Source organism: Manis pentadactyla, chromosome 5, assembly GCF_030020395.1.
Source record: "Manis pentadactyla isolate mManPen7 chromosome 5, mManPen7.hap1, whole genome shotgun sequence".
In the NCBI taxonomy this organism is placed as follows: domain Eukaryota; kingdom Metazoa; phylum Chordata; class Mammalia; order Pholidota; family Manidae; genus Manis; species Manis pentadactyla.
In genome coordinates, this window is record NC_080023.1 from 149200345 (window position 1) to 149272130 (window position 71786).

The 71786-nt window shown below is 43.8% G+C and overlaps 3 protein-coding genes across 3 annotated transcripts; 1 reads left to right on the forward strand and 2 right to left on the reverse strand.

Annotated features, from left to right (window-relative positions):
- Positions 1-4123: 4123 nt before the first annotated feature.
- LOC130683988 (nuclear envelope pore membrane protein POM 121C-like) lies at positions 4124-22159 on the reverse strand. The gene is made up of 8 exons (XM_057503278.1): positions 21774-22159; positions 20078-20228; positions 7813-7904; positions 7120-7193; positions 6540-6652; positions 6208-6412; positions 4417-4505; positions 4124-4189 (listed from the first exon to the last, which is right to left on the reverse strand). The coding sequence occupies exons 2-8, from the start codon at positions 20138-20140 to the stop codon at positions 4124-4126; spliced, it is 702 nt and encodes a 233-aa protein (XP_057359261.1). The 5' UTR covers positions 20141-20228; positions 21774-22159.
- Positions 22160-29830: 7671 nt separating this feature from the next.
- LOC130683989 (uncharacterized) lies at positions 29831-35481 on the forward strand. The gene is made up of 7 exons (XM_057503280.1): positions 29831-29932; positions 30093-30230; positions 30442-30529; positions 31616-31728; positions 33394-33491; positions 34248-34452; positions 35311-35481. Exons 1-7 carry the CDS (start codon positions 29831-29833, stop codon positions 35479-35481), a joined length of 915 nt encoding a protein of 304 aa, XP_057359263.1.
- A 4536-nt stretch (positions 35482-40017) lies between these two features.
- On the reverse strand, positions 40018-41195 carry LOC130683865 (rho-related GTP-binding protein RhoQ-like). Its single transcript, XM_057502788.1, has one exon. It carries the CDS (start codon positions 40873-40875, stop codon positions 40267-40269), a length of 609 nt encoding a protein of 202 aa, XP_057358771.1. The 5' UTR covers positions 40876-41195; the 3' UTR covers positions 40018-40266.
- Positions 41196-71786: the final 30591 nt, after the last annotated feature.

Genomic DNA, 71786 nt, shown 5'->3' on the forward strand with positions numbered 1-71786 from the left:
GTTTTTGAATGTTGTACCATCCTTGCATCCTCGGAATAAATCCTACTTGATCATGATGGATGATCTATTTGATGTATTTTTGAATTTGGTTTACTAATATTTTGTTGAGTATTTTTGCATCTATATTCATCAGGGATATTGGTCTGTAATTTTCTTTTTTTGTGGTGTCTTTGCCTGGTTTTGGTATTGGAGTGATGCTGGCCTCATAGAATGAGTTTGGAAGTATTCCCTCTTCTTCTACTCTTTGGAAAACTGTAAGGAGGATGGGCATTAGGTCTTCACTAAATGTTTGATAAAATTCAGTGGTGAAGCCATCTGGTCCAGGAATTTGTTCTTAGGGAGTTTTTTTGATTACCAGTTCAATTTCATTGCTAGCAATTGGTCTGTTCAGATTTTCTGTTTCTTCCTGGGTCAGCCTTGGAAGGTTGTATTTTTATAGAAAGGTGTCTATTTCCTCTAGGATACCCAGGTTGTTAGTATATAATTTTTCATAGTATTCTCTAATAATTCTTTGTATTTCTGTGGTGTCTGTAGTGATTTTTCCTTTCTCATTTCTGATTCTGTTTATGTGAGTAGACTCTTTTTTTCTTGGTAAGCCTGGCTAAGGGTTTATCTATTTTGTTTATTTCATTGAAGAATCAGCTCCTGCTTTCATTGACTCTTTCTATTGTTTTGTTCTTCTTAATTTTATTTATTTCTCCTCTAATCTTTATTATGTCCCTCCTTCTACTGACTTTGGGCCTCATTTGTTCTTCTTTATCTAGTTTCATAAATTGTGAGTTTAGATTGCTTATATGGGATTGTTCTTCTTTTCTGAGGTAGGCCTGTATTGCAATATACTTTCCTCTCAGCATGGACTTCACTGCATCTGACAGATTTTTGCGGTGTTGAATTACTGTTGTAATTTGTCTCCATATGTTGCTTGATGTCTGTTTTTATTTTCTTTCTTATATTTATTTTCTTATATTTATGTTCTTATATTTATTTTCTTTGCATAATTTATTTCTAGTTTCATACCTTTGTGGTCTGAGAAGCTGGTTGGTACAATTTCAATCTTTTTGAATTTACTGAGGCTCCTTTTGTGGCCTAGTATATGATCTGTTCTTGAAAATGTTCCATGTGCACTTGAGAAGAATGTGTATCCTGCTGCTTTTCGGTGCAGAGTTCTGTAGATGTCTGTTAGGTCCATCTGTTCTAAAGTGTTGTTCAGTGCCTCTGTCCCCTTACTTATTTTCTGTCTGGTTGATCTGTCCTTCAGAGTGAGTGGAGTGTTGAAGTCTCCTAGAATGAATACATTGCATTCTATTTCCCCTTTTAATTCTGTTAGTATTTGTTTCACGTATGTAGGTGCTCCTGTATTGGATGCATAGATATTTATAGTGGTTGTATCTTCTGGTTGAATTGACCCCTTTATCACTATGTAATGTCCTTCTTTGTCTCTTGTGACTTTCTTTGTTTTGAAGTCTATTTTGTTTGATACAAGTACTGCAACTCCTGCTTTTTCCTCTCTATTTGTTGCATGAAATATCTTTACCCATCCCTTCACTTTTAGTCTATGTATGTCTTTGGGTTTAAAGTGAATCTTCTGTAGGCAGCATAAAGATGGGTCTTGTTTTTTTATCTATTCAGTGGCTCCATGTCTTTTGATTGGTGCATTCAATCCATTTACATTTAGGGTGATTATTGATAAGTATGTACTTATTGCCATTGCAGGCTTTAGATTCCTGGTTACCAATGGTTCAAGGTTAACTTCCTTACTATCTAAAAGTCTAACTTAACTCACTTAATATGCTATTACAAACACAGTCTAAAGGTTCTTTCTTTTCCCTTCCTTTTTCTTTCTCCTCCATTCTTTGTATATTAGGTATCATATTCTGTACTCTTTGTCTATCCCCTGATTGACTTTGGGGATAGTTGATTTGACCTTGCAGTTATTTAGTAGTTAACTGTTCTACTTTCTTTACTGTGATTTTATTAACTCTGGTGACAGCTATTAAACCTTAGGAAAACTTCCATCTATAGCAGTCCCTCCAAAATACACTGTAGAGATGGTTTGTGGGAGGTAAATTCTCTCAGCTTTTGCTTATCTGGAAATTGTTTAATCCCACCTTCAAATTTAAATGATAACCTTGCCAGATAAAGTATTCTTGGTTCAAGGCCCTTCTGCTTCATTACATTAAATACATCATGCCACACCTTTCTGGCCTGTAAGGTTTCTGTTGAGAAGTCTGATGATAGCCTGATGGGCTTTCCTTTGTACATGACCTTATTTCTCTCTCTGGCTGATTTTAATAGTCTGTCCTTATCCTTGATCTTTGCCGTTTGAATTAGTATTTGTGTTGGTGTTGTCTTCCTTGGTTCCCTTGTGTTGGGAGATGTGTGAAGCTCCATGGTCTGAGAGACTATCTCCTTCCCCAGATTGGGGAAGTTTCCAGCAATTACCTCCTCAAAGACACTTCTATCCTTTTTCTAACATCTTCTTCTTCTTCTGGAAGCCCTATAATGCAATATTGTTCTGCTTGGATTGGTCACACAGGTCTCTCAATATTCTTTCATTCTTAGAGATCCTTTTTCTCTCTGCACCTCAGTTTCTTTGTATTCTTCTTCTCTAAATTCTAGTTCATTTATCATCTCCTCCACCATATCTAATCTGCTTTTAAAACTTTCCATTGTATGTTTCATGTCTGATACTGTGTTCCATAATGATTGGATCTCCAACCAGAATTCCTCCCTGAGTTCTTGAATATTTTTCTGTACCTCCATGAACATGTTAATAATTTTTATTTTGAAATCCCTTTCAGGCAGATTCATGAGGTCGATTTCATTTTAATCTTCCTCAGGGGTTGTATTAATATTCATAATTTTACTCTAAACCAGTTTCCTTTGGTGTTTCATATTTGTATATGGCACCCTCTAGTGCCCAAAAGCTCTACTCTCTGGAGCTGCTCAGTTCCAGAAGCAATGTTGGGGGTCTCAGGGGAGCAGTGTTGGTGCCTGGGGGGAGGAAAGAGCTGTTTCCTGCTTCCCAGCTGCTATGCCTGTCTCCACTGCCTGAAACAGTGGGCCAAGCACAGGTATAAGCCTCTATGCTTTGTATTTGTAGTTGCTGTAGACAGGGCTTCCCTCTGATCGGCCTAATGCAGGGTATGGTTTGCCAGTTTGGGAACCAGGTGGGACTGGATGGGAGAAATGCCCAGTAGCCTGCATATCATGGAGGGGGTCCTTGGAGCTGTGCTGCCAGCCAGGGAGCTGGAGTTTCTGAAGACTGTGAAAGTTCCCAACCTGCTGGGCAGAGTGACCCTGGACAATTTTGTCTACCTGTCCTTTCTCCTGAGCAGTAAGCTCTGTGCAATCCTTGGCCCTTTAGCAGCCCTCTTGCTGTTGGGAAGTCTCTCAGACTGCCCACGTTTCTTTTGCCCCAGAGCTGCCAGATATGGATCCCTGCTTTCCACAAGTGGCTGGAATCTCAGTGTCTGCAGGAATTCTGCCTGTCTTAGCTTTCCAACCCCCTAATCATGAGAGTACCATGAAAACAACATGAAATGTAGGTTTGTGCTCCCACAGCAGATCTCTGGAGTTAGATGTTCAGAAGTCCCAGGCCTCTACTCCCTCCCTGCTCAATTTCTCTGCCTCCTGCTGGAAAGCAGGGGTGGGGGAAGGGCATGTGTCCTGCTGGGCCATAGCTTTGGTACGTTACCCTGTTCTGTGAGATTTATTCTTTTCTCCAGGTGTATGCAGTTTGGCACAGTCCCCTTTCCTGTTGCTCTTTCAGGATTAGTTGTATTAGTTATATTTTCATATTATATGTGGCTTTAGGAGGAAGCCTCTGTCTCACCTCTCACGCCACCATCATTTCAGCTGGTGGTCCAGATGTTTCTTGATTCTGTCTAGCCTCACCAAGGGAACCATTCAAGTAAAGAAAGGTATCAATCAGGTTCTGTTCTGCCACATCCTGCCTCCCCTTCTGCAAAAAGCCCGAGGCTCTGCTTCCTCCAGAAGAGGACAGTCGACTCCAGGGCTCCCCTTCCTCCCTGCAGGCTGAAGCCAGAAATCTGCTGCAGTCACCTTCCTGCCGAAGTCTACATCCGGGTAAGGGGCCCGGGGACGGGGCAAGGGACGTAGGCTATTTCCTGCCGATGTGGTTATCTATACGCCTGCGTTTTCTATCAGGCTCCTGGAGTCCTTGATCCTGCACCAATGGAAAAAGACCTCATCAGGGCGGCTACTACCAGAGACTGCTTCTCTGTGTGCCCTAAGCTGTGGAGGGCCAGGTCAACAGAACACTGGGTGATTCAACAGGACTTCCCGGGCTGAGTTCTTTGGGAGGCAGGACCAGTAAGGTATTTTTACCTGGCTTTCCCATGGTTTGGGAAAACTTCTGCCAGAAATGCCTTGTCTCTGAACTCTGCTGCCTACCTGCAAACTGCTGAGCTGGACTGCCAGCAAGGTCACATCTTTCTTGTGCTTCTGATCCTGTTCTTTCTCAGAAGGGAAGGGACCACACCCTGTTAGGCAGGAAAATAGATATGAGTGGGATGCAAAAAGAATAAGGTCAGGAAAAAGCCCACTAAAAAAGACCCAGAATTAATCAGTTAAAGCTCAAAAAGCCAGGAGCAACTTGGCCTGAAATGTTTGAATATTCCCCAGAGAAAGGAGGGTACCTCAGCAGAGCCCATGGCTCTATTGGCCCAGCTTATTTTTTTAACTTTACCTATATACTGTTTTTTTTTACTCCTTTGGCCCTAATCAAGTAGTTTGCAATCTGAGCAATTAATAATGGCAAGCAAGCCCAGCATAAACAGCATAGTAACAGGCAGTAAGGATTCCATCTTAAAAATAAGATTGGGTTTTAATACCTACGATGTTAAGAAGATTCTTAACTTACTCTTTAGCAAACAGGCAATAACTCAGCCCACCCTGTGGACCGACCGGGCAGGAAGTCTTGATACACTCCCAGACCAAGAAATGCCAGGCTCCCAGGGAGAAATCAGAGCAGGAAGTTCCTTGTGCTAAGTTAGTTCTAAGTATTCAAAGACCACCTGACAGGTCTGCACCCCCAGCCCTTGAACACATTCCTGAAGAATCCTTAAAAGGAGGAACCCCCAACCTTTCAGGGCACTCCTCTCCCTGAGGTCGCCCGCACTTTTTAAGTGCACAGCCTTTTCACTGTAAACTCTCTCTTTTGAACCTTGCAGGGTGCTGTGCACTCTCTGAGGTCACCTGCTCTTTTTCTCTAAGTAACGTTAAATAAATCTTTTCCTCTGCTTCACTACTGTGTCTCCGCCTTTCAATTCCTTGTCACAGGGGGGACAAGGACCGAGGAAAATACACAATGCCTCCCCCCCAACACTGCCACTGCAGCAGATTCTAGGAAGAACAGAAAACGTGAATTCTGGTATCTCAAATGTGATGGTATTGGTGCTCTAGAAGCCTTGCTGTGCCAGGGATTCAGGTGTCAGCAAATATGACTCATCTCTACCACAGGTTCTTAAAGTATTCATTGCTGAAAATCAGGGAAGGGCTCTTTATTTCTACCCTTCACAGATCATAAGACAGACAGCAGGGGATAAAACTTGGCCTACCAGGGGATAAATGTGTGGACACTAAGGAAAATCCAATCATCTGAACCCAAGCACAGCTGAGAGCAGCTAAGGAATGGGGCTGCAAGCCAGCAGCCCTCTGACTACCAGAATGAGGCGGCCTTCTCCAGCTTTAAGGATGGCAGCTCCTTCCCTACAATCCGCTCCTGATGAGAGGGTTCTGAAGCCGTCAGGCCTGCACCAGCTCAGGTGTGCTAAGCCAGAGCAGGTTCAACCTTTTCAGTGACTGACTGGCATGCTGCTTTCACCTAAGCAGAGGCTGATGACACTTTGTGCTCCCCAGAAAGCTGTCCCGATCACCTGGGAAAGATGGTAGGCCCAGGGAGTTTGCCAACTCCTCCAAGCTGCCTAGCAGCAGGTTAGTGCTTGGGGCTGGGAGGGAGGCCGAGGAAGCAGCAGTCCCTGCAGCAGGCAGGATGAGATTAGAAGGTGGAGGGCCAGGAGGGTTTGCACTCTCAGAGTTTGGGGCAGTTTCCAAGGAAGAAAGAAAGAAAGGCTTGTCCTCCCTGGTGGGAGAATTCTTTCCAGGGGCCTCGCAGGGCACGGGGAGGCTCAGGGACTCAGGGGAACTCGTGTAGAAATGCTTCATCTCAACGTCAGTGCTCACTGTGCTCGGAGTCCACTGAGAACCCAAGAGCTGGATTTCTCAGAGGAGAAAGACCAAAATAAAACCAAAGGGAACCATCTCTGGGGTGTGAAATTAACCCGTATTCCTCACCAGTCTTATCCTCGAAGATGGTCTTCACCCAGTCGGTCTGAACTTGCTCATAATCCTCGACTGTGATGGGATAGCCGAGGATGGGTGTTTCAGGCTACCAAGAGGAAAAGGAGAAGCCGAGCCAGTCAGAAGGCAGTGAAAGAAACCTGCACTGGCCCTTCCATTCCTGGGACTCAGGGGAGCCAGGCTGGGGTGGGCAGGGGCGGGTGGACAGACCATACCAAGATAAGCGGGATCCCTCGCCTGGAGGGCACCAGTTGGAATTTGCGTTTGCGTGGCCGGGTGCTGCTGGGTGGAGAATCCCTGGAGTTGGCCTTCCCAGATGTGGTTGTAGCTGCAAATAAAATATCAGACTTACTTTCTTCCTCTTCTCTTTGTCTTTCCAACCTAGTTTTTAATACTGAACTTTCACTAGGTGTCTCTGAGATTCTATCTTCCATGGTGTGGGTTCTTGGATGGTGTTGGCAAGATTATTTCTAACAGTCAAGAAGCCATGAGGTGGTAATTGCTCCAAATGCGTGCACATGGTTGCTTACTGGACAGAAATTGCCTGGACTGAGCAGATTACCCCACCTAGGCTTACCTTACCCTGAACCCCCCATGTGGCCTGGGTTATGCTATATGAGTCTGGGCCACCTTTCTCCCTTACCGGACCATAAAGCCCGAAGGTGAGGAACATCTATCTCTGTAACTACCAGGCCCCACACAAATCAAGGCTTAGTACATGTTTCTGGTGGGTTGTAGTCCATGCGCTCTCCATACACACTACCGCCAACACATGCCATGCGTTCGTCATCTTACCCTGTTCTCCCTGGGACTGCGTGTCACTTCCCAAGGGAGCTGAGGAGCCAGAGTTAGGAGGAAGCTCCTCTTCTCTGTAGGAGGAAGAGGCACAATTAAGTTTAGAAAAGTGCTGGATAACGTCTCATAGCCTCCTATCTACCAACTGGCAGAAGTCTAGAACAACCATGAGTAAGATCTCAGTGTGTCAAGACAACAAATAAAATAAATCAAAGAGAATTCCTAAAGAAATGAAGGGAGGCAGTTGAGAGAAGCCACAGAGACACCTTTGTCTTAAAACATGCACAAAACAATCTCCAGAACCTTACATACATCCTGCCAAATTTCTGAGAGTTCTAGTCACAGCTCTCTCTCTAAGAAAGCAGCATTCTAGTCGGGCTCCTAGAAAGTCAGCTGGGGTCTAGAATGTGAAGCCTGCTGCCCACTCCCATCAGTCACTCTGTTCACTCTGTCCCGTGCGGCCCTTCCCCTTACACCCCAGCCCCTCACACTGAAGATGAGGGGGAGCAGAGGCCGGTGTGGTCAGTATGTGATGACTGCAAGAGACAGAGCGATTCAGGGTGGCACCGTCGCTGTCCTTTGGATGTGAAGTGCTTTGATTCTCCAAATCGCAGTCTCAGAAAGCCTGAGAGCCAAGTGAATTCCCCTCCTTTCCTACCCTCTCATTAATCCACAGAGCAAATCAGCAATTACCTCATTTTCTTTGCTGGCCTCTCTATTGTCTTCATGTAGCACGAGGTGGGGATGGAGAAGGATGAGGCACCGGAACCTCTTCTCTTACGGAGCTAAAAGCCAAACACAAGTCACGTGACTGACCCTATGTAATAACTTAGGAGCTGACCTTCAGCATAATTCTGTGGCTCTAACCCATCACTGTATATAAAGTCTCCTCTCCAAGTGACTAAAAAACATTTCTTTGTGAAGAGGGGCTTCTGAAAAGTGAGTTAATTGCCAGTATTAACTATGGGGAATGAAGTCGGAAAAAGTAATGGAATGCTAATAAATGGCAGAGGAATGAGCGTGCTCTCTGCGTATCCTGGAGAGTGGAACGTCATGCTCAGTAGCGGCTGAGAGCGAGCTCTGATGCATCCTAGGTCACTGTATTAGTCCATGGACATGATAAAGGGAAACTCAGAAACTGTTCCCGTGAAAATAAACCAGGAAGCTAGTTTGGTCTTGCTTTCATTAAATTTTCAGTTTTATTTTATTAAGTATTAAAAATATGCTATTGGAGGGGCGGAGCCAACATGGCGGCGTGAGTAGGACAGTGGGAATCTCCTCCCAAAAACATATATACTTTTGAAAATACAACAAACACAACTAGCCCTAAAAGAGAGACCAGAAGACGCAGGACAGTGGCCAGACTGCAGCTAAACCAGCGAGAACCCAGCGACTGGTGAAAGGGGTAAGATACAAGCCCCGGCCCTGCGGGACCCGAGCGCCCCTCCCCCCAGCTCCCAGCGGGAGAACAATAGGCAGAGCGGGAGGGAGACAGAGCCCAGGACTGCCGAACACCCAGCCCCAGCCATCCGGGCCAGAGCGCAGACACAGTATATGCCCAGGGGGCCCTGGATACTGGGAGAACAGGGGGTAAGACCTCAGAGTGGGTGCTGAAGCTGATGCCCCTGTGACAAAGAAAAGCGGGGGCTTTTTGAAAGTCTTAAAGGGACAGGGACTTAACAGCTTGACGGAAACAACCCAGGTCACAGTACAGCAGCTGGAAATTACAGGGAAAACCGGGTGCACTAACCCCCTGGGGAACAGCTCCGAGACCCCTCACGGAGGCAAACAGTCAAGCAGCCCCCCCATCCATCACCCCACCGGGCGCTGCGAAAGCAGAGAAGCAGCCTGAGACAAATTCCGCCCACAGAAAGGGAAATTTCTCCCTCCCGGCCAGGCAAGACACAAAGACCCACTCTACACGCAATTACCCAACACAAGCCACTAGGGGTCGCAGTTGCCCCAGTAAAGAAAGGCCAGTAGTAAGTGAAAATTTTGGCCCTCCCAGCTGACAGTCAATAGCACCTGTCAACATGAAAAGGCAAAAAAATATGATCCAGACAAGACTAACCCAGACAGCTTCGGCATCTGCTACATCTTCCCCTGAGAAGGAATCTGGGGAGATAGATTTAGCCAGTCTACCTGAAAAAGAATTCAAAACAAAAGTCATAACCATGCTGATGGACTTGCAGAGAAATATGCAAGAACTAAGGAAGGAGAATTCAGAAATAAAACAAGCTCTGGAAGGACTTCAAAACAGAATGGACGAGATGCAAGAGACCATTAATGGACTAGAAAACAGAGAACAGGAACGCAGAGAAGCTGATGCAGAGAGAGATAAAAGGATCTCCAGGAATGAAAGAATTTTAAGAGAGCTGAGTGATCAATATAAAAGAAATAATATAAGAATCATAGGCATTCCAGAAGAAGTAGAGAGAGAAAAGGGGATAGAAAATGTCTTTGAAGAAATAATTGCTGAAAATTTCCCCAAACTAGGGGAAGAAATGGCCTCTCAGACCACAGAGGTACACAGAACTCCCATGACAAGGGATCCAAGGAGGGCAACACCAAGACACGTAATAATTAAAATGGCAAAGATCAAAGACAAGGACAAAGTATTATAAGCAGCCAGAGAGAAAAAAAAGGTTACCTACAAAGGAAAACCCATCAGGCTATCATCAGACTTCTCAACAGAAACCCTACAGGCCAGAAGAGAATGGCATGATATACTTAATGCAATGAAACAGAAGGGCCTCGAACCAAGACTACTGTATCCAGCACGAATATCATTTAAATATGAAGGAGGGATTAAACAATTCCCAGACAAGCAAAAGTTGAGGGAATTTGCCTCCCACAAACCACCTCTACAGGGCATCCTACAGGGACTGCTCTAGATGGGAGCACTCCTAAAAAGAGCACACAACAAAACACCCAACATATGAAGAAGGGAGGAGGAGGAATAAGAAGGGAGAGAAATAAAGAATCATCAGATTGTGTTTATAATAGCTCAACAAGCGAGTTAAGTTAAACAGTAAGACAGTAAAGAAGCTAACCCTAAACCTTTGGTAACCACAAACTTAAAGCCTGCAATGGCAATAAATTCATACCTTTCAATAATCACCCTAAATGTAAATGGACTGAATGCACCAATCAAAAGACACAGAGTAATAGAATGGATAAAAAAGCAAGATCCATCCATATGCTGCTTACAAGAGACTCACCTCAAACCCAAAGACGCGCACAGACTTAAAGTCAAGGGATGGAAAAAGATATTTCAAGCAAACAACAGAGAGAAGAAAGCAGGTGTTGCAATTCTGGTATCAGACAAAACAGACTTCAAAATAAAGAAAGTAACAAAAGACAAAGAAGGACATTACATAATGATAAAGGGCTCAGTCCATCAAGAGGATATAACCATTATAAATATATATGGACCCAATACAGGAGCACCAACATACCTGAAACAAATATTAACAGAACTAAAGGAGGAAATAGAATGCAATGCATTCATTCTAGGAGACTTCAACACACCACTCACTCCAAAGGACAGATCCACCAGACAGAAAATAAGTAAGGACACAGAGGCACTGAACAACACACTAGAACAGATGGACCTAATAGACATCTACAGAACTCTACATCCAAAAGCAACAGGATACACGTTCTTCTCAAGTGCACATGGAACATTCTCCAGAATAGACCACATACTAGGACACAAAAAGAGCCTCAGTAAATTCCAAAAGATTGAAATCCTACCAACCAACTTTTCAGACCACAAAGGCATTAAACTAGAAATAAATTGTTCAAAGAAAGCAAAAAGGCTCACAAACACATGGAGGCTAAACAACACGCTCCTAAATAATCAATGGATCAATGACCAAATCAAAATGGAGATCCAGCAATATATGGAAACAAATGACAACAACAACACTAAGCCCCAACTTCTGTGGGACGCAGCAAAAGCAGTCTTAAGAGGAAAGTATATAGCACTCCAAGCATATTTAAAAAAGGAAGAGCAATCCCAAATGAACGGTCTAATGTCACAACTATCAAAATTGGAAAAAGAAGAACAGATGAGGCCTAAGGTCAGCAGAAGGAGGGACATAATAAAGATCAGAGAAGAAATAAATAAAATTGAGAAGAATAAAACAATAGCAAAAATCAATGAAACCAAGAGCTGGTTCTTCGAGAAAATAAACAAAATAGATAAGCCTCTAGCCAGACTTATTAAGAGGAAAAGAGAGTCAACACAAATCAACAGTATCAGAAATGAGAAAGGAAAAATCACAACAGATCCCGCAGAAATACAAAGAATTATTAGAGACTACTATGAAAACCTATATGCTAACAAGCTGGGAAACCTAGGAGAAATGGACAACTTCCTAGAAAAATACAACCTTCCAAGACTGACCCAAAAAGAAACAGAAAATCTAAACAGACCAATTACCAGCAACGAAATTGAAGCGGTAATCAAAAAACTACCAAAGAACAAAACCCCCGGGCCAGATGGATTTACCTCGGAATTTTATCAGACATACAGGGAAGACATAATACCCATTCTCCTTAAAGTTTTCCAAGAAATAGAAGAGGAGGGGATACTCCCAAACTCATTCTATGAAGCTAACATCACCCTAATACCAAAACCAGGCAAAGACACCACCAAAAAAGAAAACTATAGACCAATATCCCTGATGAACGTAGACGCAAAAATACTCAACAAAATTTTAGCAAACCGAATTCAAAAATACATCAAAACCATCGTACACCATGACCAAGTGGGATTCATCCCAGGGATGCAAGGATGGCACAACATTCGAAAGTCCATCAATATCATCCACCACATCAACAAAAAGAAAGACAAAAACCACATGGTCATCTCCATAGATGCTGAAAAAGCATTTGACAAAGTTCAACATCCATTCATGTTAAAAACTCTCAACAAAATGGGAATAGAGGGCAAGTACCTCAACATAATAAAGGCCATCTATGAAAAACCCACAGCCAACATTATATTGAACAGCGAGAAGCTGAAAGCATTTCCGCTGAGATCGGGAACTAGACAGGGATGCCCACTCTCCCCACTGTTATTTAACATTGTACTAGAGGTCCTAGCCACGGCAATCAGACAAAACAAAAAAATACAAGGAATCCAGATTGGCAAAGAAGAAGTAAAACTGTCACTATTTGCAGATGACATGATACTGTACATAAAAAACCCTAAAGACTCCACCCCAGAACTACTAGAACTGATATCGGAATACAGCAAAGTTGCAGGATACAAAATCAACACACAGAAATCTGTGGCTTTCCTATATACCAACAATGAACCAACAGAAAGAGAAATCAGGAAAACAACTCCATTCACAATTGCATCAAAAAAAATAAAATACCTAGGAATAAACCTAACCAAAGAAGTGAAAGACTTATATTCTGAAAACTACAAGTCACTCTTAAAAGAAATTAAAGGGGACACTAACAGATGGAAACGCATCCCATGCTCATGGCTAGGAAGAATTAATATCGTCAAAATGGCCATCCTGCCCAAAGCAATATACAGATTTGATGCAATCCCTATGAAACTACCAGCAACATTCTTCAATGAACTGGATCAAATAATTCAAAAATTCATATGGAACCACCAAAGACCCCGAATAGCCAAAGCAATCCTGAGAAAGAAGAATAAAGTAGGGGGGATCTCACTCCCCAACTTCAAGCTCTATTATAAAGCCATAGTAATCAAGACAATTTGGTACTGGCACAAGAACAGAGCCACAGACCAATGGAACAGACTAGAGAATCCAGACATTAACTCAGACATATATGGTCAATTAATATTTGATAAAGGAGCCATGGACATACAATGGCGAAATGACAGTCTCTTCAACAGATGGTGCTGGCAAAACTGGACAGCTACATGTAGGAGAATGAAACTGGACCATCGTCTAACCCCATATACAAAAGTAAACTCAAAATGGATCAAAGACCTGAATGTAAGTCATGAAACCATTAAACTCTTGGAAGAAAACATAGGCACAAACCTCTTAGACATAAACATGAGTGACCTCTTCTTGAACATATCTCCCCGGGCAAGGAAAACAACAGCAAAAATGAACAAGTGGGACTATATTAAGCTGAAAAGCTTCTGTACAGCAAAAGACACCATCAATAGAACAAAAAGAAACCCTACAGTATGGGAGAATATCTTTGAAAATGACACATCCGATAAAGGCTTGACGTCCAGAATATATAAAGAGCTCACACGCCTCAACAAACAAAAAACAAATAACCCAATTAAAAAATGGGCAAAGGAACTGAACAGACGGTTCTCCAAAAAAGAAATACAGATGGCCAACAGACACATGAAAAGATGCTCCACATCGCTAATTATCAGAGAAATGCAAATTAAAACTACAATGAGGTATCACCTCACACCAGTAAGGATGGCTGCCATCCAAAAGACAAACAACAACAAATGTTGGCGAGGCTGTGGAGAAAGGGGAACCCTCCTACACTGCTGGTGGGAATGTAAACTTGTTCAACCATTGTGGAAAGCAGTATGGAGGTACATCAAAATGCTCAAAACAGACTTACCATTTGACCCAGGAATTGCACTCCTAGGAATTTACCCTAAGAATGCAGCAATCAAGTATGAGAAAGATCAGTGCACCCCTATGTTTATCGCAGCACTATTTACAATAGCCAAGAATTGGAAGCAACCTAAATGTCCATCGATAGATGAATGGATAAAGAAGATGTGGTACATATACACAATGGAATACTACTCAGCCATAAGAAAAGGGCAAATCCAACCATTTGCAGCAACATGGATGGAGCTGGAGGGTATTTTGCTCAGTGAAACAAGCCAAGCAGAGAAAGAGAAATACCAAATGATTTCACTCATCTGTGGAATATAAGAACAAAGGAAAAACTGAAGGAACAAAACAGCAGCAGAATCACAGAACTCAAGAATGGACTAACAGGTACCAAAGGGAAAGGGACTGGGGAGGATGGGTGGGTAGGGAGGGATAAGGGGGGGAGAAGTAGGGGGGTATTAAGATTAGCATCCATAGCGGGGTGGGAGAAAGGGGAGGGCTGTACAACACAGAGAAAACAAGTAGTGATTCTACAAAAGGTTGCTACGCTGATGGACAGTGACTGTAAAGGAGTATATAGGGGGGACCTGGTATAGGGGAGAGCCTAGTAAACAAAGTATTCGTAAGTATTCGTCATGTAAGTGTAGATTAATGATTAAAAAAAAAAAAACGCAGTTCCTATGTGGTGACCTCTAATGAGTTCTACACAATGATATAAAGGACATATAAAAGTGTAGGCAAAGGGTCTGTTTGTGTTTATACAGAGGATCAAAGCCTAATTTGGCTACCCCGAAAATGAACTAAGAAACGATCAGCACTCTCGGGAAGACTCATGCCAGAAGATGATCATCAAAAAACCCCAACAAAGATCCACGCACTGCTACAGCTGTAGATGCACTCATCCCACCAGCTCCTGGACTTGCCATGGGAATGAAGGAGATATCTAAGCTGGCCTGTGCATACAGTAAAACAACAAATTTGACTGGATCTATACTGTTGGAACTCAACCAAGAATTAGGAGAAGTGCAAATTGTAGCGCTCCAAAATCTTACAACTACAGACTATTTACTGTTAAAAGAACATATGGGATGTGAACAGTGCCCAGGAATGGGTTGTTTTAATTTGTCTGATTTCTCTCAGACTGTTCAAGTTCAGTTGGACAATATCCACCATATCATAGATAAGTTTTCACAAATGCCTAGGGTGCCTAACTGGTTTTCTTGGTTTCACTGGAGATGGCTGGTAATTACAGGTATGCTTTGGTTATGTAACTATACTCCTATTATGTTAATGTGTGTGCGCAATTTAAGTAGTAGCTTAAAATATATACATGCTGAAGTTACTCTACAAGAAGATATGTCAAAGAAATAATCAATCTTCCCATGTTTTCTCCCGGCTGCTACTTCTATAGCTTTTCTTCTTCCTTCCTAATTACAACGAATTCTTAAATAGAATTCGTGCCTCATATCAAATTTACCGAGTATCATAACTCCTCCAAGTGGTAAAGATACCTCAACACAAATGCTGGGCATAGAAGCCACAGGGCATAAATATGCAAAGAAATAAAAAGCTAACCATTTCAAACAATAAGGCTTCTCTCTCACTTACCAACTTAACATTTCCCTGTATGGCCCCGGAAGATGACTGGTTAGCCAGAGACAGGTAAGATTCCTCAAGGGAGGAACAACCTAAGACAGGCACAGTCGCAGGGGGGTCATCAGGTGAGAAATTGGGGATCAACAGAGGTGAGGCTTAGAACCTCACCCCCCCTGTTCTGAGAGAAATCTTCTGCATATGTGGATGTTTTATTGCCCTTGTCTAGCTTGGATTAACACATAGTCTACAGGCACACACCTGATCATCTACATTTGCTCTCTTACAACACTAAACTATGTTTTCTACCTTTATCTTGTATCTACCTACCACTTCAGCATCTTATTAAAAATAATAAAGAGAGGAATGTGGTATCCACATATAAATCAAGTATAAAAATCAAATGTGTATTCATATTTGAACTGACTGTTTATAGTTCATAATGCATGAGCAAAACCAAAAGTTTCTGTGATGACTGCCCTTGTACTGTTCACCATGTAACTTATTCACTATGTAAGAATTTGTTCTCCATGTAAGAACTTGTTCGTTATGCTTCAGAAGATTGGAGACTGACGAAAATTAGGCTTGGGGTGGATTAATGATTGTGCATTGAGCATTGACTCCCCTATACAGAATTTTATTGTTGTTAACAACCATTTGATCAATAAATATGAGAGATGCCCTAACAACAACATCCAAGAAAAAGTACATACTTCCAATTGTAAAATAAATAAGCAACCAGGATGTAATGTATAGCATAAGGAATGTAGTCAAAATATTGTAACAACTTGGTATGGTGATAGCTGGTACTTAGAATTATCATGTATATAAATGTTGAATCACTGTGTTGTACACCTGAAACTAATGTAATGTAATACTGTGTGTCAACTACCCTTCAATAAAAAATAATTATCTAAAAAAAAAAAAAAAAAATATGCTATTGTGACACTTGCGACTTTTGCAACATCTATGGTATTTACTGTCCCATGATAATTATCCATACAGCCATCCATCCGTGACTAGCCAGGGTTCAGGATAACCCAGTTCAACAATTAGGGGAAAAGTGTTTTCTCTTTACCTCATAGACTGTGCATGCACACACAACACAGACGTGATAAAAAGATTTACATTTGGAAGTGTAAGAAACAAAAGGACTATAACAAAACAGACAAGCTGCTAGATCAGGTTGGGTAGGGAGGTCTGTACCAGAGAGAGAAGACAGAAAGCTGACAGACTGTTACATAAAACTAGGAACCTTTCTGTATAAAAATATTGTCACATGGGAAAGAGACTTTACTGTACACCCTTTGTGCCATTTGAATTTTCAACCATACTAATGTTTCCATAAACTATAAAGAAAATAGGAAACCAAAACACCCCAAAACAAAAACAAAACCATAAGCAACATTAAAAGGCAGGTCTTTTTCATTAAACTGATGAATTAATATCCGTACCATGTAAAAATGGAGTCTCGCAGTTCCATATGAATATAATGAACGTGTCAAATCTAAAGTGGGCAAGGAATGCGCAACAAGGCTACTCATAAAAACAGTCTATGTCTCTGGCAGTTAGTTCTGCATTGGAATTCCATTTTTATTTGCCTAGTTCCTGCTTCATAAGGATTCAAACTATACCTTCAAACTCTACAAAGTATCTGAAGATAAGTATGGCGGTTCCATCATCAAGAAATTTACAATCTGGAAGAGACAGGACAGGACACAAAATGATGACAGCAACCAAAGATAAAGAAGGTCTCTGGCCAGGAGCCTAAGAAGAGATTATGCAGAGTTCAGTTAGAAGAATCAGTGGATGAAGGTGGTATTTGAGATGGTCCTTCATGATTTAACTTTAAAAAAAGAACACTTTTAGACAGACAAACTTTATAGGCTTGCAGTGGGATGGGTAGTCATTCTGGACAGAGAACAGAACAAGGAAAGGCAAGAAAGCAGGGAAGTATCAGTATTAGGTGCTCTTAGGAACCATTTTGATTTGCCTTAATTATGGGGTATATATAAAGGGATAAGAAGTTAGAAATGCAAGCTTGAGGTTTGACAATTTAAGGCCATTGTAAATACTTCTGCTCTGGAAAACAGTATGTCCTGTTAAGACAAATGGAGACACCAATGCCACACACAGAGAGGTCAGAGGACTGTTCACCTTCTCTGTTACATAATTAGTACCAGTTTGATGCTGGTACTAATTTACATAATCAGTACCAGTTTAATGCTGGTAATGATTTACAATGGCAAAGCTAGAACTTCTAATTTGCACAGCTTAGATTTGGGTGTTTACGAGTGTTCCTCTGGAAAAATCAAATTAAGTCAAGTAGCTATGCTACCACTCCAAACATGAGGGCTGCCATCTGGGCTGATCGCACTGTATTCACTATTCACCGCCCGTTCTTCCCATGAGGCATCATGTAAAGAAGGTTCATATATAGTCTCTGCTTCCTGAGACCTGCTTCTGAGAACTTACATTTTCAAACATCGCACATCTATAGGGGGCTGCTAACTACTCACAACAGAATATCCAAAAAATGTCAGTGTCAGTGAGTGTACATCTTGCAGTAGGCCGCAGGCTCCACTGGTAATGGGAACTTTACAACAAAATGTGGCAAAGGCCTAGTACAGTGTTCCACACCAACCACCTGCTGAGGGCAAGCAGCAAATGCTGAGGAAGATGAAGAGCACATCTGTTTGGAGGCATGGCAGTGTGAAAGAGCTGCTAAAGCAGTGAGACACTGCGGAGACAAGACAGAGAAGAGAAGCCCAGAGACGAGCCTACATTTAGGTCTGCATTTTCCCCCAGGTGACCGCCATTTCCAATTAATTCAAATTAACATAAACTAACGAACATTTCTAGAATAAGAAAAAACAAAACCTATATTTAAAACCCAAGTTTAAAGGCATCTATACAATAAATACCTCATGATTTTCAATGAATAACCTTTTAAATAAAATGATAGTGTACATTATGCTACTGATTAAAGTGAAGATAATTTACAATTATGAGTCCTTCATTTTCTCTATGACTGAAATTCAATCCCATGAGGACAATGTAATTTTGTTGTGATACAAAAGTACATCATAATAATTTAAACATAACTATTGCTCAAGACTGAAGTTACACTATGTGAAAACATGCATAATTTCAAAGCATTATAATTAGATTAAAAGCCAAAAAGGGTACATCTGAAAAATATAAAACAACCTGTTGAAAAGTTTAAGAATATTGTTACCCTGCCTGCTTGTTAGGCCACCATACATAGCACTGTATAATGTTAAGTCTGAAGCTCTGAGTGTGAATTAAGTTCCCTGAAATTAAATGACTGTACTTATTTAAAATAATAGTAATAGGTGGCACTTCTTGAATGTTTACTATGGACAGTGTAAAGTCTTGAACACTTTATATGTACTACCTCACAACTACCTTATGAAGTAGGTCAGAATCATTATTTCCATAAGTGTACAGTCTTACCTTCAGATTTTTTGTTACATATATTGATTACATACCTTGAATGCTAAAAAAAAAAAAAAAAAGAGTATAAGAGACATGTGAACCAAATACAATGAGTTGATTTTTGGTCCCTGATTCAAAGTAACTATAATAAGACAGGGTAATAAGGGCAAATTGGAGTGATAATAACTAACATTAAGTCATAATTATTCAGAGGAATAAAGGTATTGTGGTGATTAATGTTCAAAAAGTTAAAAAAATACACTGAAGTACCTACAGGTGAAACAACATGTTTGTACTTTAAAACACAAGAGCAAAACCAATGTCGGGTGGGGGTAATGATCGAACAGGACTGATAAAACAGTTAACTGCTGGAGCTACATGGAGGTTCATTATGATATTTTCCCTTCCTTTTGTGTATGTAGGACATTTGACGTGAAATTGTAAGGAGGAGCAATGACTATGTATCTCATAGGTCTGTTGTGATCAGTGATTGAGGAAATGTATGTACAGTGCTCATCAGAGGGCCTAGTGCAGAATAAAGACTTCATACTATTGTCCTCTGCATTGCCATAACTGCCTGGCTGGGGCCTTCATCTCCTATATTTGTCATTTATCATTAACATGTCATTTATATTACTCTAAGAGCCCTCTGTATGGATGAAAACTTATGTCAAGTTCTTTCTCCTCTCAAAAACCTCCTCCACACATGCATTATTTTTTTCAAGCTCCTATATATTGGGTGCCCACTTACTGACAAGCACTGTAATGGGTGCTTTTCAAACATTACCTTCAATCTTTACAACAGTCCTTTAGAGATGAGAAAAAGAGAGTTTGAGTCATTTACCTGTCAAGAATCTATAGCTACTAAGTGCCAAAGCCAAGATTTGAACCCAAGTCATTCTGGTAGCAAAACTTGATCTGTTCTCCGGTCTACACTACATCCTTTCTAAAAAGAATTATAACCACTTATTTTAAAAACTTTCATTAAATTCCCAGTGCCTATAGGATTAATTTATGACCCAATGCAATCCAGACTCAATCTGCCTTTTTAATCAAATTAGTACCATTTTTTGAATTATTCATCCTTTGTCCATTTATCTATAATAATGGCTGTGTCTTGTATTCAGGTTTCCACATAAGCATTCTGGGCTTTCTAGTTTGTTCCACTGGTCTATAGCGATCATTCAAGGGTTGGTAACTGCTGTTACCTTAGAGGTGATCTCACCATCTGACAGAAGGTGGCTAGTAAACTCTGCATAATCAACTAATAAATGCAAAGAACCCACTTCTTCCACACCACCGGGTGAATGTACCTGAGACACCCCTCCAGTCGAGCTGTAGTCGCTGGGAATGGCATTGTGACTGCGACCAGACATAGGGATGCCACGTGTGTAGGGGTGGAAACTCTTATTTAGGTGGCCATCTGAGCTCTGGACATTGAGGCCACTCTTCAGAGGCCCAGGCCTAAAAGGGAAATGAAAGGGAAAAACACAGATGTACTTCTGAAAGGCAACAACATTGTTTTAGGGCTTTATCCCATGGTCACAAAATCATTCTAATGTAATGAAAAAGGATAATGTTGTTAATTTTACTGTTAATTCAGCTAAACCTGTCTCACAAAGTCAGAAAGGGAAAGCTAAGTATTTAAAAAATTAAACGTGTCATTCTACTTATGTGTAGTCTAGGAAACGCACAGAAATCTATAGTGACAGAATGGGGATCAAGGGATGCCTGGCAACAGAGGCAGGGTGAGAGGGAGGTTTTAAGGCTTCATCAAGGGGCACGGGGAAACTTCTGGCAGGAATGATGATGTTCATTATCTTGACTGTGCTGATGGTTTCATGGGTGTGAAATTAGACAAAATAGTTATTGTGGCAAGTTCCTCAAAATGTTCCTCTCTGATTTCAAAGAGGAAAATGTATAGGATAATAATTCTGATAAGGATACATATCAAAATTTATCAGATTGTACACTTTAAAGAGGCACAGTATTTTATGTCCATTGTACCTCAATAAAGCTGTTAAAAAAAAATTAGGAGGAACCAACCACTTTTTCTAAGATTCAAACTGAAACAGAAATTTCCTAAACATCTTTCCTGTGAACTAGTCATTCAACCTTTGTGACAGCGCAGACAGCTCACTATCTCCTGGCTGATGAATGCCAACCAGAGGCCAGTTTATTCCTACACTGGATGGAAACATACTTCCCCCTTCACCTACTTCACCTATGGATCCCATCTGGAGCCAAACCAGGCCAATTGTCCTCCTTTCCTGTGATAGCCCTTCAGACTCTGGCAGACCATTGTCCTTCCCTCCCTCACTTCCTTGCGCCCCTCAGGTTTTTCTCCTCTGGGCCAGTACTTACGTACCTTTGGAAGCCCCTTGCCCGCCACCGCCACCCCGGGACATCTTGCGCTGCTTCCCTCTCTCACAGTGAATTTCGGTCTGTGTCTGCCTCGTCTTGCAGGGCAGCACAGCCCACCAACCGTGCTCCATGGACCACGGGACTAAGGCATTCAGCACTACCACTGACCGGCCTCCTCCCCGTCTTTGTTCTTCTATCAGCACAGAGTAGGAGCACGTTAAGCTTTCTTGGCAGCCGTGACACTGTGCTGACCCAATTTAAAGATGTAAGTTACCCCAAGTCTTTTCACGCACATTTGCAGCCTCTTTCTCTCCCAGCCAATTCTTCCTCAAGTATAATGAAGCTCAACTGCAGAAATCTGACATTTTTCTTAAATTTTGTACTGTTGCATGTTATCCGTTGCACAAACCTTGTGATCTTTTTGTTACATACTTGGTTATTCAATGTATCTACAAACCCTCTTAGCCTTAGCATATTTTATGCATATTAATGAAAAATAGTAAAAGGACTTAGACAAAGTAGTTATTGTGGCTAGTTCATCAAAATGTTCCTCTCTGATTTGAAAGAGGAAAATTTACTGGACAATAACTCTGATAATGACCTTTTTTCAAATAGGAAATCCCACCCAGATGGATTCTCACTTACTTAGGCACAAAAGGAGTACGGACTCCTTTGGTCAGCACGGGCGTAAAAGCTGACCTCACACTGCTGTCTTGGTACCTGTGACAAATCACAAACCCTCAGTTAGATGATATGACTTTCTCTTTAAAGCATACACTCATATTCCTGAGATCTTACACTCTTTCTATGGAACATAGGTTCATGGTAGACGAGAAAAGATTGCTTCAAATCTCAAAGATTCAGGAAGGTAAATTTATTATAGGCCTGTCCTAAACTAATAAGAAAAGTATAAAAATGCTTCAAGACCTTTTGAACTATTGAGGTGTACTGATTATTTGCTAACTTCTCCCCAAAGCACTTCAATCACAAATTTAATATCCCCCCACCCATAAATTAAAGACCAAAAAACACTTTAGTGACCCAACTACACACATCCCCCAGTGCTCTCATTTAGTTCAGTCTGTAAGAGAAGAACTTCACATATTACACATAAGGGCCTGTGCATGGTGCACATAATCACTGTTTATTCCAATTATGGGAAAGATAATACAGAGCCCTCAGTTATAGGCTCACTGGGGTCTAGAAAAATTACCAACCTGGAGAACATGAGAAACCTGTTTGGACCAAAATAATAGTAATTTTCTCTCTGACCTCCACAAGAATCCTTCAATCTTTTATGCTAAGTCATCAGAAATACACACCCAAAGTCAAATGTTTTAAAAACCTGAATGTTCACCTTTTCAAATAGATGTACTTATCAAGGATCTAGTGCTGGCACCCACGTTTTGAATTTTGTTGTTATCACTCAGCTACTGGGACCAAATGAAAACTCAAGTCTTTTAATCTAATCATCTTTATCCCAAGTGATATCCATCAAGGAGGTTTCCTGGGTACACCTCTTTGAGCTCCGCTGATACAATGTATTGGCCCAAAGAAATAAAGTAGCAAAACCTATTATAGTACTATGCTTTAAAGACAGACGATATTTTCACCTGAAGTAGGGATATTTTAAGTGATTTACCAAGTATTCTGCTAAACCCATACTGTATTAAAGCTCAGAGCTTTAAGAACTGAAGGAAGGGAACAGTTCTGGCAGCACATCTCATAGCAAAGGCTAAAGGAAGGCAGGACATGGCTGATACACACCAAGGTGCTTAAAGAGGTCAAACACCTTGTTTTTTGGGTGTTGAGAGGCATGTGAGACACACAAACCCACTTGGGACTTAAGAAGAAAAAAGGATTTCAAAGTCAAGTCCTCCACCCCGAATAGCCAAAGCAATCCTGAGAAGGAAGAAGAAAGCAGGTGGATTATGCTCCCCGGCTTCAAGCTCTACTACAATGCCACAGTAATCAAGACAATTTGGTACTGGCACAAGAACAGACCCATAGATCAGTGGAAAAAACTAGAGAGCCCAGATATAAACCCAAGCATATATGGTCAATTAATATATGATAAAGGAGCCATGGACATACAATGGGGAAATAGCAGCCTCTTCAACAACTGGTGTTGACAAAACTGGACAGCTACATGCAGGTGAATGAAACTGAATTATTGTGTATCCCCATACACAAAAGTAAACTCAAAATGGATCAAAGACCTGAATGTAAGTCATGAAACAATGAAACTGCTAGAAAATAACATAGGCAAAAATATTCTGAATATAATCATGAGCAACTTTTTACTGAATGCATCTCCTTGAGCAAGGGAAACAGAAGCAAAAATGAACACATGGGAGTACATCAAACTTAAAAGCTTCTGTGCAGCAAAGGACACCATCAACAGAACAAAAAGGCATCCTATAGTATAGAATATATTCGTAAATGACATATCCGAGAAGGGGTTATGATCCAAAATATATAAAGAACTCACATGCTTTAATACCCAAGAAGCAAATAACCTGATGAACAAATGGGCAGAGGATATGAACAGACCACATTTCAAAGACGAAATTCAGATGGTGAACGAGCACATGAAAAGATGCTCCACATCACTAATCATCAGGGAAATGCAAGTAAAAACCACAATGAGATATCACCTCACACCAGTAAGGATGGCCAGTATGAGAAGACTAAGAACAACAAATGCTGGTGGAGGATGTGGAGAAAGGGGAACCCTCCTACACTGCTGATGGGAATGTAAGCTATTTCAACCATTGTGGAAAGCAATATGGAGGTTCCTCAAAGAATAGAAATAGCATTTGACCTGGGAATTCCACTCCCAGGAATTTACCCAAAGAATATAATTCTCAGATTGAAAACGACATATGCACCCCTATGTTTATTTCAGCACTATTTGCAATAGCTAGAATACAGAAGCAACCTAAGTGTCCATCAGGAGATGAATGGATAGAGAAGAGTTGGTACATGCGCACAATGGAATGCTACTCAGCCATAAGAAACAAACAGATTCTACAATTTGCAGCAACATGGGAGGAGCTGAAGGATATTATGCTCAGTGAAATAAGCCAGGCGGAGAAAGACAAGTACCAAATGATTTCCCTCCTTTGTGGAGTATAACACGAAGCAAAACTGAAGGAACGAAACAACACAGACTCTCAGACTCCCAAGAAGGGACTGGCAGTCACCAAAGGGGAGGGGTGTGGGAGGGAGGGAGAAGGGGATTCAGGGGTATTCTGATGGGCACACATGGCGTGGGGGGGATCAGGGGGAAGACAGTTTAGTACAAAGACGGCAAATAGTGACTCTGGCATCTTACTACGCTGATGGGCAGTGACTGCAATGGGGTTTGGCGGGGACACGATAACAGGGGTGAATGTAGTAACCACATTGTTTTTTCATGTGAAACCTTCCTAGGAGTGTATATCAGTAATACCTTAATAAAACAGAATTAAAAGAAAAAACAGAAAAACAAAGTCTAGTCCTCGGTCTGGGGAGGGTCAGCGTATCTTACCAGCAGGAAGGCCTCCAAGGGGATCGGAGGAAAGGAGTGGGGACGGAGGGGTGAACGGGATAGCGATGGGCCGCGGGAGCCGGCGGGGCGGGGCGGGCGGGTGGGCGGCTCCCGGCCTCCGGGGCGGGGCCGAGCTGCGGGGGGCGTAGCTTGCTGAGAAAATTTCCCATGCGGGCGATCGGCGAGATCTGCCGGGCGAGCGGAGCCCAAGGCTCTCTGAGAGACTGACTCCCTTCGCTGGCGCGCCTGGGCCAGAGGCGAGGCGAGCTTTGTGCGTTGGCCGCGCGCGTTCCCAAGTTGCCGGGAGACGGCGCGCGAAGGCCGCCTCGGGGCTCGCGGCTCCGTGCCCACCCCTCCTGTGGGAGTCAGCGCATGGGGCAAAATCACACCCACCCTTATGCTGCCTTGAGCACTTTGACCATGTTTTTATGAACGTTAACGTCTCTCCTCATTGTTTCCTCCTTTTGCGCCCCTTCCAGGAGGCAAGTAGAGGATTAGGGACGTGCTTAGGCTTCTCTGCCACATGGTACTTGTTGTGGGGAGGCGTCTTCACTGGCCAGCTCATGGTCCCACTGGCTGGGAAAGTCCTGTGAGACCCTCCCCTTCCTCCCTCCCCATCCATTGCCTTGATGGGCTTCGTCATGGCCAGAAATCGGGGACCTCTTGGGCACATTCTGCCCCAAATGTGGGCAGGCATGGGGACAGCGTGTCCACGCCTGCCTTCTCCCCAGGCTGGGAAGTCAGGGACCGCACACACAGGTCTCTCTAGCCCGGGGGCTCTTAAATATGGTGGTAGGAGGGGCCAGCCTGAAGGACATGGGGCTCTGTGTCAGCCCTAGGGTCAGGCTGTTAAGATACAGTGGGTCAGGGCATGGGTCATAGGCCAGGGAAGCTCTGCTTGGGGGTGAGGTCCTGCTAAGCCAGGGCCTGGTTCTGAGTCCAGGGCCTGGTTCTGGGCCCAGCTGACCTCTTCATGTGCCAGGGCAGTCCCCCTGTGCAGGCACATACATCCAAACAGCTGGCCAGCCCTGCCCAGCACATAGCCCAGCTGTAGTTGTCTTGGCAAAGCAGCCAAACAGCCGGCAGGCAGTGATTGGGAAAAACCACCACAAACAGCATGCTGGGAGGTGGGCAGCAGTCAGTTTCTGTAGGTCGTCCTAAGCCCACGAGTGAATGGTGTATGCACTGGCAACTGGGTCCCTTTGCACGCACTGGCCTCTGCTGGGTGACAGGGTGTGTCATGCAGTAGACACGCATGCGCATGAAGGCAGCTTGCAGAAACTGACCGAGTGGCGGTAAGCAGGTATTAGTCCTCCACACGGGCATGTTGGGCTAGGGTTCAACCTGATTACAAAAACAAAAACAGGTTTACTGAACTCTAAAGATCACTTTCAGAAAGAAAATTTTTTAAACTGGTAAAAGATTGAAAACTTTTAAATACATTGCTTCCAAATTGAGGGCTATTGACAAGGTCAGGATGGAGTTTTAGAGGATGAAGCCTCTCATCTCAGGGTTTTCCATCAGAAGGTGGGTCTGGGAGCACGAATTTTGTTCTGCTTTAGGCATTAAACCCTTCCTTGGCCACGCCTTCCGGACAGCTCCTGTGATTCAACCCCAACTGTCTGGGGACCTCCCAAGAGCAGGACAATGCAAAATTCCCTGTCATCTCTGCTCTTTAAAAAGAGAATGAACGTAGAGAAAGCCATAACTGGTGCCTTGTCCGAGCCACCTTGGGCAGCAGGGACAGTTGACTCCTTGAATAACTGGGGTATAAGCCAGGGAAGTCTTCCTGGAGGCTGTGGCAGGCAGGGCCACAGACAGCCGGCACTCAGGTGGAGGTGGGCGCCCTTCCCTTCCTGTGGGCCACCCCGACTGGGGCTGGGGCCCTTGAGTGGGGAGGCCCCGCCTTGCCCCTGTGGAGTCCTCAGACAGCCCATTGACCCCAGCCTTCCTCTCTCCCTGGTGGCTGAGCACAGTTGCCGAGAAGTCGCGGGTGCCGCAGCTGGAGGAGGAGCTGATCCTGCGGCGCGGCGAGATCCAGGAGCTGCCGCAGTGCTTGCTGCACCCGGGCGCGCCCCCCGCCGCCCACATGGAGGCTGCCGAGACACTGCAGCCGCGGGAGCGGCTGCTGTCGGCCAGCAAAGAGCACCAGAGGGAGAGCAGAGAGCGGTGGTGCGGGACAAGTAGTAGAAGGCCCTGAGGGCCTACCAGGCGGAGGTGGGAAAGCTCCGGGTGGCCAACGAGAAGTACACGCAGGAGTGGGGGAAGGTCCAGCAGGCCACCAGCGAGAAATGGGGCTCATGGACAACTGGAAGTCCTAGCTGGACTCACTGGCCTCGGACCACCAGATGTCCCTGGAGGACCTCAAGGCCACGCTGGACTCAGGCCCTGGGGCCCAGCAGAAGGAGAATGGAGACCTGAAGGTAGGGATGGAGGGCATCAAGATGGAGCACCAGCTGGAGCCGGCAACCTGACGGCCAAGCGCCGCATCGAGACGGCCATGCACATGAAGGAGAAGGAGGGTCTGCGGCAGAAGCTGCAGGAGGCCCAGGATGAGGTGGCTGGGCTACATCAGCACTGGTGGGCCCAGCTGGAGGTGCAGGCTGGAGCTGCAGGAGGCCCAGGACGGGTGCCGCGATGCCGACCTGCGTGTGCACGAGCTGGAGAAGCTGGATGCGGAGTCCCGGGGGCAGGCACAGGCCATCGAGTCTCTCAAGGAGCAGATCTCCCTGGCCAAGAGGAAGATGCTGGATTAGCAGGTGCTGCAGTGGGCAGAAGCCCAGAGCAAGCAGGAGGCTGAGAGGCTGCAGGAGAAGCTTCTGGTTGATGAAAACAGACTCCAGGCTCTCGAGTCTCTGTGCATTCCCAGCACACCAATGTAGACAGCCACCCCTGCTGCTAGGGCGGACCCATGGGCTGCGTGTGAGGGTCCAGCTGTGGAGGGCCTGGGTGTTTACGAGCCACTTTGTCCCAGCCGGGGGAGGCATTCTCCTTGTCCCCAGGTGCATGGCGGGGAAGATCCTTGTCCCTCCATCAGTCAGAAGGGCAGCTGGGCCTGGTGACTGGGGCCCCAAAGTGGTCTGATCGGACGTGGCTGGGACCCCACAGGCCAGGCAGCAGAGAAGAACACCTCGGCACTGAGAACGGGTTTCTCCGACTCCCCGCATCCCTGATTCACCCAGATGTCTTCCTGTGGAGGGCAAGCCCTGTGCATTCCCAGAGGGCCCATCTCCAGCACAAGCACCTGGAGGTGACCCCCTTTCTGCCAGTCCTAATGAGACTGAGCGACAGTCCAGCAGCCACTTCCTGAGAGTGTGGGCATCCCCAGAGTGGGCTCTGCAAGGCTAGAGGTGGATGGCCAGAGGGGCTGCTCCCACTAGTACCAGTTTTGCCCCAAATTCGGAAGGCTGAGGCCCTTGGTAGTGTAGGCTATGTCCACTCCAGCATGACCAGGAAAGGACTTCGCGTGTTTCCTGCCACTAAGGCCGCACACTGCCCCGTCTCCCCTGAACTCCCACGAAGTTGGTATTGGCTCCATAGATGAGCAAACCAAGCCTCTGAGATGAGTAACTTTCCCAGGTTTCTTGCTCATCAATGACAAAGGGCATATCTAGCCTACTGTCAAAGGGCTGACAGGGGCCCAGGATGACAGTGATCAGATCTTGCCTGAAGGGACACCCAGCAGCATAATCGTAGATTTCATACAAGCCCTGGGGCTTGTTGAGCCTGTGGTTCTCCTTGTTCATTTAAACCAGAATTTGGCATCTGAGCAGTAAGTGTTCAGGAGTTCCAAGTGCTGGGTACCTTTTTTGTGAAAGGAGCTCTGCCTGCATCATACCTCGAGGTCCCCCTGCAGGGGTCTTTTCACCCACTCCTCCTTGTTTTTAGCAAGTGCTCTGCCAGGACCCTGGGCAGAGGAAAGAGGAAGAGCCCCAGGTGAGCTTGTGTGCACATAGCCTGACTGGCTGCCCAGGGCAGGGGGTTAGGCCAGGACCCCTAGTCTCCCTGGACCCCCCTAGTCAGGGAGGTTTTGGACGGCTGTGGTTCCACAGAACAGCACCCCCTTCAGTCACACACCTTGGGCTGAAGATTGGGTGGTGACCTCAAGAATCCCATCTCTTGACTTCCATACATATGGGGCCTCCACCCAGATCCACATGCCTCCCAAATTCAGAATTTTAAGTCCAGGGACAGCTAGATTTTGGTCTCATGCAGAAAGTGTGGAAAATTTAAAGAAATGTTTTAGTGTATGTCTCATTTTGGGTGCTTAATCATAGCCAGCTGAGACTAAAATGGGGCTTGGGATGTATGAGCAGAAGCATGAGGGGCAGGCTGATGGAGGTGACTGCCTGTTCAGTACTGTGCTGCCGTGATTGGATTCTACAGTGTTTGATTCTGGGAAACTGCATGCTCAGCGGACAGCCAGTTCAGATGGTGCCCCCTACCTGCCACGTCCTGGAGGGAGGTCTGCGGGTGGTCCACTAGAAGTGGGGGGCTCTAACAGCCCCTGCTACAGGCCTGAGGCCTGGTCTGAGCAGTCCACCGGAGCTGCGTTCCCAGGAAGCCCAGCCTGGCTTCTTCCTCTGTGGTGCTGCCCAAGGCCTTTTCTGCATCTCAGTCTTCTCCGTAGAACAGGGAGTTGAGTAGTTTAGAGGAGACTGCTGGTAAAAGAGCAGTGTCCTGTCTGGCACACAGTAGGTGCACACTGTAACACATGGGCGCCTGTCCCCTGTCCTTCCCCTCCCCCTCAACCCAAGTGGAACTCTGACATCTGCGGTGATCCTTTCCGGCAGCCCTGGCCGTCACGGCCTGACCGGACCTTTCTCAAATGCCTGGCTCCTGGCTCAAGGCCTGGCACCTTGCTTCTCTGCAGCTCTTGGCTCAGGGAACCACCCCATCTGCTGGGCTGCTCAGGCATTCTGGCCAGTGTGGGGATGCGGGCCCATGGTTCCAGGTGCCCCCTTCAGGGGACAGTTTTGTATCTACTGGGACTCAATAGATTGAGAATTGGCAGGACCCTTGGGGTCATCGAGCCATCCCCCCACCACACCTGATACCTGCTGTTGTCGAATTCTCCCAGCAGCTCGCAGCCCTGGGAGCCAGACGTCATCACCTCTGCCGTAGGCCCGGAGGCTGGAGTTGGCACAGGGACGGGCATGCTGAGATCCTCATGGTCATAGCTGCCCAGCCCTGCTTGAACAGGGGAGAGGCCCTGGGGAAGGCTCTTGACTGGGCCTCAATCTCCACAACTGAGCATAGGGACACCCCTCCTGTAGGTGTACGGCACATGGAAGACATGTAGTGTGGTGGGTGTGTAGGAAGTGCTGGTGCCGTGGACCCCTGGCCTGCTGCCATGAGCACCCCACAGCCTCACGTGCCAGGTACATCCCTGAGGACCCACTTGTGACCTCTGCCTGTTTCCTCCCTGGCAGAATATCTGTGTGTGGGACTTGCAGGACCACGTATGCCTCCAGCCCTTCTGTGGAAAGCTGTTTGCCCCGGGAAACTGCCCTGTCACCAGTGCCTACTTCCACCCAAACGACAACACCCTGGTCTGCAGCACCTTTTCAGTGAGTGCTGTGCAGCAGGGGCGTGGCTACACAAAGAGGGTGGCCACTGTGGCCAGGGTCTGTGTCCCCCAGGACTCCCAAGGGATGGTCATGTCCTGTCCCTCCTGAGACTGTGCTTTATTTACGTCATGAGGACAAAGATGAGAGTGTGGCTTTCCCATGAGGATCCCATCTCTTGGGATTTCCTGGAAGACTGTTTGTATTTCCCCAGCCTGCCACCCTCTCAGATGCTGCTCTTTTCCTGATCTGTGCATCCTCCGGACTCTCCTCCTGGAAGCCCGCCCTGATCCCCACGCTGGGTCAGGAGCCTCCCCACTAAGCTCCCTTGGCCCCATGCCTTCCCCTCAGTATTGGCCCTCATAACTGTCCTGTCTGTCTCTTGGTACTTTCCTGCTAAATCATGACTTCCCTCCAGGAAGGCGGGCCCCACACCTGAGCAGTCCCTCTGGAGAGGACTTGGAGAGAAGTGATGTGAAGACCGTCTGTGAGCTGTGACTTAGCTGGTGCCCATGTGCCTGTGTCCTGCCCCTGCCCCCGGAGGACAAGATATATGGGAGAAGCACAAGGGGCTGACTGTCCAGGGTGCTGTGGGGCCCAACAACAATATGGGGATTCAGGAGAGGCCTGGACAATGGGCAGCCAGTGGATGGGAGGTTCTAGAAAGGCTGATGAGGTGTCATTTGTGGTTGGCAGGAAGGGGTAGCTCCACAGAGGCCTGTACTCCCTGTCGGCCAGCCACCCTGGCACATATGCCAGCCTTGTGCCCCTGACTGGCTCTCCCCAGATAGTGAGTTTCATGGGTTCCTCCACCTCTGCTGAGTGCCAGAGCGGCTGCAAGCATTTGTTGAATTAAGTAGACTTTTGAAGCTCATTTCAGGTCATCACACATTATCAAATCCCTGCTCTTTGTCAGGAGCAGAAAATACATTAATTAGACACTGTCCCATCCCTCAAGGAATCTACAGAGTAGAAGGAGAACAGGGAATTTCAGTACAAAATGCCATGTGTTGTCATGAAGATGAGTTAGGTGGCTCGTGGAGCACAGAGACATTGATCCTTAGATGGGCCCAGGATAGAGGGTAGTCAGGGAAGGCTTCCCAGAGGAGGGACATTAGATCGAGGCTTTAAGCTCCTCTGAAGTCATGAGGGACCTTGGGCTTGGACTTTGGGGGTTATGAGAACACTAGGGTTTGGGAGACCTGATCTCAGGGAGTAGAGGTCACCGAGTAGCAGTGAGAGGCATGCTGAGGAGCTGAGGGGCCTGGCTGGCTCAGGCGCGTGCACAGTCTGGATGTCTGAATGTCTGAAAAGTCTCTCTCTGGGCCCAGTCACCGAGGGCAGAGCCCTCTGACTGCCCAGCTGTCTGCCCCTCTCCTCGCTTACAGATTGGAATCCGAACAGGGTTCTTGGAGACCCAGGGGCGTGGGAACGGACGGGAGAAGACCACACTTACAGCTCACCCCTGTGCGCCATCCTCTACAACACGAATGTGAAGCAGGTGAGTGGGCCACGCTCGTCTCTGTGGTAGGCATTCCTGGTGGCACAGGCAGGACCCAGACCTCCCAATGTGTCTGAATCAGCATCCAAGGGGCAGTTGGTGCCCGTGGTGGGGTGGGGCGGACTCTCCCGGCCGGCAGCTCGGTGGAGGCTTGGCCGGAGGTGAGGTGGGAGCTCCGCCACTCGGCCAGTGGATCGCCTGCCTCCTCTGACCTGCGGCCTGGCCACCGCCTCAGTCGGTCCCGACAGGGGGCCTCTCTACATGAGTGGGAGACGGTGTGCTAGGTGAGGGCTGCTCTGCCAGGTTCCCAGGGGGGTTCTGATCCTGGGCACCACTTTCTAGGGGAGCTGTTCTTGGACTTTGTCCACTGTGGGAAGAAAGAGAGGCCCAGGCTGTGGGTAGCACCCTGATCCCAAAAAGAGATCTCTGCACTGGGCAGGGCAACTGGGCACATGGTGTGGGGACATGGTTTCTGAAGTGTGGGGACAGAGAGGGTTCTTGGGACCGCTGCCTCCTTCCCCTGGGACGCCTTTCCTGGCCTGGGGTCTGGGCAGGGCAGGCTGCATCTGCTGCAGCTTCGGCCGCCCGAGGCCAGAGCTCCCGTCTCTGCACTCCCCTCTCGTCTGGGCTCCTGGCACCACCATCCTGCACACTTTAGGTCTCTCGCACGCCTTCAGCCGGTTTTTAGCACCCCCTACGTCTCAGGCTTTTTCAGATGTTTTCAGGAGGAGGGGTGGTCAGAAAGAGAACTCACCTACCACTACTGTAGCAAGGGCTGCAATGGCAGCAAAATGTTGTGTTGTATGAGGTGACCATCCTTTACTCTCAACGTGTCCCTACTTAGGGGAAAGTTAGCCTATTTCCTGTAGGTTTCCCTGCCGTTCACCCACCACCCCATGATTAATGCTTCAGTAAATGTCTTTTCTGAATTAGAGATGATTTTCTCTGCATAGATTCTGATACATGCTATTTCCAAGTTAAAGGGGATTTCTCCTATCTGGTTGCTTCCAAAAGAGCTGTGCCTGTTGGTACTGCCCTGTGCACAGAGCAGAGGAAGGCCAGTTTACAAGAGTGTTGTCTTATCTGGCATCAGGGGAGCCCTGAATGCCTGTCTTCTCAATGTATGGAGGGGTGTTGAGCTAGTCCCAGCCGTGACAGGCGGAAGCCACCTGTGGGAGTGGGGACACTCTCCTGTCCAGGAGCCCCAGTTGTGTGCTTCCCCACAGGTGGTAAGCGGCCACCCTGTTTTCCCCTATTGGGAATTGCCTGACAGAGTTATAGGGACAGTCTGTGGGTGTGACATAAACCAAAGCCAGTCCACAGAGCAGTCCCACTTTGGGACTTGGGCATTCCTAACCCTATGACAGTCCTTTAACCAACTCAGATGGAGCACTTGGCCAAGAAGCTAGGGATCTGAGTACTGGTCCAGATCCTATCACTCAGTTGTTTGACCTTAACCAAGTCACTTGTCTGTTTCCCACTTATTGCCCTACAAAACAGACATGGATATCTACGTTTTCTACCTCCTCCAAGTTCATCTAATGAGTTAATGGGATGTGAAGGCACTCTAGGGAATTCTCACCCTCCTGGGGAGTTTTGACTTCTTGCTTAGTACAGTTAGGAAGGCATTCGGGGCCCAGAACCATTTTCTCTGAGGTGCCTTAGACTTTGGCTTTCTTTCATTTTCAACAGATTAGAGGGATTATCCATATGAACAAAGTATTCCACGTGACTGGGTGGAGTAGGAGAGTCACGTACTTCATGTGAGTAGCGAGGGTGCATGCGGGTAGCAAGGGCGACTGACTGTTCTCTCTCTCATTTAGACAGCTTCCTCCGTTCCAGCTTTGCTTGCGGTTGGAACACTAGGCAGGAAGTAAGTGGTGGGCAGCGTCCAGTGCTTCATCTGCCCATCCATCCATTCATCCTCGCCCCTTGAGGTCAATGTATTCTAGACTTTGTGCAAGGTGCTGCAGATGGGTATAAACAAGAGGAGTGGAGTCTCCATCCTCCTGGAGCCTCTAAGGGGAGGCAGACACTAATCAAATAAGTGCATTCATAATGATAAAGACTGTTGAGTGCTGTGGAAAACAAGTACAGGTTTCTGAATTAGTCTCAGGAGTGACCGGAAAAGGCTCATCTGAAGAGGTCAGGGGTGAGGCGGGACCTGAAGAGTGAGCAGGAGGAGTGTCAGTGAGGCCGTGCGCACCTGGGGTAAGAGGAGCATTCCAGGCAGAGGGAACAGCCTGGGCCAGGCCCCTTCCTCGTCGGAGGGCCTTTCTAGGGCCATGGCTTTCCCTGCTCTAACCCTCAGTCCTTACTCAGGTCTCTGAATGGGGCGCATCTGTCGGGTTTGTTTTTGTCAGCCTCCCAGGACAGGGCCTTGTAGCAAGCACTTAGTAGGTGAAGTCAGAGGAACAGAGCTTCAGTCCTTCTCTGACACCCGAGGGTGTCTTCTGAGTCAGCTCCTGGGATCCCAAAGGCCTTGAGTTTCGCCCTCGTGCCTCTGACCATGCGTGCAGGATCCACAAGACCGGGCTGGTGCTCCTGTACCACCACTGGCCGACCTTCCACAGGGAGGACGTCCTGAGCATGGGCACATACCAGAGCCAGTGTCTCGGGACCTCCTCCTGCAGTGGGGACATCCTCTTCTGGAACATCAACACGTTCAAGCCCATCTTCGGTTTCAATGCCTCTGTGAGCGCCTTGCCTCAGTCACCCAAGGAGGTCTGGTCAGCAGGGACACACTCTCCTTTCGCCTCTCTCAGCTGTGGGTGAATCTCATAAGGCCCAGGCAGTAGGGAGCACCCCAGGAAGTAGAGAGGATGGTGGCCACTTGTTCTGGAGGTGCGTGCGAGCTAGGTAGGTAGGTGGTGGTTTCTATAATCATCCTCATTTGGCAGATGAGCAAACCAAGGCACAGAGAGGTTAAGCATCTTGCCTAAGGTCACACAGCTAGGATGTGATAAATCCAAACCCGGGCAATCTGACTCTGGTGGAGCCAGCCGTGTTCCCTCTAGTAGATTACTCTTTCCTTGAAGCTGGCTCCCAACTTACCCATCACCATTACACATTACCTCTCCAGGCTCACTGGGCTCATGGTAGGGACTTAGGAAACCCATACAGTCTCTGAATTCACCATATCTTTGCAGATTAAAACTGGAAGGGGACTCTGAGGTCACTTCACCTAGTAGTTTCCCAAACATTTTGGGGAGAGATGCTTGCAGGCTATTTCAGGAGCTGTTCCCAGAGCAGCACAGTTTTTTAAAATTGCTTTTATACTTTGGAGCTTTCCTTAAGATGAAAAACAACCTCAAAAATATTTGGAAACCACTGTCCATTTTACAGGTGGGGAAGCTGAGTCCCTGAGGGGAGCAGGCTCCTGCCTAGCTGTACTTAGGGCATCAGTGACTGGCCAGGGGTCAAGGTAATAAGCTCCTTGTCCAAGGCTTGATGCCTTTAAGGGCACTTGGTTTCTGGGAATTAAGGCCTGGTACCCGGACGGTCCTCTGGTATTGGCATTGGGCATGAATTTTCCCTCTGGGTTATTGCAGTGCTCCAGGGGCCTCTGTCTTCCTGGCACAGGTGCAAGAAGTAGACGAATGTGTGGTTGAGAGTTCCAGGCCCAGCAAGCCCTGTGTGGGGCACAAGAGATGGGCATACAAAACCCCTAAGCAGCCCCAGGGCCGCAGTACCAAGACTGTGGCAAACGTCAACCTGAGGCGGAACCTGATGTCAGCACCCCCAGTGATGTGATGCCCTAGAGACAAGGAGCCAGATGACCCCAGAGACAAAGAGCCAGATGGGCCTGTGCCCCTGTGGGTGGGAGCAGGAGCCGAGCCAGGTGGCCACCTTCACTGTCCAGCTACCTGAGTCCACCTGTTGTGTGTTTCTTTTCCTATTCAGACACTTACCAGAGCACATTTAGATCTATCAGCTCACCTGTCTTGAGCACTGAGGCCTGGGCCGGGCACCTCCTGATTAGCCCACCTTGTCTAGCCTGCTTAAACCTGGGCAGGGTCCCTTCCAGAGCATGGCTAATACCAGACCCCAGTTTCTGGAAGCTTGGGGGCAGGGCCTGGAGAGAAAACAACCCAGAGAACTACAGCTAGAGGTTAGATCCTTTTTCAGCATGTTCCAGCTCATGGCAGAGGTGAGCCACCAGGCCTGCCTACCTCCTCCAAAAAGCATCACCAGCCTGGAGACCAGGTGCCCAGGGCCTGAGGCCCATATGCAAGCAAAGCACTTCCTGCCCATCTGAGCCCTTGTCTGTGCCCCAGGACTAACCCTTACAGGCTTGACTGAAGGTCCCATTTTGGGAGGAGTAGAGAGAAAGAACAGGGGAGCTATCCTTCCCCTACTCACAGGGTGGTTTGACCCTAAGCAGGGAATACAGGAATCTCTTGTGTGGGGCTTGGGGAGCCTTTCAGATGGTCTCAGGAATTGAAGTCTGATTCCCATTCCTGAGAGCTGAGGCCTGAAAGAGAAGCCCCACCTTCCCCAAACACACAATTCTTGTCATGCAGATGGCAGTCTAGCCCGTGGTCCACATGACCTACGAGGACGCAGTTCTGCTGTCGGGTGCATGCGCTGTCCATTACTGTAAGACACTCATACCATCTTTGAAATATCAGGATTGCAGCCTACATTCAAATCTTCTAGAGCAATGCGTGTGCATCCCTTTATTCTCACCTTTGGCAAGGCAAGGGTGTCTCTTCTAGAACAAAGAAGGGGGCTTCCCCAAAGGCAAACTCAAACCTCTGCCCTGAGAGCAGATGCTGCTGGTAACTTAACGTGGAGACTACTCAGCATCAGTGTGTCACGCCCAAGCACCGTTAGCTCCGCTGTGCCTTCACAGGGTGGTGCACTGTCTGTCGAGTGGGGCTGGGGTGGCCGCCCTTTCAGCATCTGCCTCTGGTCTCTGATCCTCTGTAGGGTGGGAGAAGCCCTCATGATGACCTGAGAGGCCCGTTTTGCTTTCCAGAAACCTCTCAGCACTGGCAGCCCCACGATGTTGTGAAATCCCCATGGCAGGCAGACAATTATCCAAGAGAATGAAAGGAGCAAAGGGGAATTGCAGAAGATGTTGCTGCAATCCCACCCATCGGTGGAGAAGGTTGGCTCTGCCCAGGCAGGGTGTGGGTTGTGAGCTGGGGGCAAGCTGTTGGAAAGCGGCTGGGACACGCTGTGCCGGGGGCCTGGAGGGTCCAGCCCGGTTTTCCCTAGGTCATGGAAAGGCATGGTGGAGATGATGGAACCACTCAGGATTCCAGCTTCAGGGCTGCTGTGCCTGGGGGAAGCTCCCAGGTGGAGGGGCCTGCCTAGGGAGGTGAGCAGTGTCCCCTCCTGGTTGGTGGGCTGGACCTGGGAGGCAGGACCATTTCCAGAGTCCACTGTTAAAAATGCCCTTCTGTGCCCTGCTGGGGTGTTTGGTCTGACACCTGTGCGGGGATCGGTCACCTGTGCTCTCCCTTCCTCCTGTATCTTTCTGCTTCTGACCATGGACTCCCCTTACTGTGCTGTCCCTGCTGGATGAGGTGACTCCTAAGGCCCCTTGCAGCTTTAATCTGCAAAGATATAGTCATTCAGAGATTATGTGGATTTCCTAAATCCCTACCATGAGTCCAGTGAAAATACAAATTATAGTTGTGTTAGGGCGTGGAAGGACTGTCCCCTTAGTCCCCTCCAGGGACCAGGGACTGGAGGACGTGGGGGTGGTACCCCGCAGAGCAGGGTTGGTTTAGCCTCTGTCCTTTAACTTTTCAGACCACTAATGTAAAATTGTAGCTATGTCCTGCCATTTGCTTTTTTAAAAAATTTAACTGCATATCATGTTTTCATATCAGTAATTTAGACTTGGCTTAATATTTGTTATCTTATTTTTTCAAATAATTGCATAATACCCAGTAGTTTAGATGTATTATAATCTACTAAGTCAGTTTGCTATTGATAGACATGCAGGTTCATTCCAGTTCTTAACTTTCGTGATGGCAATACATTGAACATCCTTGTACGTAACTTTCTGTGCACTTATGTGAGTATGTAAAAAGGATGGACTCCTGGAAAGAGAATTGCTCATGAGACCACATCTCTTTCAGTCCGAGAATTGGAGCAAGGAATATGAATCAGAGCCCCACCTTTGACTGTGACTAGTCCTGTCAGGGCACAGATAGTTATTTTTTTTTTTTATTGAATAGTTAATATACAATAGTATATTGGTCTCAAGTATACAACAGTGATTTGACAGTTATCTGCATTATTAGATGCTCACCCCAACTAGTGCGGTTACTGTCAGCATAGAAAGATGTTACAGAATCGTTGACTGTTCTCTAGGCTGTACTACCATGCCTGTGACTAGTTTATATATGATTGAGATTTTGAGGGTACACACAGTTATGCGGTGAGCATTTGCCCCTTGCCAGGCACTGGAGAGGCAGAGGTGAATGAGACGAAAGCGTGTGCCCTCCTGGAGCTGACATTCTAGTCAAGGTGAGACAGATAATGAACCAGCCAGTAAAATAAATGGGAGGTCATAGGGTGAGCGAGTCCAATGGAGAACAAGAAAACTAGGAAGTGGTAGGGAGAATGGCATGGGAGGGGGAGAGGGTACTGCTGTTTAAATAGGGTGGTCAGGGTGGGCTTTATGGAGGAAGTGGCATTTGCACCGAGCGTGAAGCCTGCAGCTATCTGGAGGGACAGTGACCCAGGCAGAGGGACTTACAGGCACAAAGGCTCTCACAGGGAGCTTATTTGGGGTGTTCAAGAAATAGTCCTTCTCTCCTTCTCCCTCTAATTAAAAAGTGATATGTGTCCTTCATTCAAACTGAACAATTCAAGCCTCATAGGAATGTGTGAAGTAAAAGAATGACTACCTCCCTCCTAAATCTCCAGAGGCGATTGCTGTTAAGACGTGTTCTCCTAGGCTTTTTTCTGGGCATGTGCAAGCACAGACATGTATGAATGTATATATGTACCTGTCGATATTTTTTTCACTAAGTAATATCATATTATATATATTATTCGGCCACTTGCTCTTTTTCATCCAACACCTGATGGCATTTTTTTTTTTTGCGGTGGTGTTTATGGAACCACAGCTTTCCTTTCACTAGTTGCATAGTGTTCTGGTGTTTACTATGCGTTGTCTATTAAATAAATAATATTATTTTGGAACCTAAAAATGAATTATTTTATTTTATCTAGCCAGACTGCTGTTGCTGATGGGCGATTAGGTTCCTAGGTTTTCACTTTGTAAGCAATATTGCCATGAGCATCCTTGTACATAAATTCTTGATCTCTTGTCTGTTTCCCAGGTATAAAACTGTAGGATTAGAAATGCATTCTTGGGAAGTTTTTGATGTGTTGTGTCATATTTCAGTCTAATAATAATATAAACAACAGATAATATTTATTGAGCTCTTCAGTTACATTATTTGTTATATATTCTATAATACATATATTATTAATTATATCATTAAATCTGTTAAAAGTTTACATGAATTATTATTTTTTTTATTTTATTTTTTGAAAGGTAACATCAGTTTTATTATGGAAGCAATTGCTTTGTTATAAATTCCATGTAAAACACTTGAATTCTAAGTCTTTCTCTTTAACATGATTTAGTTTCTTGTGATTTGGTCAGCATACACATTTATCATTTCATTTGATATACAAGCCAATGTGGAAATGAAGGAACAAAACTACCAACTAGTTCAGAGAGCTAAATTGAGTCCAGTATTGTGGCAAAGTCTGACCCAAAATTTTAATTTGTAATTTTAGCATGTATCTCATGCAGTTTGGGGAGCATCAAACTAAATCTACAATCGCCAGAAGCGTTGTTACAGTTGAATGCACATTAACTAAAATATGGACATTGTTAGTGTTCATGATAAATGCAGTTATGACCTTATTACACTTTTGGCATTCTTTAAGAAAGCACATTAGGCTTTAATATAAAAATGTTTAGGTTACACTTAACTTGTGCTCAGGTGGTAATAAAACATCTGTTCTTTCTGATCTCATACATTCTCTCCTCAGGTATGGCCCATCTCCTGTACACTTGGAGCGACCTTTGGCTACATGGCTGGCCTTAGTATTTCGCCACTCTGGATATACTGGAATAGAAAGCAACTTACAAAGAAGAACAATTAACTGAAGCAAAGGGAGAAGATATTTCTTTGTGCAGATTCCATAAAGACTGTGCAGAAATGCATGCGGTCTAAGCCAGGCAGTTCCATTCAGCACTGTTTTTATGTAGTTACAACATGATGTGATTGTAGCTTTTTAAACTATGAAACCCCTGAGAGATTGTACCTTCTAGTTGAAATAAAGTATTTATAATAGATTGTGGCTTCAGATGCTGTCTGCTGCTCTTGTACCTTTAAGAAACATTCTTAGTGAACTTGACAGAATTCTGAGGACAGGGTTGTGGAATTTTTTTCTTTCAAATTTTAAACTGCTTCATTCTCAGAGGTCTGGGTGTAGCTGTGGCATTTCATATGCTTTCTGAGAGAAACGGACAGTTCCTTGACCACGGAAGATGTTTCACGTAATCAAACAACAGTTCATACATCTTGATCCTGTTCTTTTTTTTACTGTGTGTTTCTTTGGAGTTAAAATAGCCTCATCAAAAACAGTCTTCAATCCCTTCTGGGTTAAAGCTGAACATTCCACATAGCAGCATGCTCCTATCTCTTTTGCTAGTTTCTGTCCTTGTTCCACACATACAGGTTTTTCTTTCATACCATTCAGTCTTGCTAAAGTTTTGGGGTCATCTCGGAGATCAATCTGAGTTCCTATTAATAAAAAGAGTACATCTGGTGCATATTCCTTCAGTTCTGGTACCCACTCCTCTTTCACATTTTGAAATGAGGCTGAATTTACCACAGAGAAGCATGTAAGGAAGACATCAGTCATTGGATAAGATAAAAGCCTCAGACGATCATAGTCTTCCTGTCCGGCCGTGTCGTAGAGTCCCAGGAGGTACTGCTTGCCCCCCACGGTGACGCTGACTGCGTAGTGGTCGAAGACGGTGGGCACGTACTCCTCCGGAAAGGCGTCGTTGGCATAGCTCATGAGTAGGCACGTCTTGCCCACCGCCCCGTCGCCGACCACCACGCACTTGAGCATCAGCGCGCCGGGCCCGTGAGCCATGCTGCGGCCCGCCGGCCTCCGGGCATGGTCCTCCCGGAGCCCCCGCTCCGGACCCGGGCTCAACCCCAGCCCTCCTGGGGGGTCCGCCGCCGCCGGTCCGCGCAGCACGGCCGTCCCCCTGGCCCCATGCAGCGGCTTCCCCGGCCCGAGAGGAGGGGGTGGCGGGCCCGGGGCGCTGCCTGCGCCTTGGTCCCTGCCTGGATCCCCGTCCGGACCCCGGTCGCCTTGCCCGCCTGCTGCTCCCGCCTCTCCGTGCCCGCCCCCTCTCCCAGGCCCGGCCTCCCCAGGAGGACCCGCTGGATCATAAGACTGTCCGGCCCCGGGGAAGACAGCAACTTTGGGGAGGGAAACGGAGGGGACGGGCCAGGCGGCTCTCTCCGCCCCGCGTCGGCCCACGCCCCCCACCTGGCTGAGCCCGGGAGGAGGGCTGGCTGAGGCGCCACCCCCGGTGCCCGCCGCCCGCCGCGCGCCCCCGCCCGCCGGCCCCTGCGCCCCGCGCCGGTGCCCCGCCTGCAGCCGCCTCGCGGCCCTGCCTGCGCACCCTAGCTTGACTCCCTGCCCGGGCAGGGGCGGCGAGGAGGAGGAGTCCTATATGAATTATTTTCATTTTATCCCTATAACAGTCCTGATAGGTATATACTATTATTATTCCCATTTTATGGATAAGAAAACCGAGGCTCCACAAAGTGGAGTGATCTGCCCAGAATTCTCACTGCCGGAAAAGTGGCTGAGCCAGGACCTGCTTTCAGAGCTGTTTGTTTTTAAAGTCTGAGTCCTTATCTCTTTGTCACTGTCACTGTTGGGAATACCTTGGGCTTTTTATCTGACCAGATGTGTGTCATATGGATTTGTAACATGAATCTTGATTGAATTTTTGACCGGCAAGTTATATGCAAAGGACTGAATATCTGTTGGTGAAATTTCAGGCACTATGGTAGGGGTTGTGGGGTGTGTGTGTGTGTGTGTGTGTGAGTCACTGTCTAAGGCTGGCCCACTCTGGCTTCTCAGTGTTCTGCCTCCCACCCTACTACTCCTCAAGCAGCAAAGTCCTTTTCCTCTGGGGAGCTGGACAGTGGACAGAGGGAAACTTCTCGGGTTGGTGCCCTGGAGAGTGTCCCCAGCTCTTGGGTCACCCTTGACCCCAGGCTTTCCTTAGTGGATGAGGGGGTGAGGGTGGGCTGGGGAAAGGACACTTCAGGGGGTCTTACCTGTCAGGCCTCTCCTCCCACCATTTCTGTCTGGCCATGTCAGAAGAGCATGGGTAAGACAGAAAGGACGCTGGAAAGGAGGCAAGGCCACGGATTCAGGCAAAGCTGTGTCCCTTACAGTGTGCAGGTGAAGCCCCAGTCCTCGGCTGCCTCCCTAGGGGTGAAGGTCAAATCGGTGGGGGTGGCAAATTGCTCTGAAAGCTATGAAGTCAAGCTCATGTGTAGGCTCAGCTTCTGAACGGGCCTCCAGGGAGACCATTAGTCCCCTGTGGCTGAGAACCGTCTGGAACCACTGGGCTGAGTGAGGCTGGGCTGCCCAACTTTGTTCAGGAGTTCTTTCCAAAATGGGCAGGGGGATATGTTTGAGGTGTCGGGGGCTGGGTGCAGAGGGCAGAAGGAATAGCGTTGGTTAGCTGCCTCCTGGCCGTGTGGGTCCTGCTCTGTCCTGTGCAGGGCCCAGCATCCTGTCGGTGCCCCTCTTCACTGTGCCCACTCCTGACCCTGGCTACACAGCCCTGACCATGTGGTCCCATTGCCCCTGGCCTTCTCCAAGCCTGCCACAGTCCCTACCGCTCATGCACCTTCATCCTGCTCTAGCTGTCCCAGGTTGGATCGGGAAGGGTTGTGAAGAAAGCCTTGGCTTCCCCCAGTTCAGAAATGGCACATGCCATCTGGAGATCTTCCTGGCACATGCATCACTTAGGGGAATCCCGTACAGCTGTGAGGAATCACATTTTAGGAGAAATGATCTGGATATTGCTGATGACAAAAATTTTCAAATTTCCTTAAAAAATGACAACAACTACTATAAAGAAGTAAATGTGTATCTCTGAGATTTATTGTTATTTTCCTATATGCTGTTCACACAGGTATGGTTTTGATTTCAACCCAAACTGTTAGCATTTGAGACCATAGTCCAGCTGCTTGCTTTTTTCTGGTTTTAACCTAGTAATGTACCATGGACTTTTCGTCTCAGCACAGGTGAATCAGCTTCATTCTTTTTAATAGCTTCATACAGAAGGCCAGTCTATGTGTTTTGGAGCCCATTTGGGAGGCAACCTTTATGAAAAATAACACAAAATTATGAATGAGAAATGAGATGCAAACATGAAAACTTACTTAGAATGAGAAAAGAATGACAACGAATTTCAAAACCTACAAAGCTGACAGTTGTAGCAATCACTGCGTGTTGCTATTCCTCCCAGGACCTTGGAAGGGCCTTGAACTTGACCTTGGCCTTGAACTTCACAGATAAATCTGCCTATGTATTTCTGCAGTGTATTCCTTTGGGTTCACCGTAATTTATTTAACGAATGCCCAATTGATAGACATTTAAGTCGTTCCTAGTTTTTGGCTATTTCAATCAGTGGTGCAATTGGGACCCTTATAGGTTTGTCTGCGCAGTAATGCAGGGTTTCTATTGTTGGGTCACCAAGTATGCACAGTGTACATTCTGGTTACCAAGCTGATTTGCTCTCCACGAAGACCATGGGGATCTACACACTCTCCAACAGTGTGTGCGTCTGCCTCTGTCCTCACACTAAGCAGGTAATAAGCATTAGCCTTTTCTTAATTTCTGCCTGTCTGGTAGGTGGAAAATAGCATTGTTCTTTTACAGTTCTCTAGTTATTGGTGATACTGAGATTTTTGTATATTTGTTAGTCATTTCTGTTTTTTCAGTGCATTAAATTTCTAGGATATGTCTGCGTGTTGCTATTCCTCCCAGGACCTTGGAAGGGCCTTGAACTTGACCTTGGCCTTGAACTTCACAGGTAAATCTGCCTATGTATTTACATATCTTTTGTCCTTTTTTTTAAATTAATTTCTTGGAGCTCTTTATATGCTTTGGAAATGAATCCTTTGCCTGTTGTATGTTACAGATATTCATCTGTAACGTCATCTGTAAAGTCATTTCATCTGCCTTTGTGTTATGACCCAAGATTTAATTTTTATCTAGCTATCTTTTTTTTGTGTGTGTGTGACAATAGAGAAAGGCATGGTGTATCCCTAGATCTCAGAAAAGCTTATGTTTTTTTATAACTGTTTCTAATATTATGTATATTTAGTCAGCTTTTTGTCCCATCTAAGTAATTTTGTGTATGTTGTGATGTATGAATCTAATTTTTAAAATAAACTGGTGGCCAGTTGTTCAGATACCATTTCTTGAACTGTTTATCTTTGCCTCACCGGCTTAAGATTCTATCATATAGTTTAAAAATCACTTGATATTTCCCTGATGATTAATGAAGTTGAGCACTGTTTCATTAGTTATTGGAAAAATACAAATTAAAGTGGTATCACAATATGATACCACTACACACACCCCAGTATGGCTAAAACTAAAAAGATGGACAATACCAAATGTTGACAAGGATATAAGTCAACTGTAATTTACACTGCTTGTAGGAATGCAACTTGGAATAGTCATTTTGGGGAACTGTTTGGCAGTAGCTACTAAAGCTGAATATGCCTACTCTGTGACCTAACAATTCCACTTCTAATACACAAGAGAAATATGCGCTTTCAAAGATATAAATAAGAGGGTGGATAGAATTACTATGTGCAATAACTCCACATTTGGAGAATCCCAAAAGCCTAATTAATGTAGTCTGAAAAAATAAATTGTGATATATGCACTATATAGAATAATATCTGGCATTGGCAATGAATGATCTGCAACTACTCAACACAAAATGAGGAATTCTTTAAACAATTTAAGTGAAAGAAATAAGACACAAGAGAATATACATTGTATGTTTTATAGTTCCATTCATATAAAGTACAAAAACACAAAAGCCTATCAGAAGTGATCATCTTTGTTGGGGGAGTGGAGTGGCTAGAAGGAGTCACATGGGGAACTTCTGGGGCACTGACAGTGCTCTGTTCATTATCTGTCATGTTCAGTTTGTAAAAATGTATTCAATGGTACATTTATGATATATTTATTTTTCCTATATGTATATTATACATCAATGGAAGTTTATAAAATCAGTCAATGTAACAAGTCTTAGTCCTCCTGTCTCCTGCCAAAAACGGTTCTCCTTGTTCCCTGAAGTAACCACTTTCATTGACTCTTGGTTATTTTTCTAGGGTTTGTTTTTGCAAACACAAATGTGTAAAGTTAGGGTTATTATTTAACATTATAGTAGCATGTTATTTTTTACATGACGGTAGTATGTCTTACCTACTAGTACTCACCTTGCTTTTCTCACTCCATAATGTGTCTTAATCTTTGCATAGCAGTACATTAATTTTTATAGCTGTGTAGTAAGCCATAGAATATGTTATTGATCTAATTCCCTTTTAAGGGAAATTGAGCTTCTTTTCTATGTTTTGTTTTTAACCAGAAGGGAATAGTGACTATGTCATTTTACATGTGTGAAAAAATATCTGTTGGACAAATTCCTGGAAGTGAGATTGCTAGGTCAAAGGCTTATATACATTTGCCATTTTCACAGTCATCTTGAAGTCTTAGGTGCCCTTTGAATTTCTATAGAAATATATTCTGTCCAGGCTAGTTTTAGTAAGAAGAGAACTTCACTGCACTCAGATCTGTTGGGAACTGATTACCCATGGTTCAGTATATGAAGAATCTCTAATGTTAATACAATCATTGTAAGGACAACAATAAAAGTGTCAATTATTGACTGTTTACTATGTTTCAGGGATTGTGATTAGTGTTATTATGTATCCTCTCATTGAATCTCTAGAGTGACTCTGTGAGGGAGATGTTATTTTTCAGATAAGGGAGATGAAACTGAAGAGTTGGGAGGTCCTGTCTGAGCTCACATGGCTGCCAGTGCTAGACTGAGGAGTAAACCCATGTCTGTATGACTTCAGAATTTGTGCTTCTGACTAGCTGCTCTTAGTTCTTATAATGATATATTTTAAACAAGTTGGGATCACACTGTACGAACTGGAATTTCATATATTATCAAATATTCTTGAAAATCAGACTTTGTAATAATTAATGTTCACTTTATAGAGGTACAGTCATTTATTTAGCTTGTTTTTAATTTTTCATTATCAAAATAATGATAGAAAATGGACAAATTCTTAAGAAGATATAAACTATCAAAATGGGCTCAAGAAGGAATTGAAAATCTAAAGAAATGCAAAATCTGAACATTCCAAGAGATTGAGTTAGTAATAAAGCTTCCCATAAGGGAAAGCTCAGGTACCTTCACTGGTGAATTCTGTGAACAATTTCAAGAAGGATTAATGTCAGTTTTTCAAAAGTTCTTCCAAAAGGATTTTCTCTGAGACTGGCATTACCTCGTTACCAAAACCAGACAAAGACATCACAAGAAAATAAAACTGCAGACCAATATCTCTGGTGAATATACGTGCAAATATCCTAAGCAAAATACTAAGCAAATTGAATCCAGCAACATATGAAAGGATTACACAGTAAGAATATCTCAGGAATGCAAGGCTGGTTTAATGTCCTAAATCAATTCATATAGATATTAATTGAATGAAGAAAAAAGACACATGATCATCTCACTAGATGTAGAAACAGCATTCAATAAATATTTTTTCTGATAAAAAAAAACCTCTCAACAAGGAATGGAGGGGAAAACCTGATAAAGGCCATTTACAAAAAATTCACAGCTAATGTCATATTTAATGGAGAAAGATTAAATTCTTTCCTCCTAAGATCAGGAACAAGACAAGGATGTCTGCTCTTGCCACTTCTGAAGGCATCCAGATTACAAAAGCATGAAAAAGAATGAAATATTTAGGAATGAATTTATGAAAGTAGTGTAAAATTTGTACTCTGAAAACTACAAAATGTTATTTAAAGAAATCAAAGAAAACCTGAACAAGTGGAAACATGGCCCATATTCATGGATTAGAAGACTTAACCTTGTCAATATAGTAGTATTTCCCAAATTGATTCAATGCATTTTATATGAAAATCCCAGCTGCCTTATTTTGCAGAAATTGACAAGCTGATCCTGAAGTTCATATGGAAATACAAAGGACCTAAAAATAAAAACAATCTTGAAAAAGAAAGAATTGGAGGACTCACACTTCCCAATTTCAAAATTTACTACAATGCTACAGTAAAGATAGCGTGGTACTAGCATTAGGATAGACAATGGAATAGAATTAAGAGTAGGAAAATAAACTTTCATATTTCTGGTCAATTGATTTTCAGCAAGCATACCAAGACAATCAAATGGGGGAAAGAATAGTCTTTCTAAACAAATGGAGCTGGGAAAACTGGATATACCCACCAATAGCATGAACACAAAAACTTCATGAAACCATGCCTCACAACATTCACAAAAATTAACTTTGAATGGTCATAGACCTAAATGTAAGAGCAAAAATTAGAAAACTCTTATGAAAAATATATAGAGATTTTCATGACCTTGGGTCAGGCAATGGTTCTTAGACATGACCCCAAAAAACACATGCAACAAAAGAAAAAATAAATTGAACTTCATTACAATTAAAAACTTTTAGCCTCCAAAGGGCACCACTAAGAGAGAAAAGATAACATACAGAATGGAAGAAACTATTTGCAAATCATATATAAGACACTAGAATCCAGAATTTATGAAGAACTCTTAAACTCAACAGTAAAAAAAGACAAATAACCCAATTAAAAATGAGCAAAGCCTCCAAATAGACACTTCTTCAAAGAAGGTATACAAATTGCCAACAAGGATATCAAAGGATGCTGAACATCATTAGTCATCAAAGAAATGTATGTCAAAACCATAATGAGATCCCACTTCACCCTCATTAGGATGGTTACAGATACGCGTTGGCTAAGATAGGGGCAAATTGGAAATCTCATACATTGCTGGTGAGAGTGTAAACTGGTGCAGCTACTTTGGAAAACAGTTTGATAGTTCCTCAGGAAGTACAACATACAGTTGCTGTCTGACCCAGCAATTCCACATCTAAATATATACCCAAGAGAACTGAAGACATATTTCCACACACAAATCTTGTTAACAAGTATTTATAGCAACATTAGTTGTATAGCCAAGAAGTGAAAACAACCCAAATGTCTAAAACTGATGAATGGGTCAAGTGTGGTGTGGTCTGTCCATATGATGGAATATTATCCAATCATAAAAAGGAATGGAATTCTGATGCATACTACATGATGAACCTCTAAAACATTACGCTAAGTAAGCAAAGCCAGCCACAAGAGATCACACTATATTGTGTGATTCCATTTGCATGCATTGTGAGGTGATGAAATAGTCTAAAATTGATCATGATGGTAGTGCAAACTCTGTCAATGATGCGAGTCATTCCCGTTGTCCATTCAGTTCATTCACCCATCAACTGTCCATCTATTCAACATTATTTGCCTTTGTATATTTTTGCAAATCATTTATCTGATAAGGTACACTTCTTTTTCTTTATAAAATGAACTGAATTGTTGTATAATAATGTTCATGAAGAAAAGCACACAAATCAAAAGGGTTCAGCTTGGTGAATATTCAGAAAATAAGCCCGTATGCAAATAGCCACATCATATCAAGAAACAGAATAATACCAGCACTTGGTACTCCCCCCATTCCCCCACTGGACCATTTTGACCTACCCTTCTCCCCTATCCTGATTTCTAAATCCAGATATTAGGTTTGTCTGGTTTTGAACTTTCTATAAATGAAATGGTGAGATAGGTTCTCCTTCATGGCTGGGTCTTTTCTCTCAAATACCATTATGTTTGTGCAGTTCAGTCTTCAGTTGAATGTAGGTGTTGAGTCGTCATCATTGCTGAGGAGTATTCTGTTGCTGATATACCACAATTTATTCATCGGTGCTACTTGGTGGCATTGAGGTTGTTTCTAGCTATGTGGGGCTACTAAACATAACATTGTTATGAAGATTCTCATTTAATTTGAATTTCACTGATGAGTAGTCAGGTTGAGCATCTCATGTATTTGTTGGTCAGGTGGATATTATTAAGTGCTTATTCAGATATTCTCCCCATTTTTCTACTGACTTGTCTTTTTCCTTTGGATTTGTAGGAGTTCTTTCTATATTCTGGATATGAGTTCCATGACAATCATATATATTTATAGATGTCTTCTTCCATTTTGAGCCTGCTTTTTATTCTGTGATGTCTCTTGATGAACAGAAGTTAATTTTAGTATTATCCATTTTATCAATCCCACCTTTCATAGTTGTGCTTTTATACTCCCTTCCAAAAATCTTTTAAAATTGTGGTAAAAACAAATAACATGACAACCACTGATCCAGCAATTTCATTTCTGAATATATATATATCCAAACCAAATAAAATCACTATCACATTACCAACTCTACATTTCCCTGTATGGCCCCGGAAGATGACTGGTTAGCCAGAGACGGGTAAGATTCCTCAAGGGAGGAACAACCTAAGACAGGCACAGTCGCAGGGGGGCCATCAGGTGAGAAATTGGGGATCAACAGAGGTGAGGCTTAGAACCTCACCCCCCCTGTTCTGAGAGAAATCTTCTGCATACGTGGATGTTTTATTGCCCTGGTCTAGCTTGGATTAACACATAGTCTACAGGCACACACCTGATCATCTACATTTGCTCTCTTACAACACTAAACTATGTTTTCTACCTTTATCTTGTATCTACCTACCACTTCAGCATTTTATTAAAAATAATAATAATAAAGAGAGAAATGTGGTATCCACATATAAATCAAGTATAAAAACCAAATGAGTATTCATATTTGAACTGACTGTTTAGAGTTCATAATGCATGAGCAAAACCAAAAGTTTCTGTGATGACTGCCCTTGTACTGTTCACCATGTAACTTATTCATTATGTAAGAATTTGTTCTACATGTAAGAACTTGTTTGTTATGCCTCAGAAGATTGGAGACTGACGAAAATTAGGCTTGGGGTGGATTAATGATTGTACATTGAGCATTGACTCCCCTATACAGAATTTTATTGTCGTTAACAACCATTTGATCAATAAATATGAGAGATGCCCTCACAAAAAAAAAAAAAAAAAAAAAAAGGACAGACTTCCAATGGTAAAATAAATAAGTAACCGGGATGTAATGTATAGCATAAGGAATATAGTCAAGATATTGTAACAGCTTGGTAGGGTGATAGCTGGAACCTAGAATTATGTATATAAATGTTCTACCACTGTGTTGTACACTTGAAACTAATGTAATGTAATACTGTGCATCAACTACCCTTCAATAAAAAATAATTATTTAAAAAAAAAAAATCACTATCACAAAGAGATATCTGTGCCTCTACGTTCATTGCAAAATTATTTACAGTAGCCAAGACATGGAAGCAACCTAAGTGTATAGCAACAGATGAGTGGATTAAAAAAATGTGATAAATTGTGTATAACATATATATATTATTGTATAGACACTGTATACGTATATGTATATAGCTTTTATACGTGTGTACATACATATACAATGGAATATTAGTCAGCATGAAAAAGCAGGAAGTCTTGCCATTGGCAATGACATGAATGAAACTGAAAGGCATTATGCTCAATAAAATAAGCCAGAGAGAGAAAGGCAAATGCTGTATGATCTCACTTTATGTGGAATCTAAAGAAACCAAACTCATAGAAACAGAGAGTAGATTCGTGGCTACCAGGGGCAGGAGGCAGGGTGGGGGAAATTGATGAAGATGGCTCCAGTTATTGGGTGAGTAAATTCTGAGGCTTTAATGTACAGAAAAGTATATATACAGTTATGAATACTATACTGTATACTTGTAAGTTAAGAGAGATCTTAAAAATTCTCACCACAAAAAATAAAAAGCAATTATAACTGTGACTTGATGGATGTATTAACTGAACTTGTGGCTGTCATTTTCCAATGTATACATGTAGCAGATCATCCTGTTGTGCACCTTAAACCTACACAATGTCAGATGTCAATTATATAATATTCGTGGGGAGAAAAAACCCAGAAATCTACCCTCTTAACAAAATTTTAAGTGTCAGTACAGTAGTGTTAACTTACTTCACTTTTGAACCACAACTGCCCAAGCCCCTCCCCTCTGGCTCAGGCAGCCATTATTCTACTTTTTGTTTCTATGTGTTTGCTTTAGTGGAATCATGCAATATTTCTTTTTTAACAGTAGCTGTCTCTATCCCTAGTTAGCTGAGAGATTTTTTATAATTATGAATGAATTATAAAAAATGAATTTTTTTTCTGTCAAATGACTGTTCTGCTTCTATTGCAATGATCATACGGTTTTTCTCCTTTATTATACTAATGTGGTGAGTTACATTCTTTGAATTTTGAATGTTAATCCAATCTTGCATTCCTGGTATAAACCTCACTTAGTCAAGTATTATTCTTTTTAATATACTGTTGAATTCTGTTCAGTAAAATTTTGTTTAGAATTTTTGCATCTATGTTCATGAAGAATATTGATCTACAGTTTTCTTTTCTTGTAGTTTCTTTGTCTTGTTCAGTATCAGGGTAATGCTAGCCTCATAGGATTTGGAAAGTACTCTTCTTATTTCTGGGAGAATTGGCGTAGAGTGGGTATTATATCTTTCTTAAATATTTGATAGAATCCACTGATTAAGCTCTCTGGTTCTAGAGTTGTTTTTATGAAAAAGATTTTGATTATGAATTCAATTTCTTTAGTAAATATAGGGCTACTTAGATTTTCTATTTCTTGTGTCAGTTTTGATAAACTCATTTTTTTCAGGGAATTTTTCCATTTTATCCAAGTTTCAAATATGCTGTCATTAAGTTCTTCACAATAGTCCCTTATCATCTTAATGTCACAGGATCTCTATTAATGTCCCCTTTTCATTCTTGATCCTGGCAATATGTGTGTTCTCTTTCTCTTTCAATTTTGCTGGAGGTTTTTGGATTTGTTAATACTTTAAAAGAATCAGCTTTGGCATTGCTGATTTTCTCTATTCTTTGTTCATTTTCTATTTTATATATTTCTGCATTTAAGTAATGGCATATAATTATGTATGTTTTTTCTATAAAATTGTCAAATAACATTTTTCTATTTTTTTATTGTGGTGAAGACACATAACATTAGATTTACCATCTTGACCATTTTTAAGTGACCAGTTCGGCAGTATTCAATATATCCACATTGTTGTGCAACAGATCTCCAGAACTTTTCCATCTTGCAAGTCTGAAATTCTATACCCATTAAACAACTTCCCTTTTATTTTAAAATTATTCCTTTTCCTTTATTTACTTTGAATTTGATTTACTCTTCTTTTCCTAACTTCTTAAAGTAGAAACCTAGATCATGTGTTTTACAGCCTCCTTTTTTCTAATGTAGGTATGTGAAGCTATAAATTTTCCTTCAAGCACTGCTTTAGTTGCATCCCATAGATTTTCATGTTATAACTTTTTAGTTTCCTAGTCTTATCATCATTCAGTTGGAAGTGATTTCTAATTTTCCCTTTGACCTATGAATAACTTAGAAGTGTTTTGATTAGTTTTCAAATACTTGGCCAAATTTCCAGCTATTGTTATTGATTTTCAATACCATTGTAGTCAGAAAATAAATTCTACACTCTATGATTTTGATGATTTGAAACTTCCTGCATCTTTTATATGTCCCATTTTCTTGGCTATTTTGGTAAATGTTCCATGTGTACTTTGAAAAGAATGTGTGTTCTGCTGTTGTTGGATGTAAAATGTTATAAATGTTAGTTAGGGCCAGTTAGTTGATAGTCTTGTTCAAATCTTTTATATCTCTACTGTTTTGATGTCTACTTGTTGTATGAACAGCTGGGAGAGGTCTTAAAATTTCCAAATATGATTGTGGACTTGTCTGTTTCTCCCTTTAGTTCTTTCAGTTTCTTTTATTTTTGAATCCCTAAATTGCTAGGCATATATGCATTTAGGATTATTATGTCTTCCTGAGGAATTGGTTCTTTTATCACTACAAAATTGACCTTTTAATTTTCAGTAATGTTCCTTGTCCTGAAGTCTTTCTCTGTTTGTAGAGACAGACACATTTTCCTAAGCTTTCTTTGCTTAGTACTTTCATGATATATCTTTTACTATCCTTTCACTTTTAATCTTTGTATTTATAAGTAAAGTCTTATTTCTTCTAAATGATATGTAGTTGAATCTTGCCTTTTCATTTAATAGTCTGAAAATCTCTCCATCTTAATTGGTGTATTTAGTCCATTTTCATTTAATATAACTATCTACATGGTTGGATTTAAGTCCACCATGGTAATTTTTACTTTCTGTTGGTTTCATCTGCTCTTTCTCTATTCCTCTTTTCATTTTTATTTTGGGTGAATGGGCTTTTTTACTTTTGTTTTGTATTCTGTTCTAGTCTATCTTGTGTGTTGACTTTCCAGTCTCTTTGTGTGTATGTCTTTAACGGTGTCTGTCCAGAGCTCTGCTGGTTTCTCTTCCTTGCAGTTGCTTTCTTCTTCCTAATCTGAGCCTGATTCTTACTCAGCCAATGCCCGGACTCAGAAAATGCTCCCAGAGAAGAAAGCAGCTCCTGATTTCAATTCTTCTTTGAAGGACTCTTCCTTTTCTGTAATTTTAGTTTGTCTTGATTTCTTTGCTTCTACAGCTCTCCAATTATTACTATTATTATTATTTAATTTATCAAATGTACATCACAGTGGTTCAACAATCCCCCTCTCCCTCCCCCTGCCCCTGCCTATTCCTCTCCCCCTTGGTAACCACTAGTCACTTCTCAGTGTCTATGAGTTGAATGGTGTTTTGTTCCTTCTGCTTTGTTTTGTTTTTATATTCCACAAATAAGTGAAATCACATGGTATTTGTTTTTCTCTATCTGGCTTATTTCACTGAGCATAATACCCTCTAGATCCATCCATGTTGTTGCAAATGGCAGGATTTCATTTTTTATGGCTGAATAGTATTCCATTGTGTATATGTACCACTTGTTCTTTATCCATTCATCTATTGATGGACACTTAGGTTGCTTCCATATCTTGGTTACTGCATACAGTGCGATGATAAACATAGGGGTGCATTTATCTTTTCAAATCAGGGTTTTTGTTTTCTTTGGGTAAATTCCCAGGGGTGGAATTACTGGGTCAAATGGTATTTCTATTTTTCATTTTTTGAGGAACCTCCATACTGCTTTCTACAGCAGCTGCACCAATTTGTAGTCCCATCAACAGTGTCAGAGGGTTCCCCTTTCTCCACACCCTCACCAGCATTTATTTCTTCTCTTTGGGATGTTGACTGCTCTAACTGGTGTGAGGTCATATCTCACTGTGGTTTTAATTTGCATTTCCCTGATGATTAGTGAAGTGGAGCATCTTTCATGGGCCTGTTAGCCATCTGTATTTCTTTGGAGAAGTGTCTGCTCAGGTCTTCTGCCCATTTTTTGATTGGGTTATTTGTTTTGGGGGTGTTGAGGCATATGAGTTCTTTATATATTTTGGATGCTAACCCCTTATCAGATGAGTCATTTATGAATATATTCTCCCATACTGTAAGATGCCTTTTTGTTCTGCAGATGGTGTCCTTTGCTGTACAGAAGCTTGCTTTTTAGTTTGATGAAGTCCCACTTGTTCATTTTATATTTTGTTTCCCTCCAATTATTTTTAAAAATATTTGAAACATATCTGTTTAGTTTTTCTTAATTAAAAAAAAAATTCTGCAGCAGGGGAATAGCCTGCAACTAACTCACTGCACCCTGCCCAGGAAGATTTCATGTTTCACTCTTCTCACTACCTGCTTGCTACCCCAGCCCCTGTTCTTCCCCAGCCCCATCCCTAACCTCACATTTGATGGACACCTGATCATTTTGTGCCATTGGTATTTTATACATGAGCTACTTGAAGCCTAACTGAGAATCACTTGGTCATTACTGCAGTTCTCTATTTCAGCCTCCATGTGGGGCAAAATGCTTTAGGCCTGAGCTCTAAGTATATCCTGTGGCTAGTGTCCGATTCCTCCAGGTATTTGTAGAGTAGCCAGCATAATGCCTGGCATATGGTAGGCATCAACAGGTGTAGGCCAGGGGCAAGGGACTGTTGGCTGAGGGTGGAGGATGAGGGACAGAGGGTTCAGAGGAAGGGGAAGCTCTGTCATTGCTACTGAGCTGGATCTGTTAAATTGCAGGGACATTTGGCCTGAATGTTTGGAAAAGGCTGCAGGATGTCCAGATGGTTAGTGATTATAATCTAAGAAAAAGCGTAAAGGAGGATGACGACTCCATAGATGCTTCCCAGGCCTTCACTGAGCTGCAGTGAGTTATCACGGCCCACCTGGTCTCCTCTGGCCCAAGGAAGGGGATGCTGGGCATTTCCCCAAGTCCCAGGCAGCCTTACTTGGAGAGTGCTGGGCACACTCGGTGGGGGGGGTGCTCAGAAGGCCAAAGATTTGGGACCTGCAAGCACATTTGACTCCACAGGTGTCAGCGGTGGCCTAAGAGCTCTGTTCTAGCCCAGCAAAGCTGAAAGACTGAGAAGTACAAACCAGTGGAAAATATAAAAACCCAAGTCCTTTCCCCAGAACCAGGTTCAGATTTGTTCAGGCTGGTTCCCTGCAGAGGCTAATTCTGTGTGGCCAGAGCTCCCTGGGAGGATAGACACTCACGTTATTTCCCTGTTTCATGGGGAAGGCAGGCTGCTTGCTTTGGAAATCTTCTCTTCAGGTTTTTCCTCCATCCGTGTTCCACCCTATTTCTGACCAAGTCTTGGATAATTTTGGATCCTTCAAAAAATATTTATTGAGGTCCTGATGACTGCCAGGCCCTGTGCTAGGTTCTAGAAATCCAGTCAGATATGAGTCCTGCCTTAGGCAACTCACAGTCCATTTGGAGAGATGGATATGCAAACTCGTGACTGCAGTTCTATGTGGTAAGTGGCAGGACTGTTAAGAACAGGGATAGCGTAGAGGAAAAATCTCCTGATTGGGTGGATCAAGTAAAAGGAGGTTTCATAGAATAGATTTTGGAGTTGTGTTTTGAATATAAGTAGGAGTTTTCCAGGCACTTCCAACAGTCCTTGAGGCTCCTATACTCCTGGGAAGGCATAAGTCTTATCTGTTGGGGGGGATATCAAATAAGGCAGAGGCAGGGCTTCCTTAGGAGGGAGAGGATGTTTAAGTATTCCACAGGGGGAGGTCCAGGTAAGGTCAGGATGAGGTGCCAGGTCTCCACGGAGGAGAGCACAGGGTGGTGGGGAAGGCGGCAGGACTTGGTGGGAGCCAGTTTAATCTGGGCTTTGCTAATGTTAATTGAACATGGCTAATTGACCAGGCCTGGGCAATATGGCCTCAAGGGAGGGATGAGAAGCTTGGAAAGGCCCAGGCCCAGGAGGGAGAAACCCCGCCTAGGGCACCTTCTGAAAGAAAGCCCCTCATGGCAGGGGGGAGCGGGATCTCGCTGAGGCCCTAGAGTACCAGCAGCCGGAGCAGGTAGCTCCATGGCGCTCCGAACGGGAAGGAGGTCACTGAGGCTAAGGTGTGGGCCAAGCTGCAGAGGTGCAGGGGGCCCTGCTGTCCCCGTGGGCCGGAGAGCGCTCCCCAGAAGACACTGAGAACAGCTGGCACAAGTGGGAGCCCAAGGGCAAGCAGGTGAGGCTGGGGGTGTAGAGGGGCCCCCAGCACCTCAAGCCTGAGCCCTCACTCTTGCCCTTGACTCCTGCAGGTGAGCCAAGTCCTGGGAGCAGCGTACATGTCCAAGCGGCAGCCTCCAAGTCCCAAACTCCTGTTCACCAATGTGCCGTACGCCTGGGTGAAGTGCCAGGTGAGGCGGGGCGGGGCTGTCTCCTCGAGATGCCGGGGCTGGAGGCCGGGGATCCCGCCTCCATCGGTGACCACTCGTGCCCACCTGGCCCTCCAGTGGGGCTGAGGGGAACATCGGGCCTTTCACAGGATTCTGGGCCACAGACAGTTCTGGGATAAAGCTGGTCTGGCTGGTTTGTCTGCCAAGGCCCTGTTTGAGGCCATGGACGTCGGTTTGACCTTGAGGGCAAGCCTCACTGGGCCCTTGTGGGGGGTCCTCTGGGTCTGGCGCTCCCACAGCCTCCAAAGCATTGCCTGAGTGTGTGGTTTTGGTTTATCAGTGTGTTTACTGCTCATGTTGCTCCTGTGCGGGTACAGGGTCTCATGGTGCCAGGTAAACGATCAGGAGGAGATGGAGGGCATGGAGGGGGTTTTCCTTCGAAAGAAGGAAAAGGAGCCAGGGACTCTGGAAAGGCAGCCTCAAGCCACATCATGCCTCTTGCTTGGCAGATCCCAGCCGTTCCCTCCTCGAGTGCCATGAGGCACTGTGGGGGCTCCCTCCCTCTGTGTCGGGGTCTCAGCATTAAGTGAGACAGCTCCTCTGTGCCTGCTGGGGAGAGGTCAGAGTGCAGAGGGAGATGCGCCCAGAGCCAGCCTGGCAGGCGGTGAGAGCACGTCTGGGCAGTAGCTGGTACCTGGGCCTCCTCCTAAGACAGGGACAGTCCAGTGCCCACCTCGCAGGCTGCTGCTATACCAAGAGAAGGGCAGGTTTGGTCATCAGTGACAGCCGTGCCACTCCAGAGACTTCTTCTGCATGGAAGTGTCAGGCCCATCCTCCTGGGGCCTCCCTCTTGGTCCTGCTGCCCCTGCACTCCCCTCTCTGTTCCCCACAGATCACACCTCAGATCTGCCAAATGCTGCACTTCAATGAACTGGCACCCACCCACCCGCCTGACTTGATGAAGCACAAGGTGCTAAGCAGCAGGGCCGGCTCCTCCACCTGGAGACCCACACCTTCCAGAAGGACCTGGATCCTGATAGGGAGATGGCACCCAGCACCACAGCCAGCACACCCACTGCCTCCTCCACATACACCTCATTGTCCCAGTCAGCCCCGGCCTCTGGGTTCCCGGGGTCCAACCTGTCCACCTCCCTGGGGCCGCAGTCCCCCCAGGTGTCCAGGTACATCGTGCAGAGGTCAGCGACCCCCATGCCTGTCAGCTTCTCCCCAAAGCAGCTCTCACGGCCTCTGAAGACCACTCTTCTGTCCTCCGTGAAGAGCTCCCACATAAGGTTCTGAGGTGGCCCGTCCTTCTCCCCTGTCCTCCAGCAGGTGCCCAGGCCAGGGGGGCCTGGCTGTCCCTGGCTTACCCCTGCCAGGCCCAGGGATATAGGCCTCCTGGCTGTCTCTGCCCGGCCTGGCTGGTGAAGCTGACCTTCTTCCTCACCAGGGACTTGGAGAAGGAAATAAATGTTCTCAGATATTGGAGTCCCACAGGCCCTGAGTTGGGCTGTGTGTCCCTTGTGCCCTTAGGTGCCAGGCTATGTCTCTGAGATCGTGTCATACTCCCCCTGTGAGGCCCTGGGCAAGCGCAGGGGGAGAGGCCTGCCCCCAGGAGGCAGGTGCAGCTGTCTGGCAGGGGCTATGGGTGATGCCGCTGGGTGAGCTGTTTGGCTCTGAAAAGTGGTTCACCCTCAAGGCAAGAGTGAGGCCCAGCAGTCATCTGGAGGTAATAGTGGCTGTTTGTCTCCTACCCCTGCTGTGTGTCTGTCCTCCTCCACCACCAAGTGTTGCAGTCGGGGTCCGTGAAAATGAGAAACCGAGTCAGAATGACGTTTAATGCAGAGGGCTTAGGCTCCCTTGGAGACTAAGCACCAAGCCAGGGCTTCCCTGTGCTTTTATTAAGCTACAGCAAGTAAAAAGACAAGCATCAATTAACGATTATAGGATGAGTTTTTTCATCAAGCTAAATAATTGCAAACTAATCACCTCTTAAAGTTCCTCTTCTGTCTTGTCAAGTCATCCGCCACGTGAGTCTCACGGTGTGCTCCTTATCTGGGTTTACCTCGGAAAGGACAACGGGAACTGTTTGCAGTCCTTGTGTTTTGCACTTTGCATTTTACCTTTTTCTGGCTTTATTGAGATATACTTGACATATAACATTGTATGAGTTTAAGGTATACAGCATGATAATTTGATATATACTGCAAAATGATTACCAAAATAGGATTAGTTAACACCTTGATCACTTTTCATAATTACCATTTCCTTTTTGTGGTGAGAACATTTAAGATTTCAGCAATTTTCATGTACATAATATTGTTAACTATAGTCACCATGCTATACATTATATCTCCCAAACTAATTCATCTTGTAAGTGAAGGTTTGTACCCTTTGACCAATCTCTCTCAATTTCCTCCATTTCCAGTCCCTAGGAACCACCATTCTGTTCTCTGCCTATGAGTTTGGCTTTTGGTGCCTTTTATTTTAGGATTGTTATGTTTTCTTGGTTTGGGTTTCACTCAGCTTTTTAAATCTATAGGTTTACATGGTTTGCCAAATTTGGGTAGTTTTCAGTTATTTCTTTAAGTATGTTTTCTATACTACACTCTTTCTCTTCTCCAGGGATTCTAATGACATTAATGTATTTCGGAATTGTCCCACAGGCCCCTGAAGTTCTGTTCACTTTTTCATCTATTGTTTCTTTGTTCAAGTTGTATAATTTTCATTGTTCTATCTTCAAGCTCATTGCTTCTTTCCTGTCATCTCTGTTCTGCCCATGTCCATCCAGTAAGTTTATTTCTGTTACTGTATTTTTTAGTTCTAAGATTTCCATGTGATTTTTCTTTGTATCTTGTTTCTCTGCTTAAGCTTACTATTTTTCTGTTTCAAGAGTGTTTATAGTTTCTTGAAGTTTTTCTTTTTGAGATAACTGCTTTAAAATCCTTGTCATATAATCCCAACATCTGTGTTATCTTGATGTTGGCATCTGTTGATTGCCCTTTCTCATTTCAGTTCAGGCTTTTTCTGACTTTCTGTATGACAGTATTTGATTTTACCCTGCACTTTGGGGTATTATGATATGAAATTCTGGCTCTTTTAAAAACCTTCTCTTTTACCAAGCATTCAGCCAGTTTAGCTCGGAATTCACATCTGGCTCACTTCTGTGGTCTGAGTTTGAATGTCAGTTTAGTGTCAAATTCGGTGCTATTTTGGTGTGCCCTGCTTGTGTGTTACTCAAAGGCCAACCTAAACTGTGTAGTATTCCACATTATAGTGTATAGTTCAGTTCTCAAAACTTTCACTATGTTAATTCTGGTGTGTCTGACAAATAGGTCACTTGGTTGTGTGCCCTGGATTTCATACACGAATTGAAAGACTCTCTGCAGCTTCTTCATCTCTGTAACCCTCCCCATACACTTTAGCTGTAAGGGGGTGGGTGATGCCTCTTTGCTACCTTTGATTAGTGCAGGACAAGGATATTGACAGGGCCCTACTCTGCGGTCTTCATAGTATTCCATGCTGTGGAAGAGGAAGAGGGAGAAGAAGTGGTCGCATGCGTACAGGGCAGGGCTAACTGACAGAGCTCATTATCAGTCATCCCTGGTGGAGGGAGAGGGCCATCCACACATTAGTGCACAGCAGAGATGGTGGACAAGCTCTACACCAACGTCTCACCAGAGCGGGGAGAGGGAGCGATGTGGCTTATATCATAGTGTTTGCCCAGAGAAGAGCAAGTATTGTCAAATGGTCCTTCCTTCATTGCTGTCCTTCCCAGTTCTCTGACCCAAGAAAGCAGGCTTTCCTTGAGACTTTGTCTGTGCTTGGTGGTGGTTTTGGGTTCTGACCTCCTTCTAGCACCCAGGCTGGGATATAGGAATAAAAGCCCCTGAGGGCTCCCCACAAGGTCATCCCTTGAGACCTAAGTTGCCTTTCCAGTCCACCTTCTTCGTTCTACTGTCAGAGTGATATGATAGTTGCCTTAATGTATTTTTGTCAAGTATTTTGTTGTAGTAAGTGGAATAGGGTAGAGTCCACTCCCTTCATCTTATCTGGAAATGAAAGCCCCATATAGTTTTCAAATCAACTTTTTCAGGTATAAATTACATGCAAAAAAATGCATCCACTTAAAATGTACATTTCCATGAGTTTTGACAATGGTATACATCCATGTAACCACAATCAAAATATAGAACATTTCCATCACCAAAGGTTCCCTTGTACCCCTTTCAAATCAACCTCCCGATCCCAAGCTTCAGACAAGCACTACTCTGATTTCAGCCACTATGGGTTAGGCTCATCTTTATTCTAGAATTTCACATAAAAGAAAATCACACAGAAAGTATTCTTTGATAAAGAATGCCTTCTTTTACTAAGTATATCTGTGAGGTTCATCCATTGGGTGTATTAGCAATTCATTCCTCTTTATTGCTGGGTAGTAGGATATTTTTGTCTATGCTTTCACTTGGATTGTTGCCATCCTCTGCTTTGCCTGACAAGCCTTCAAGAACGAGTGGGCCACCATAGTAGCTCCTGCCACCACCACTGCTTTGTTTCTCTTCTCAAAGCTCCAGCTCTTTGATCCAAGAGAGGAAAAATTTGATGCAGCAGTTAGTACTTATTTCTAGGTATGGATAGGATTTCAGAATAAAAGGATGGTTTCTTCTGGATTTACCTGATCTGCTCCATCACATACTTACTAATCACATGCTCAGACCAAAGTATACGAGAAACAGTTATTTTCTTGCCATGGAATTTTAGGAGTCTGTAACTTTGGTCTTCTAATGCTATCTATCTCCTATGAAGTCATTAATAGGAGTATGAATTTGTTCTTCATTTTATGAGAGAGTAACTACTGGATCACAGTCCTGTATAACTATCACCACTCCTCCATGCTGAATACCTGGTGGCTTGTGATGAGGTATCTCACTCAACAGTCTTACCACATCCTCAGGTTCTCTAAGGCTTGTCTTCTGTCCAATCCATACACTTATATCCATGGTGGAAGAATTAGTCTCAGCAACTGATTCATTTTGTGATGGCATTTGTCACACTGGTTATGGGAGTTGATCTGACCTTGTAGAGTCTCCCTTGGCTGCTTATATTTATAAAGTGGATACATGATTTCTCGGACTGCTCTCATCACAAAATTCTACTTTCAGATTTGCAAGGAAGGAAGATGGCGGCGTGAGTAGAGCAGCGGAAATCTCCTCCCAAAACAACATATATCTATGAAAATATAACAAAGACAACCCTTCCTAGAATAAAGACCAGAGGACACAGGACAATATCCAGACCACATCCACACCTGAGAGAACCCAGCGCCTCGCGAAGGGGGTAAGATACAAGCCCCGGCCCCGCGGGAGCCGAGCGCCCCTCCCCCCAGCTCCCGGCGGGAGAAGAGCAGGCAGAGCGGGAGGGAGACGGAGCCCAGGGCTGCCGAACACCCAGCCCCAGCCATCCGGGCCAGAGTGTAGGGCCCTCGATACTGGGAAAACAGGGCAGCAAGAACAGTGAGCAGGCACTGGAGGCTGGGCGACAGAGGACATAAGAAAAGCGCGCGACCATTTTTTTTTTTTTTTTGCTTTTTTGCTGCTTTGTTTTGGCGAGCGCTGTTTGGAAGTCTTAAAGGGACAGGGACCCTAATATTAGGGAAACAGGGCAGAAAGACCGGTGAGCAGAGGCCTGAGGCTGGCACCGGAGAATAAAGAAAAACGAACGACCACCTTTTTTTTTTTAAATAAAAATTTTTTTTTTTTTAATTAAAAAAATTTTTTTTTTCTTGTTTTTTTTTGTGGTCGTTGTTTTGTTTTGGCGGGTGCTTTTTGGAAGTCTTAAAGGGGCAGGGCGGGCCACTTAATCCAGAGGTAGGGAATCCGGGACCTCTGGGCACCCTAACCCCTGGGCTGCAGGGAGCAGGGAGGCCCCTTACGGAGATAAATAGCCTCCCAGCAGCTCCTGCTCCAACGCGACTCCACCATTTTGGAGTAGCTGCCCGAGCCAGGCCACGCCCACAGCAACAGCGGAGATTAACTCCATAGCAGCCGGGCAGGAAGCAGAAACCCTGTCTGCGCGCAGCTGCGCAGGACAAGCCACTAGAGGCCGCTGTTCTCCCAGGAGAGGAGGGCCACAAACCAACAAGAAAGGAAGTCCTTCCAGCCGTCACTCGTCCCAGTTCTGCAGACTATTCCTATCACCATGAAAAGGCAAAGCTACAGGCAGACAAAGATCACAGAGACAACACCAGAGAAGGAGACAGACCTAACCAGTCTTCCTGACAAAGAATTCAAAATAAGAATCATAAACATGCTGACAGAGATGCAGAGAAATACGCAAGAAAAATGGGATGAAGTCCGGAAAGAGATCACAGATGCCAGAAAGGAGATCGCAGAAATGAAACAAACTCTGGAAGGGTTTATAAGCAGAATGGATAGAATGCAAGAGGCCATTGATGGAATTGAAATCAGAGAACAGGAACGCATGGAAGCTGACATAGAGAGAGACAAAAGGATCTCCAGGAATGAAACAATATTAAGAGAACTGTGTGACCAATCTAAAAGGAGCAATATCCGTATTATAGGGGTCCCAGAAGAAGAAGAGAGAGGCAAAGAGATGGAAAGTATCTTAGAAGAAATAATTGCTGAAAACTTCCCCACACTGGGGGAGGAAGTAATCAAACAGACCACGGAAATACACAGAACCCCCAACAGAAAGGATCCAAGAAGGGCAACACCAAGACACATAATAATTAAAATGGCAAAGATCAAGGACAAGGAAAGAGTGTTAAAGGCAGCTAGAGAGAAAAAGGTCACCTATAAAGGGAAACCCATCAGGCTAACGTCAGATTTCTCAACAGAAACCCTACAGGCCAGAAGAGAATGGCATGATATATTTAATACAATGAAACAGAAGGGCCTTGAACCAAGGATACTGTATCCAGCACGACTATCATTCAAATATGACGGTGGGATTAAACAATTCCCAGACAAACAAAAGCTGAGGGAATTTGCTTTCCACAAACCACCTCTACAGAACATCTTACAGGGGCTGCTCTAGATGGGAGCACTCCTAGAAGGAGCACAGCACAAAACACCCAACATATGAAGAATCGAGGAGGAGGAACAAGAAGGGAGAGAAGAAAAGAATCTCCAGACAGTGTATATAACAGCTCAATAAGCGAGCTAAGTTAGGCAGTAAGATACTAAAGAGGCTAACCTTGAACCTTTGGTAACCACGAATTTAAAGCCTGCAATGGCAATAAGTACATATCTTTCAATAGCCATCCTAAATGTTAATGGGTTGAATGCACCAATCAAAAGACACAGAGTAACAGAATGGATAAAAAAGCAAGACCCATCTATATGCTGCTTACAAGAAACTCACCTCAAACCCAAAGACACGTACAGACTAAAAGTCAAGGGATGGAAAAACATATTTCAAGCAAACAACAGTGAGAAGAAAGCAGGGGTTGCAGTACTAATATCAGACAAAATAGACTTCAAAACAAAGAAAGTAACAAGAGATAAAGAAGGACACTACATAATGATAAAGGGCTCAGTCAAACAAGAGGATATAACCATTCTAAATATATATGCACCCAACACAGGAGCACCAGCATATGTGAAACAAATACTAACAGAACTAAAGGGGGATATAGACTGCAATGCATTCATTCTAGGAGACTTCAACACACCACTCACCCCAAAGGATAGATCCACTGGGCAGAAAATAAGTAAGGACACGGAAGCACTGAACAACACAGTAGAGCAGATGGACCTAATAGACATCTATAGAACTCTACATCCAAAAGCAACAGGATATACATTCTTCTCAAGTGCACATGGAACATTCTCCAGAATAGACCACATACTAGGCCACAAAAAGAGCCTCAGAAAATTCCAAAAGATTGAAATCCTACCAACCAACTTTTCAGACCACAAAGGCATAAAACTAGAAATAAACTGTACAAAGAAAGCAAAGAGGCTCACGAACACATGGAGGCTTAACAACATGCTCCTAAATAATCAATGGATCAATGACCAAATCAAAACGGAGATCCAGCAATATATGGAAACAAATGACAACAACAACACTAAGCCCCAACTTCTGTGGGACACAGCAAAAGCAGTCTTAAGAGGAAAGTATATAGCAATCCAAGCATATTTAAAAAAGGAAGAGCAATCCCAAATGAATGGTCTAATGTCACAATTATCGAAATTGGAAAAAGAAGAACAGATGAGGCCTAAGGTCAGCAGAAGGAGGGACATAATAAAGATCAGAGAAGAAATAAATAAAATTGAGAAGAATAAAACAATAGCAAAAATCAATGAAACCAAGAGCTGGTTCTTCGAGAAAATAAACAAAATAGATAAGCCTCTAGCCAGACTTATTAAGAAGAAAAGAGAGTCAACACAAATCAACAGTATCAGAAACGAGAAAGGAAAAATCACGACGGACCCCACGGAAATGCAAAGAATTATTGGAGACTACTATGAAAACCTATATGCTAACAAGCTGGGAAACCTAGGAGAAATGGACAACTTCCTAGAAAAATATAACCTTCCAAGATTGACCCAGGAAGAAACAGAAAATCTAAACAGACCAATTACCAGCAATGAAATTGAAGAGGTAATCAAAAAACTACCAAAGAACAAAACCCCCGGGCCAGATGGATTTACCTCGGAATTTTATCAGACATACAGGGAAGACATAATACCCATTCTCCTTAAAGTCTTCCAAAAAATAGAGGAGGAGGGGATACTCCCAAACTCATTCTATGAAGCTAACATCACCCTAATACCAAAACCAGGCAAAGATCCCACCAAAAAAGAAAACTACAGACCAATATCCCTGATGAACGTAGATGCAAAAATACTCAACAAAATATTAGCAAACCGAATTCAAAAATACATCAAAAGGATCATACACCATGACCAAGTGGGATTCATCCCAGGGATGCAAGGATGGTACAACATTCGAAAGTCCATCAACATCATCCACCACATCAACAAAAAGAAAGACAAAAACCACATGATCATCTCAATAGATGCTGAAAAAGCATTTGACAAAGTTCAACATCCATTCATGTTAAAAACTCTCAGCAAAATGGGAATAGAGGGCAAGTACCTCAACATAATAAAGGCCATCTATGATAAACCCACAGCCAACATTATATTGAACAGCGAGAAGCTGAAAGCATTTCCTCTGAGATCGGGAACTAGACAGGGATGCCCACTCTCTCCACTGTTATTTAACATAGTACTGGAGGTCCTAGCCACGGCAATCAGACAAAATAAAGAAATACAAGGAATCCAGATTGGTAAAGAAGAAGTTAAACTGTCACTATTTGCAGATGACATGATACTGTACATAAAAAATCCTAAAGACTCCACCCCAAAACTACTAGAACTGATATCGGAATACAGCAAAGTTGCAGGATACAAAATCAACACACAGAAATCCGTGGCTTTCCTATATACTAACAATGAACCAACAGAGAGAGAAATCAGGAAAACAACTCCATTCACAATTGCATCAAAAAAAATAAAATACCTAGGAATAAACCTAACCAAAGAAGTGAAAGACTTATACTCTGAAAACTACAAGTCACTCTTAAGAGAAATTAAAGGGGACACTAACAGATGGAAACTCATCCCATGCTCGTGGCTAGGAAGAATTAATATCGTCAAAATGGCCATCCTGCCCAAAGCAATATACAGATTTGATGCAATCCCTATGAAACTACCAGCAACATTCTTCAATGAACTGGAACAAATAATTCAAAAATTCATATGGAAACACCAAAGACCCCGAATAGCCAAAGCAATCCTGAGAAAGAAGAATAAAGTAGGGGGGATCTCACTCCCCAACTTCAAGCTCTACTATAAAGCCATAGTAATCAAGACAATTTGGTACTGGCACAAGAGCAGAGCCACAGACCAATGGAACAGACTAGAGAATCCAGACATTAACCCAGACATATATGGTCAATTAATATTTGATAAAGGAGCCATGGACATACAATGGCGAAATGACAGTCTCTTCAACAGGTGGTGCTGGCAAAACTGGACAGCTACATGTAGGAGAATGAAACTGGACCATTGTCTGACCCCATATACAAAAGTAAACTCAAAATGGATCAAAGACCTGAATGTAAGCCATGAAACCATTAAACTCCTGGAAGAAAACATAGGTGAAAACCTCTTAGACATAAACATGAGTGACCTCTTCTTGAACATATCTCCCCGGGCAAGGAAAACAACAGCAAAAATGAGTAAGTGGGACTATATTAAGCTGAAAAGCTTCTGTACAGCAAAAGACACCATCAATAGAACAAGAAGGATCCCTACAGTATGGGAGAATATATTTGAAAATGACACATCCGATAAAGGCTTGACGTCCAGAATATATAAGGAGCTCTCACGCCTCAACAAACAAAAAACAAATAACCCAATTAAAAAATGGGCAGAGGAACTGAACAGACAGTTCTCCAAAAGAGAAATACAGATGGCCAACAGACACATGAGAAGATGCTCCACATCGCTAATTATCAGAGAAATGCAAATTAAAACTACAATGAGGTATCACCTCACACCAGTAAGGATGGCTGCCATCCAAAAGACAAACAACAACAAATGTTGGCGAGGCTGTGGAGAAAGGGGAACCCTCCTACACTGCTGGTGGGAATGTAAGTTAGTTCAACCATTGTGGAAAGCAGTATGGAGGTACATCAAAATGCTCAAAACAGACTTACCATTTGACCCAGGAATTGCACTCCTAGGAATTTACCCTAAGAATGCAGCAATCAAGTTTGAGAAAGACAGATGCACCCCTATGTTTATTGCAGCACTATTTACAATAGCCAAGAATTGGAAGCAACCTAAATGTCCATCAATAGATGAATGGATAAAGAAGATGTGGTACATATACACAATGGAATACTACTCAGCTATAAGAAAAGGGCAAATCCAATCATTTGCAGCAACATGGATGGAGCTGGAGGGTATTATGCTCAGTGAAACAAGCCAAGCGGAGAAAGAGAAATACCAAATGATTTCACTTATCTGTGGAATATAAGAACAAAGGAAAAACTGAAGGAACAAAACAGCAGCAGAATCACAGAACTCAAGAATGGACTAACAGGTACCAAAGGGAAAGGGACTGGGGAGGATGGGTGGGTAGGGAGGGATAAGGGGGGGAGAAGTAGGGGGGTATTAAGATTAACATGCATGGGGGGGTAGGAGAAAAGGGAGGGCTGTACAACACAGAGAAGGCAAGTAGTGATTCTACAACATTTTGCTATGCTGATGGACAGTGACTGTAAAGGGGTTTATAGGGGAGACCTGGTATAGGGGAGAGCCTAGTAAACATAATATTCGTCATGTAAGTGTAGATTAGTGATAGCAAAAAAAAAAAAAAAAAAAAGGGCAGTTCCTGTGTGGTAACCTCCAACGAGTTCTACACAAGGGTATAAAGGGCATATAAAAGTGTAGGCAAAGGGTCTGTTTGTGTTTATACAGAGGATCAAAGCCTAATTGGGCTACCCCGAAAATGAACTAAGATACGATATGAAAAAGAACTTCCAACATCTGCACCCTCTGGAAGACTCATGCCAGAAGATGATCATCAAAAAACCCCAACAAAGATCCACGCACTGCTACAGCTGTAGATGCACTCATCCCACCAGTTCCTGGACCTGCCATGGGAATGAGGAAGGAGATATCTAAGCTGGCCTGTGCATACAGTAAAACAACAAAATTGGACTGGATCTATACTGTTGGAACTCAACCAAGAATTTGGAGAAGTGCAAATTGTAGCGCTCCAAAGTCTTACAACTACAAACTATTTATTGTTAAAAGAACATATGGCATGTGAACAGTCCCCAGGAATGGGTTGTTTTAATTTGTCTGATTTCTCTCAGACTGTTCAAGTTCAGTTGGACAATATCCACCATATCATAGATAAGTTTTCACAAATGCCTAAGGTGCCTAACTGGTTTTCTTGGTTTCACTGCAGATGGCTGGTAATTACAGATATGCTTTGGTTATGTAACTATACTCCTATTATGTTAATGTGTGTGTGCAATTTAAGTAGTAGCTTAAAACCTATACATGCTGAAGTTACTCTACAAGAAGATATATCAAAGAAATAATCAATCTTCCCATGTTTTCTTCCGCCTGCTACTTCTATAGCTTTTCTTCTTCCTTCCTAATTACAACCCTTAAATAGAATTCGTGCCTCATATCAAATTTACCGAGTATCATAATTCTTCCAAGTGGTAAAGATACCTCAAGACAAATGCTGGGCATAGAAGCCACAGGGCATAAATATGCAAAGAACTAAAAAGCTAACTTTTTCAAACAATAAGGCTTCTCTCTCACTTACCAACTTCACATTTCCCTGTATGGCCCCGGACGATGACTGGTTAGCCAGAGACGGGTAAGATTCCTCAAGGGAGGAACAACCTAAGACAGGCACAGTCGCAGGGGGGCCATCAGGTGAGAAATTGGGGATCAACAGAGGTGAGGCTTAGAACCTCACCCCCCCGTTCTGAGAGAAATCTTCTGCATACGTGGATGTTTTATTGCCCTGGTCTAGCTTGGATTAACACATAGTCTACAGGCACACACCTGATCATCTACATGTGCTCTCTTACAACACTAAACTATGTTTTCTACCTTTATCTTGTATCTACCTACCACTTCAGCATTTTATTAAAAATAATAATAATAAAGAGAGAAATGTGGTATCCACATATAAATCAAGTATAAAAACCAAATCAGTATTCATATTTGAACTGACTGTTTATAGTTCATAATGCATGAGCAAAACCGAAAGTTTCTGTGATGACTGCCCTTGTACTGTTCACTATGTAACTTATTCATTATGTAAGAATTTGTTCTACATGTAAAAACTTGTTTGTTATGCCTCAGAAGATTGGAGACTGACAAAAATTAGGCTTGGGGTGGAATAATGATTGTGCATTGAGCATTGACTCCCCTATACAGAATTTTATTGTCGTTAACAACCATTTGATCAATAAATATGAGAGATGCCCTCACAAAAAAAAAAAAAAAAAAAAAAAGGACAGACTTCCAATGGTAAAATAAATTAGTAACCGGGATGTAATGTATAGCATAAGGAATATAGTCAAGATATTGTAACAGCCTGGTAGGGTGATAGCTGGAACCTAGAATTATGTATATAAATGTTCTACCACTGTGTTGTACACTTGAAACTCATGTAATGTAATACTGTGTGTCAACTACCCTTCAATAAAAAATAATTATTAAAAAAAAAAAAAAAAAAAAAAAAAAAAAAGATTTGCAAGGAAATGCTAAGTGGTTTTTTTTTTTTGAGAGGGCATCTCTCATATTTATTGATCAAATGGTTGTTAACAACAATAAAATTCTGTATAAGGGAGTCAAAGCTCAATGTACAATCATTAATCCACCCCAAGCCTAATTCTCGTCAGTCTCCAATCTTCTGAGGCATAAGGAACAAGTTCTTACATGGTGAACAAATTCTTACATAGTGAATAAGTTACATGGTGAACAGTACAAGGGCAGTCATCACAGAAACTTTCGGTTTTGCTCATGTATTATGAACTATAAGCAGTCAGTTCAAATATGAATACTCATTTGGTTTTTATACTTGATTTATATGTGGATACCACATTTCTCTCTTTATTATTATTATTTTTAGTAAAATGCTGAAGTGGTAGGTAGATACAAGATAAAGGTAGAAAACAAAGTTTAGTGTTGTAAGAGAGCAAATGTAGATGATCAGGTGTGTGCCTGTAGACTATGTGTTAATCCAAGCTAGACAAGGGAAATAAAACATCCACGTATGCAGAAGATTTCTCTCAGAACAGGGGGGGTGAGGTTCTAAGCCTCACCTCTGTTGATCCCCAATTTCTCACCTGATGACCCCCCTGCGACTGTGCCTGTCTTAGGTTGTTCCTCCCTTGAGGAATCTTACCCGTCTCTGGCTAACCAGTCATCTTCTGGGGCCATACAGAGAAATGTAAAGTTGGTAAGTGAGAGAGAAGCCTTATTGTTTGAAATGGTTAGCTTTTTATTTCTTTGCATATTTATGCCCTGTAGCTTCTATGCCCAGCATTTGTCTTGAGGTATCTTTACCACTTGGAAGAATTATGATACTCGGTAAATTTGATATGAGGCACGAATTCTATTTAAGGGTTGTAATTAGGAAGGAAGAAGAAAAGCTATAGAAGTAGCAGGCGGAAGAAAACATGGGAAGATTGATTATTTCTTTGACATATCTTCTTGTAGAGTAACTTCAGCATGTATAGGTTTTAAGCTACTACTTAAATTGCACACACACATTAACATAATAGGAGTATAGTTACATAACCAAAGCATATCTGTAATTACCAGCCATCTCCAGTGAAACCAAGAAAATCATTAAGGCACCTTAGGCATTTGTGAAAACTTATCTATGATATGGTGGATATTGTCCAACTGAACTTGAACAGTCTGAGAGAAATCAGACAAATTAAAACAACCCATTCCTGGGGGCTGTTCACATGCCATATGTTCTTTTAACAGTAAATAGTCTGTAGTTGTAAGATTTTGGAGCGCTACAATTTGCACTTCTCCAAATTCTTGGTTGAGTTCCAACAGTATAGATCCAGTCAAATTTGTTGTTTTACTGTATGCACAGGCCAGCTTAGATATCTCCTTCCTCATTCCCATGGAAAGTCCAGAAATTGGTGGGATGAGTGCATCTACAGCTGTAGCAGTGCGTGGATCTTTGTTGGGGTTTTTTGATGATCATCTTCTGGCATGAGTCTTCCAGAGAGTGCAGATGTTGGAAGTTCTTTTTCATATCGTATCTTAGTTCATTTTCGGGGTAGCCCAATTAGGCTTTGATCCTCTGTATAAACACAAACAGACCCTTTGCCTACACTTTTATATGCCCTTTATACCCTTGTGTAGAACTCGTTGGAGGTTACCACACAGGAACTGCCCTTTTTTTTTTTTTTTTTGCTTTGTTTTTGGTATCAC

Bases quoted from the DNA above. Each gene is read 5' to 3' on its own strand.
- LOC130683989 (XM_057503280.1), top strand. From the start codon at position 29,831: ATGGTCATAGCTGCCCAGCCCTGCTTGAACAGGGGAGAGGCCCTGGGG. The intron at 30,231-30,441 runs GTGAGTGCTGTG...GTATTTCCCCAG, and splicing joins TGGTCTGCAGCACCTTTTCA to CCTGCCACCCTCTCAGATGC. The intron at 30,530-31,615 runs GTCAGGAGCCTC...CCTCGCTTACAG, and splicing joins CGCCCTGATCCCCACGCTGG to ATTGGAATCCGAACAGGGTT.
- LOC130683865 (XM_057502788.1), bottom strand. From the start codon at position 40,875: ATGGCTCACGGGCCCGGCGCGCTGATGCTCAAGTGCGTGGTGGTCGGC.
- LOC130683988 (XM_057503278.1), bottom strand. From the start codon at position 20,140: ATGTCTGGTCGCAGTCACAATGCCATTCCCAGCGACTACAGCTCGACT. The intron at 6,653-7,119 runs GTAAGATGACGA...TTTTATTTGCAG, and splicing joins GCAGTCCCAGGGAGAACAGG to CTACAACCACATCTGGGAAG. The intron at 4,190-4,416 runs GTAGGCAGCAGA...CCATTGGTGCAG, and splicing joins TCCAGCTCAGCAGTTTGCAG to GATCAAGGACTCCAGGAGCC.